The sequence below is a fragment of the Rhinolophus sinicus genome, linkage group LG06 (genome assembly GCF_036562045.2).
Source record: "Rhinolophus sinicus isolate RSC01 linkage group LG06, ASM3656204v1, whole genome shotgun sequence".
NCBI classification, from domain to species: Eukaryota; Metazoa; Chordata; class Mammalia; order Chiroptera; family Rhinolophidae; genus Rhinolophus; species Rhinolophus sinicus.
In genome coordinates, this window is record NC_133756.1 from 166,230,943 (window position 1) to 166,286,448 (window position 55,506).

The following is a 55,506-nucleotide window of genomic DNA, read 5'->3' on the forward strand; positions in this document are numbered from 1 at the left end:
AGCACATGCTCCAGGCCTTGTTACCCCTCAACTTCTGAGCCCGTACAACTGAGCAGGCTCACCACTCCTCTATGCTCCCTCCCCATCCACACATGGCCACAACCCACAGCATGCTGCACCAGGCTTCACGCTCCTGAACTCCTGGGCAGGGGCACACGCTGCCCTAGAGCCCCAGCACTGGGCAACAGTTTTGAAGGAAGAAATTAAGTGACCATGAGGGTGGGAAAAATGGGCCTTTGCTGGGTTCGTGGCAGCTGGGGGCTGTGGCTCAGCTCACATGGGATGCAGGTAAGTCACTGGGGACAAGGAGGACAGCAGTGCAGTGGTGAGTTGGAGGGCAGGAGGGCTGAAGTGGGCCAGCCAGGGGCCAGGTGGCTGGGGCTGAGGACCCAAGGACCATGGGGAACAGAGGGGCCCTTTGGAGCTGCCTGGAGCCCGGAGAATGGGGTCTCCAGGGAGGATCAGGCTCTGAGACAGGTGCCAGAGACCGGCTCATTTAAAGGAGGAGGGGGAAAAGGGGGAACTCTTGCTGAACTTGGGAGGGGCACAAAGGGCTTATGAGGACCCGTGCCAGGAACAAAAGGGGAGCAGGCATCTCTCTGCCCTATTAGGGGTCTGGATGTGAAGAGAAGGGGGCCAGGGGCCAATGTCCCATGGCTGCCACCTTGGGGTTCCACTCAGGAGTCGATAACTCCAGGTCTGAAACAGTCCATTCTCTTGATTTATACCTTTCAATGCAGCGCCCCGCGCTCCGGACTCAAGACTCCGGGCCTTCCGTGCTGACATATCCCACGGGAGGTACCTAGGGTCCCCAGGGCCGGCCGCAAGGGTGGCGAGGCAAACCTGGCGGAGCTGGAGCCCCCGCCCCGCCCGCCAGACCGCTCCAGACCCGGCGGGGGCGGCGCGGGCAGTACGTGCGTCCCCAGGCCGAGGCCCCTCCTCGGTCCCAGCCCAGGCTACGTGCGCGGAGCCCCGCGGATTCCCGGGGAGGTGCCGTCCCCCGCGCGGCGGGAGGGGAGAGCGCCTCGGGTCGTACCACCCCACCGAGTCGGCGGGGGAGCGGCCGGCTAGGCAGCAGCAAAGTGCGCCAGGCCCCGCCCGGCAGGTGGCGGCCCCGCCCCGAGGCCGACGTGCGGAAAGGAACGCGCCGGCCGCGCCCGCGAGGGGCTGCGCGACGGTGGGCGTGGCGCCCGGCCCCCCCGCCCTCGCGCTCACTGGCTGCGGTGCAGCGGGGCGGGCCCAGCCCGGCCAGTCATTGGCCGCGGGACCCTCGTATTTGCATATGGGCCGGGAGCGGGGCGCGGGCGCGGAGCCGCGGGGGCGCGAGGGGGCCTCGGCCGCTGCCGAAGTTGGGCCGTGAGCTGGCGACGGCCCCGCGCCGGAGTCACAGGTGACGCTCGACGGGTCCCAGGACGGCGGGCGGGGGCGCACCTCAGAGGCCCCCCTCCCCTAAGGACTGTGGGGGCTCGGAAACCCAAGTTGGAGAGGGAGGGATCGGGGTGCGGGACGCCCCCTCCGCCTGCCCGGTGGTCCCTCCAGGCGCAGGGCAGCCACTGCCCACCGCACACTGCGCTGCTTCGGACCCACTGTGCGTGTGACAGCGGCTGATCTGTCCCTGGGCAGCGCGACCGCCCCGGCCCCTCTGTGACCCGGCTCAATCGGGCAGGGGGAGGCTACACCCGGTGGGAAGGCGCGCGCCAGGGAGGGGGGTGGGGGGGTAGAGGGACGAGGCCCTATGGAAGGGTCCTCCCGTCTGTACTGAACAGACACCCAGGGGCATGGGGGAGAAGGGGGAACATTGCGGGGGCGCAGGTTGGACCAGATGCCCTCTTGGAGGGAACTTTCTTTTCCTTGCATGTCACAGGGTGCCAGGATGTGCACAGTTCCTGGGATGGTCTCCTGGATGTCACGGCAGGCATGGGTGTGGTGGTCAGACACTTCGCCATCAGGATTGGAGCCTCTAGGACCAGCCTCCTGAGGGCACCTCTGGGAACTTTCTCAAGAAAGATAGTGACAGTTTTGGCTTTTCTGTGCATTTCTACCACTTCAGCATGATCACTAAGGGAGTGAGGACAGCAGGATCATTTGTGGTGCCTAGCAACACTCCCCTCCGGAAGTGGCCTGCCTTCTCCGCTGGCTGCTTACAAGGCCACGGTGGACATCTGCTGGTCAGCTGCTGATTGTGGAGTGGGCCTAGAGCAGCTTCTGGGCCTACTGGTGCCATGATGCCTGCGGCAGGCCCTGGGTCCTCTCCGAGCTTGATGGCTGGAGCTGGGTCTGCAGTTGTCCAAGAGGCCTGAGGGACTTTCATGGACTTGGACTCCCTTTGGAAGGGCCCTGGCCCAATGGTCACTGTGGTGTCACACCCAACAGGCTCAGTGGGGCCAGGTTCTGCAGGTGACTGTGGGGAAGCTGTGGTGCCCTTGGGGTTGAGAACCAGTGAAGCTGACTTACTACAGGTGACCCTCAGTGAACCCCGGTATGCTCAGCCAGCCCGAGGGCACTTCCCACGGGGGGGGGGGGGTGTAGAAAGGAACACTGAGGACAGTAGGGGCTCCAGCACTATCCGTCAACAATGCCTGGTCCTGAAAGGCAACGGTGACCAGTAACCAGGGTCCTCACACTACGCAGGGTCCTGTGTCAGCTACTGGGGGTGCTGGCCTGGCCTGGCCCTGCCCTGAACTGGACATGTGGGGGGAACTGGGCCTTTTCTCACCTCAGCACAGTTCACATCGTTTTCTACACTTTAAAACTCAAAAGTAAACTTTTCAGCCTCTCAAAGGTTTGCTTAGTGATCTGAAGCACTTCTGCGACTTTTTGGTGGAGTGGGATTTTATCCACCCGAGCAGTCACAGGCGCCTGGCTGCCCGAGGACCCCCTCTGATGTGGAGAAGAGGGCTCGGTAGCTTGCTCAGAGCCAGTAGCAGGCCAGGGACAAGCCCCTGGCAGGCTTCAGAAGAAACAGGTGTCCCTGGGAAAGAGACACAGACCGGGGGTGTGAGCTCCACCAGCTCTGTGCCTGCTTCCCTTGAGAGGTTGGGACACTTGGTGGGGAGCTCGTGACACCAGGGAGGGCTGGGGCTAGTCCTGCCCTGTCCCATGAGTGTAGGATGGTCCCTGGATGGCACCTGGCTTTGCCCTTGCTGGCCTGTGCACTCAGCTTGGGAGGTGACCCCATGCAGGGGCTCAGGGCCGGTGCCCGGAAGTCCATCCAAGCTCCCTGAGTGTGGGTGAGGGCTGCAGGTGAGGGGAGCAGGCCCCTCGGACCTGGTGGTGATTGCCCACAGCCCTCAGCTCCTCCACCAGGGCACAGCCTCGTCAGCCTTTCCACTCGGGCTGCTCCCCATGTGACCCTGTGTTTGGGCCTATCTGGAGCCACACGTCAGGCCAATCCAGGTCCCCAGGAACAGGCTGCTGAGTGTGGTTGGGCTGGGAGCTTTGCAGAGAGGAAGCCTCGGCTGGCTTCCCCGACACCAAGGTTGGAAGTCTCCTGCCACTTGACCTGTCCAGCCACTCCCTGTGTCTGCGCCCCCTCAGGCAGGGAGTCCCCAGTCCTTACTCCCCACAAGCTGTGCTCTTGGCTTCCTTGCTCCTCACGCTTAGAACTTCATGTCCCCTATGGTCTGCCCCAAAGAACTGGGGAGCACCGGGCCTGACTCAGGGGCCACCCCAGGAGACAGCTGACCCCATCCTAAGGATGCCTACCCCAAAACAGCGCCAAGACCCCTATGATCTGCCATGTCCCCGTTCCATCTCTCAATACCACCCATTGCTGCACCCAAGACTTAGAGCCCCCCACAAATTCCAATCGTAGCCACAGCCCTTGGGGCTGGGAGGCTGGGAGCCTGCAGCCTGGCCAAGGTCAGGACAGATTTGGACACCTGCCCTGATTCCAAGGCTGCAGCCACGCAGCAGAGGCTTCACACCCACCTGGGGAGCAGAGTGGCAGCCACACCCTCACAGGGCCCACAAAGCTTCCTGGGCCCGCCCCACGAGCTCACAGACTCAGTTAACCTGACAGGCAGGTCTGGTGTGTCCTCGAGTCCTCACGTCCAGGAGCCACCCCAGAGTGGGCGGCAGCTGTGCTACTGGTGAGCAGGCCAGAGGAAGGGAGGCCAGTGGGAGAGGCATCCAGAAACCTAAGCCAGGGCTGAAGCTTCTTCAGGCCCCAGACCACCCATGTCCAGCAGCAGGTCAGGCTGTGGAGGAGAGCCCCTGGGGGTAGGTGAGCATAACAGACTGAAATGTGAGGCCCTGGGAGCACCGGTCTTGGATCTGACTGGCCACTGACCCTGGAAGAGCCCCTTCTCAGGAGCCATGGCTGTGGCCAGCCCTGGGCAGCTCAGGTACTCCCCAGGCACCCTGAGTGGAGTCTCAAGGGCTAGACCCCACAGACCCTGCCCAGCGTGGCCTCACGACAGTCAAACCAGTCGGCAGTTTATTGAGGTTTGAGTGTCGCAGTGGGGGAGGCAGCATGCACACATGTGGTGAAGAAATCTCCCACGTGAGCACATCCCCACTGACTGAACACAGTGTCCATGACTCTGCCATCCCCAAAAGGAACCATGGCCTTTGGGACCTCGCAAGTTCTGAGCTGGCCATGCCCCAAGCTTCTCCAGGGGGCTTGGCAGAGTTGGCAAGGATTAAGGCGAGAGTCCCCAGCCTCCCCCTGTCCCCTGCAGCAGAAACCTCAGGGATCCGAGGTCTCGGGCCCAGGGCATGAGGGCTTCCAGTTGCACGGGGGAAGGAGTCCTCTACGACCACCGACTCTTCTTCTCTCGTCCAGGCCGGGCTGGCCTCAGCTGCCATCGCTCATGTCACCAGAGCCCAGGGTTGGGCTGGCAGTGGGCATTTACACTGGGGCAGAAGCTACCTCCAGGAGTTCTGCCTTATGGGGGCAACTGTGGAAAAGACACAGGCTGAGAGGCTGAGGAGTCACAGGAAGACCTCATCCCACCCCGGGGGGGAGACAGACGTACCCTCTGGGCTCAGACTGGACAGTAGCGCAGGACTCCGGGGGGCTCCCAGGAGGGGCTTTTCACTGGTTGGAGGCAGAAGATCCTATGGGGAGAGCAGGTCAGTGTGGAGCTGTGCGCGGGTGCCCCACGGACCCGGCTTCCCTCCAGAACCACTGACCTGTGTGCCAGGAGCCCTGTCTGGCTGTGGGGTCAGTGGCAGTGCAGCCCCCGTCTGCTGGATGAACTGCTGCAGGTTACACTGACGCAGCTCCCGGTTCAGCTCCTCAAGCTCCTGGGCCTGGGCCTGGAGCACATGGGACCGCAGCGGGCACAGTCATGGAGCTCCAGGCCTGGTGCTCTCCCTCATGTGATCAGAAGCTAACACCCCAGTCCCCTGAGTCAGGGCTGAGGTCCCGTGAACTCACCTGCAGGGCATGCTCCGCAGCCTCCAGAGCCCTGCTCACCAGGGCCAAGCTGCCCTGCAGCTCCGCACTCTGCCGCTCCTGGGCAGCCAGGTCCTGGCGCAGGCGCTCCACAGCCGATGCTGTGGGCGATGGGGGTCCAGGGGCCTCTGCGGCCAGGTGCAGCTTGGCCTCCAGGGTGCGGGCCTTGGCGTCCAGGGCCTGCAGCCGGGCAGCATGCTCGGCTGTGGCTGCGCTCAGCGCCTGCAGGCGTGCCTGCCCCTCACGCTCCCGCGCCTGCTCCCTCCGCAGCTCCTGTCCCCAGAAGGCCTCCTGGCCCAGCTCTGCAGCGTTCCTCTGTACCCTCTGCTCCAGGCCCTGCAGGTCTGCCCAGCAGCCTGGCATGGGGGCCACTGGGGCCACAGGCTCAGGCAGCACAGGGCTGGAGGCCAGCCAGGGGCAGCCCAGGTTGAAGGTCAGTGCTTCATGGGGTTCACGGCTCAGTGCCAGTCGCGGCTTCGGGGGGAGACTGGCACGGATTGGGCAGCGCTCAGGGGGTGGGCAGCTGTCTGAGGAGGGCCTCCCAGCGAGGCTGGGCCCTGTCCGCCTCAGGACAAACTGGACATCACTGGCAAACTGTCCACAGGTAGCCTGGGCACCCACTGGACACTCCTGGGGCTGCAGCTGCCGCTCCTTCTCCCTGAGACGCTGCACCAGGACAAAGCGGCCCGTCTGGCCTGGGGTGGGGGAGAGGGGTCAGCCTACATCCCACCACCCAGTCCACTGGGATTCAGGTATGGGGAAGAGCAAGAGGGATCAGCAACCGGTCCCACCCTCCTTGAGCGAAGACGGGGCCAGAGGGCCAGGCCCTACCCCAGGTCTACCTGTTGGGCCTGTCTGTCCCTGAGGGGACTCACCTATAGCTTGAGCTAGTGCGATGACCACTTCCTGACAGGTGGTCTGCTCCGAGACCCCACACACCACGCGCTGGACGCCGTCCACCCACACCTTCAGCTCCATGGCCGCAGGTCCTGAGAGCATCCCTGACTGCAGGCGAAGGCCAAAGAGTCAAGCTGCCTAGCGCCACAGCAGCCTGGTCCTCCTCTCCTGCTCCTCCAGGCCTGCCCCTCACCCCCAGAACTGGATCAGGGCAGCCGCCCTGCTCTTCGGTGCCCAGCCCTACCCGCGGGCCACGCATTCCTGGGGTGGGGGTAGTCAAGACCAGCCCCCCTCCAAAGGGGGAACCAGCCGCCCTCCCGGAGCACTCGGGAGCTTTCCCACTCCCTAGCTCCTCTCGCCCCGCCCCGCTCCCGGAACAAGGAGAATCATTAACCAGATGCAGGACTTCCTGCCCCTCCAGTCACCTGGCGCAGAGGGCACTGCCCCTCCCGCGGGGTGCCGTCCCCAGGCACCCAAAGGCGGCGGCACGTGAACTCGGCACCCCGCTGCCATAGGAACGCACCCTCCCCCGCGACTCAGACCTCGGCGGTCCGGACCCACCGAGCCTGGCGCAGGCAGCCCGCTCCCACTCCCGCCGATCGCTGCGCTCGCTCCGGAGGCCGCCAACCCCGCCGCGGGGCGGGTGCAGGTGCGGCGTGATCCCCACGGGAAGAGTTGCCGCCCAGGCCGGCTCCGCACTCAGCAAGCTCCGCGTCTCAGCGCAGCTCACCTGGGCTCCCGCCGGCCTCCGGGATCTGGACTCGAACCGGCTCCTTTAGAGCGCCCAGCGCGGTCTCAACCTGCCTCCTGCCGCGCAGCGGGAGCGCCCCGGCCCGCCACTCCATTGGCCCTCAGCCCGTGCGCCCAGCCCTACGCGCCTCCATTGGTTCCTCGGTGCGCCCCGCCCGCCCCGCGCCCACGTTCATTGGCCACTTTTTATGTGCCCGCCCCTCCCCTCCCCATTGGCTTCCCGCCCGCCCCGCCCCCGGCGGCGCCCAGGTGTGGGCGGGGCTTGGCGGCTCCGAGTGGCGGGTGGAGTCGCGGTCCACTCCCGCCCGGACTTCGGGTCCACTCATGCCGGAAGCCCGCGAACCACGCGGAAGCGCGTCCCAGCCCGCAGCTCGCGGGCGGCGCGTGGGGCAGGTGTCTGGCCCCATTCCCCGGCCCACTTCCTCGGAAGCCGCCCACTCTGATGAGTCTCCTGTCTAGGGAGGGGGCGCCGGCCTGGGACCCCGAAAGCCCGCCAGAGCCCAGAGGGCCCCCTGCCTGATGGGCCCGTCCGACCCCGCTCCCTCAGGGCCCGCGGCGGCCGTCGTCGAGACACACAGGGCTGGGGGGGGCTGTGAGCCCCCCAGGAGAGGGGGTGGAGCTGGTGGGCCGCTGTCCCTCTCTGGCTGCAATCAGGTTGACAGCCCTTGTGGGGGAGGGGGCCCGCCCCAAGATTGCCGGAGACAAGGACCCTGGGCTCCTTGTGTGAGGTTCCTTACCCCCACCCCTTCCTGTCCCCAGTGGGGCCCAGCGCCCTCCTGAGCTGCGGACAAGCTCCTCTGCCTGGCCAGTCCTGCTGTCCCATGGGAGAGCCTCAGCAAGCTCATCAGCTGTGGCCCCTCAGTCTCAATGTTCTGGCCGGCACTGAGCCTGTCTGCAGCGGTCAGACTGGGCTGTGGGGGGTCTTCTTGGCCTGCCCCTGTCCTGCCCCCATCTTGCCCAGCACAGGAGGCCCCACAGGAGCGGAAATTGAAAGTCTGAATAAATGAATGATGAATGAAGGAAGGTGAGGTGGGGGGCAAAGGCTTGAGGGCACTTGTGGTTAGGTCTGGGGCCTCAATTTTGCTCCAGAGTAGAGGGAACAGTTGTCATGGTTATGGGAATGTCCCCAGGGCACCCTGCGGTGGCCGGGGTGGTGGAGATGGACAGGGAAGGTGAGGTTTCTGGCGTGAGCGTCAGCCTCTGAGGGCAGAGGCTGTGGAAGGCACTCGGTTGGGAGTTAAGAGTTCTGCTGGCCCCTCCCCCAGCTCCCCAGGGCTGTCCACTGCTTCCTCTTCTGCTCATCAGCCTGGCCCACTGAGACCTGCACTTAGGTCCTGCTGGCTCGTGGACACACAGAGCAGCAATGCACGCAATCAATCGCCACGGTCAGGCTGGGGAGGGACCGTGGGAGCCTCCCTCAGGGTTGGTTGGGGGTGTTGGGCTGAGCGCTGACCATGGCAGGCCCTGCTGGCCACTCTGTGGTCCCCTGGGCCTGTGGAGATGAGTTGGGCAGCAGCTCAGCTTCTCACAGCTTCTTCTTCAGGCTGGACCAGCCCCCAGGAGGAGGTGGTGGGCCCTGGTCTGGGGTCTCCCCAGAGGCTCCTGGTAACAAACAGCCCCTCCCCTTCTGGGTGCTGGTATCCATGGCAACGCCATAGAGCCTTTCTCTCCCCAGGCCTGCCTGGATTTCAGGCTTCAGGTGAGTGCTGGGGGTAGGGCTCTGGGTCTGGGGGGACATGGGTGTGGAGGGCAAAGGACCAGCACCTCTGGGGACCCTTGCTGTAGGCTGGGGCAGGACCTCAGGTCCCAGAGAGCAAGGGTGAGATGGAGGAGACCACGGGGAATGTAGAGAGCCAGGGACATGTTGCCTGGGGGTGTAAACTGCTGCTCTGGCTTGGTCAGAAGCGCACAGGTGTGGTCACCCACATGACCAGCAGTCTGGTGTCCTATGCGGTTGAGACACACACCCACACCCACCCACCCCAAACACACACGGGCCTCCATGGGCATCTGGCCATGGAAGGAGAGCCCCGCAGAGGTACCCAGGATGCAGGCAGACAGCCCCACCACCCCTCTCAGCTCTTCCAAGAACATCAAGAATGGCCCCCAAGTCTTGCCAAGAGGCTGGAGAAGCCGAGGAAGGTGTTCTCTCGTCCCTGGTGGACAGGGAGTCAGTCAGTGGCCACCTGGGGCCTCCAGCTGGCACGCCTGCAGACCTGGTGACTCCCACATACCTGAAGGACACCAAGCCAAGCTCCACACCAGTAGTCTCCATCAACCTGCAGTAAGGAGGGGATGGAGGGGGGGCTGGTCAGCCACTTGAGCCAGGCCAGCCAGAGGGCAGGGCCTGATCAGGCAGCTGGGCTGCAGGCATTGCAGGCTGTCCCCTGAAAGCCTGGACCCCCACACCCGGGGGCTGCTGTGGAGGCACCGGGAGCTGGAGATCCAGGCCTTGCGGTGTGCCCTCCAGAACCGCCGGGACGCCCGGCATGGCCACATCCTGCAGGAGGTGGCTGGACTTCCACTTGAGAGGTCAGCAGCAAAATACTAGTCCCCCAGCCCTGGCCTGACCCCAACCCCAACCACTGATCCTGACCCTTACCCTGACCTTTGTCTCTAGGCCTAGTCCTTACCTGTCCCTAATCCCCAACCTTAACTGTGAAAAAGTTGATACACTGTAAACCTGCCCGGACCATAACCCTGAACGTGGGTGCTGAACTCCACCCAGACCTATCAGCCTGACCGGGCCTGGCCAGACCTGGCCCAGCCACACTCTATGCCGTCCTTGGCTACTTACCCAGAGGTGGGGGGCACTATCACCCCTTCTCCCAGGAGCTCTTGTGGTCAGGAAAAGCTCCTGCAGATCCAGGTCCAGAAGCTGACTATGGAGTTAAAAGAGCAGAAGAAACAGGCCCAGCTGGTGAGGCCTCAGGAAGCAGGGCCAGGGTTGGTCTTGGGGGCGGGGTCTGAGAAGGCCCCACCCACCTTTGGACCCCACTGGAGCAGGAGAAGGAGCATTTGGAGAAGCAGTTGCTGCAAAACAGCACGGCGCTCCAGCAGCTGGAGGCTGAGCTGCAGGCCCTGCAAAAGTCTTGCCTCCTGCATCTGGCCCGCTCCTCCTGGCTGGGCCGTATGCTACGGTCGTCTACTGGCAGCGTGGAGGTAAGCCTGTGCACTGGATCCATGCTGCTCACTCACGTCCCCTTCCCAGACCTCCTTGGACTTCCCTGATAGCCAGGGTGCCTGGGACAGGGAGGATGGAGCCCCTGGCCCTGCCCACCTGGCACTTAGCAGGTGTGTGCCTCAGGTCCAAGGGAAGAGGTGCCTTGCAGGGAGTGGTGCCCTTCTCCCAGGCTGTGCCCACTGGCCTCCGGGCCCCCTCTTACAGGTGGTGACTGCAGAGACCCTAATGGACCTCAGTGACCTATCTGAGAATGATGAGGCTTCCCCTGCTTCGGAGGTGAGCAGTGTCCCCCACATTCATTCGTGGCTCTGTAGGCATGCAGGGGGCGGGGGGCACATGCCTGTTGCGTGCGTCCTGGCCAGGGTTTCCGGCTGGAGGATGTGGACTGGAACAGCATCGCCCATCGATACCCCAACCTCTTGACTGACATCAAGTTGAACTTGGATCACAGGTAACTGGGCTGGACAGGGACACCCTCAGGGGCCCTGGGAGGGAGGACTTGCCTTGGCTGATGTGGACCAGAGTCCAAGTTCCACCCTTAGTGTCCCTGGAAAAGTCATTTGAACTTTGCAAGTGTCAGTGTTCTGATCTGTAGAACAGGGACGCAGGGAAAGGCTCCTGGGCTATCTGTGTCCTGCCATGAGCCCTTTCCCGGGCCGGGTCCTAGAGACTGGGACCACAAGTTGGGGTGCTCTGCAAGCCTTGGGAAGGCTGGATGGGGGCAGGGCTGGGGTCCAGGAGTGAAGCCAAGCGGCCAGTGAGCAAATGCTGGCCCACAGGCACCCTGGGCCCTGGATGCCCCCAGAACTCCCACCAGCCCCACCACCTGACGACCAGGGCTCAGAGCTATGCGCACAACACATGGAGCGGCATCTCAAGAATGTGGAGTGGAGCTCTCTGCCATTGGGGGGCACCAGCAGCTCGGGGGACACCAGCAGCTCTGGGGGCGCCAACTCTGACTCTAGCAGCCCCCAGCGGGACATGAGGTTTCCAGTGCATGTGACAAGGCACCCGCCCCAGGCACCAGGCCATGCTTCTGAGCAGACAGAGTCGCAGGCCAGGAGCTTCCACAGGGGCTCACAGGCAGAGCCTGCAGGTGGGGTGGGGCGAACTCCCCTGGTTCCTTCCTTCTGTCCTGCAGGGCTGTGATCTCTGCCCAAAGCCCTAAACGGGGTCCGCAACCGCTAGGCCTTCTCTGTACCCACAAAGAGGCCATGGCGGGGGGCCTTCTGGCCTCATCTCCAGGGGTTAGGATGCTCTTGGAGCCCTCCGTGCTCTGGTTCAATCTTCCCCCCAAAAAAGTACTTTGAACAATGCCTCAGCCCCTGGGTCCAGCCACCCCTCCTGCCCTGAATCTGACCCCCCTGCTGCTCCTCTCTCACGTGGACCCTCAGGGCACTGCAGGCCAGCTGGCCTCACAGATGTCCCCAGTGGGTGCTCCATATGGGGGTCCCTCTCACGGACAGGCCTCCTTTCCCTAGATCTCCCAGAAACCCACTCAGAGGGCCTGGGCAAGACCGTCCTGGTACCCAGGTTCTGTGCAACTCCAGACCACCGGCAGCCTGGGCACCGATGGAGGTGAGGGAGTGCGGCAGCCCCAAAAGCAGGGCCAGGAGCTGGTCTCCCAGCGGAAGGGGGGCAGACCTGCCCAATCGACTCGGCCCTTCCTCCCCCAGCCAGACGAGCTCCTGCCTGAAGATCGTGACCGTGAGCCGTCGCAAGAGGTTCGTCCGCATCTTCAACGAGTCACAGGAGGAGACCGCTGACCTGGGTGGCTTCACGCTGCAGCAGCTCTCGTGCCACTCCCCCGTGCGCATGTATCGCTTCCCGCCCCACACGCTGCTGGCCCCGCGGCACCACATCACGGTGCGCCCCCGCTCCCCGCAAGCCCTCGCGTCCCCGCCCCTCACCCGCCCCCTCACCCTCGCCCGGCGTTGTCCCCAGATATGGGGCGAGGGGCCTGACAGCAGCAAGAAACAGCCGCCGTCGTCCCTGGCCCAGGAGCCTATCTACTTCCACTCCAACCGGGGCTGCGTGACTCTCCTCCTGAGCCCCAAGGGCGAGGTCAGTGCGGGTCCCGACCGGGGGTTGTGGGGAAGGTATCGCGGGGTGGGGTGACCGCGCGCCCCTCCTGCCCACAGGTCCTCAGCGAGCACCAGGCCCCGCACTGCGTGACCCCCGTCTCGAAGATCTTCGACGACGATACCGACTTGTCCATTGACCGCTTCCCGCTCCCGGACGCCCGTCCCGGGGCCAACATCTGCGAGCAGCGGTGCACGTCCCGACCCCCGCCCTACGGCCCGGTGCGCGAGACCCAGGCGGGGCGCCTGAGGCCGGGGTGGGGACCGCTACCTCGCCTCCTCCCCAGGCACCGCCCCGCAAGAGTCGTCCTCCCACCCCCACCCCCGACCCCTGACAGGATCGTACCCCCACTTCCGCAGGCCCCGCCCTCGCCAGACCCGCCCCCCACACTTATTCAGGACTTCTCTCAGACCCCCACTTCCCCGTGCCCCGTCCCGCCAGCACCGCCCCTTTCCGCGGGCGGGCTCTGGCCCTCACGACCCCATCGGCCCACCATGACGCGGGCCGTGTTGCCGCGCTTGAGCACCAGCAAGCTCTTCCACCCGCCGGAGGTGCCAGCGCGGCCCGCGAGCGCAGAGACCCACGTGCGGAAGCTCCTGCCCGCGGTCCCCCGTGAGCGCGCCCGGGGACGCGGAAGGAGGGGCGGACGCGGAGGGAGGGGGCGGCCGGCGCGAACCCCCATCATTCTCCCACGCAGAGGGCCGTCTGGGCATCACCGACTGCCAGGCCAAGAAGGAGCACAGGCTTCGGGTGAGTGCCGCGTGCTGAGTGTCTGGGCCAGACCCCTCCCTCCCCAGGCCCCGCCTCTCGCCCCGCCCCCGCTCTGGGACCCCGCCCCTCCAGCGCAGTGCGCCGCTCAGTTCCCGCGCCCCGCAGGTGTGCAGGAAGAGCGTGGACCGGGGTTGCCCGATGGTGGCGCTGTCGGTCCAGAGCACCGCCGAGAGCAGATTCGGTTTCCGCTTCCTCAGCTGCCCGCCCATCACCGCGGACGCTTGCGGGCGGGTGTAGGGCCAGTGTAGGGCGGGCAATTCTGGCGCCTGCGCTCACCGGCCGTCTCCGTGACTGCGGCGGCGGGGCCAGCGCGGGAGGCGGGAGAGAGTCGTGGGAGTCAAGCAGTGCCAGCTGCATAATTTACTGAACCAACGTCACCTACGAAGTAAACTGCATTTCTGTACACCTGAGTCGAAAATGATTCGCTTGGTTTCTGGGTAGCCTGCCACCCCCCAGCCCCACAAATCCTCCAGGGATGGGAGGCCTGGTTACACTCTTTTCCGCCTAGGGCAAGCGCCTCTGCTGAAACAACAATGGCCCAGCGGTGGCTGCAGGGCCTGCCAGGGGGTGGACAGGCACAGCTCGGCCACCCAGCCTGGGGCCCACCCAGCCTCTTCCAGGCCTGCTCCTCTGACCACTGCCCCCGGTTGGCCAGGCCCTGTGGAAGCCGTGGGCAGCTGGGCCAGCGGTGGGGAGCTGGGCTAGCGGTGGGGAGCTGGGCTGTTCTGGGCTCTCATCTGTGCGCCCTCCCTGGTGGTGCAGGTCCCCACTTCCCTCCACTGAGGGGCATCTCCTGTGCCAGGCCCACCTCCCACCCCCCCCAACACACCCACCCAGATGCTCTGGGTTCCATGAGGCTCCCATCACTAAGGGGGGCCCCTTGGCCACAGTCCTGGGCGGCTTGGCAGTGGGTGGGGTTTGGACTAGGGGTGGGATTGGGCTGGGGTGATAGGGTTCAGGTGTGGCAGGCACCGGAGGGCTGGGTGTCTGGCTGCTGGATCCGGTGCTGGCTTTGGGCCTGGACATCCTTGGTTTCTAGGGCTTGGGCCTGAGGCCCCCTTCCAGGGATCTCAGAGCAGCCACTGCAGCCAGCCCCTGATCCAGGCCAGGCCCCGAGCTGCCCAGGGCTCTGAGCCGACGCCCCCGGAACTGCAGGTCTGTGGACCCCCAGGGACTGCTTGAATCAGGTGGCATGGGAAACTTGGGGGGAGAGGGGACCAGGTTATAGCCCAAGGTCCTGGAAAGCTCTGGAAAATAAGAAAAGACCATGTCAGACAAGGTCCCCCCTGCAAGGAATCATCAGGTGGGGGTCATCACGGGCAGAGCAGCAGTGTCCACTGTGGCCCCTCCCCTAACCCTTCACACCCCCTCCCCCCAGTCAGCACCTCTGCCCCACTTCCTGTGCTCCCTCATCTCTATGACCTCTGAACCTTGCTTGGGACAGGACCCACCTCTGAGGAGGCAGAGGCTACAAGGCCTGGGCTCTGGCTTTGGGTCATTGGGTTCTGCCCCAAGGGCCTGCTCCCAGGCTGGTGGCTCTGCTGTACAGCAAGGCCTCAGCTCCCACAGCAGGGCAAATGGGGCAGGTGTGGCCGTAGTCACCTGGACCCAGCCTGGAGTGGGAGCCCTGGGACTCCCTTTTCCTGAGTCTCCACTGTCACCACTCCCGCCACTCATGGCTGGCCCTTGATCCCCCCCCCACCCCCAGGAGCAGATCTCAGGACCCGCCCTCTCTGGCCTCTCCTTCCAGGCAACAACCATTGCCTTGGAAGAGCACAGGCCCCCTAGCCCTGGCCCTGCTCCTTCCCGGCTCCTCCTGATGCCCCCCACCAGAGGGTCATTTGGCCACCCTCAGCCTGTGCCCCTGCTTACAGTGGCCCCTCTCCGGGCTCACCCACAAGCTGTTCCACCAGTCGGTCAGACCCTCCTCCAGGAAGCCTCCCGGCCCTGCCTGCTGGGTGAGGCTTGTCTGCCTCACAGCCCTGGGTTTGCTGCGCTCAGCACTGTCACTCAAGCCACCCCCAGGAGAGGACACCCCTGTCCCTGCCCCTCTCAGAGCCGGGTGAGGAAGCGGGGCTGATCTGAGATGAGGGCCCCATCCTGACACGGTGTGTGGGGACTCTCAGTACCTGGGGCCAGATTCAGGGGGCTGGGGGAAGTCTTGGGCCCGGTCTCATCCTCTTGCTCTTCAGGGCCCTTGTGTGGACGCTGGCGGACTTGAGCCCCTTCCTGCCAGGACTCTAGCTGCCTATGAGGGAGGAGGCAGGGAGAGGGAGAGAGGCTGCAGCCCTGGCCCCCCCAGCCAATCCCAAATGAGTGTGACCCTGGATGGTACCCCAGCATCAGGCTCCCAGGACTAGCTCCTCTGGCCATCCTGAGGACCAGTGACTGCTCAGCCACGACAGCCTCAGCCATGACCCCCCCCAAACAGAACATACAGGGTAGGTGGAAGGGCTCAGTGCAGGGGAGGCACCCACCGCAGGCGCAGGCCCCTCCAGGCCTCAAGTCCAGCCAATGCCAAAACGTCACGGCTGTCTGCAGGTTCAGCCAGGGTCAGGCTGTCTGCAGGACAGGCATTGGTGGCCAGGCCTCCCAGCCTTTGTGAAGGCAGCTGGTCTGTGGGCTCCCAGGCCTGTGAAGGGAAAGGGCTGGTCTGGGGGCTTGGCCTTCGGGGTGGGGGGCGAGGTGGGCAGTAGCCTGGGGGCAGAGAGACATTTATCTGCGGGGGGGGGGAGGGCTGGGGCCCTGGCCCTGGAATGGCTGTAGCGTGGCACAGTCAGGTCCGAATACTGGTCCACTCTGGAAGAGCCCAGGTGCACTGGCAGGCAGGGCGTACCTGGCACTGGTGCCGACGCTCTCGCAGGCCTTTGGTGGGGTTCCCGCAGAGGACTGGGCCGGCGCCTGAAGAAGAAGGTGTGGCTGGGCCTGGTTGGGGCTGATGGATGTAGGGTCAGTCCACGCTGAGGTGGGTCAGTTACCGTGGGTGAGGTTGCTGGCGTCATCCCCTCGGGCCAGGTCCTTGGGAAGCAGGTCTTCGGGTAGGGGCCCTCCGGGGACCAGTAGGGCCAGGGGCCAGGGCCCAGGGGCCCGGGGCTGGGTCTCAGGCATGGATAGCTCAGGGCCGAGTCTCCAAATGGGGTTTCCATGGGGACGATCTGGCCAAGGGTCAAAATCAGAAGTTACCAAGACCATGTCAGCTGGCCAGCCTAAGAGTCCCCCCACCACGAAGACTGTCCACAGACCAGGGGGCCCCACCAGCCAACATCTGTGTGTCCTGAAGCCCACAGGTGGTGGGTGGGTGGGGAGGCTCCTGGCCTGGAGGCAGGTGTGCAAGCTCTGGGGATGAGGGGTTAATGCTGAGAAGTGATGTGACATGCAGCTGTCCATCTCTGGGAGGAAAGGGGCACAGGGCTGGAGACCTCTTTGAGGCTCAGTGGGTGAGACTTCCAAGCCAGGTGGGGCGGCTGCCATACCCAGCGTGGGGAGGAGGCCATCGAGGATCCTGCCCTCCTGGATGGCCGCCTTCACCATGAGCCAGTCCTGGTCCAGCTTCCGGGAGGCTGGCGGGCTTGTGAGTGTGGCTGGCACGTCGTCCAGCACTTGTATCTGGGGGATGAGCCTCCGCACCTCTGCCCGGTAGTTATAGCCCAGCGGCACCTGAGGGGGAGGGGCGGCAGGCCTGTGTGGGTCGGCCCTTCAGGCCAACAGTGTCCTGGGGACACATGCCCCAGACCTACTGTGGGGCGTGGCAAGGGAGCTGGGGTTCGTAAGGCTGCCCTACCCTCCCAGGCTGCTGGGTCACCAGGGACATCGGGGACTGTGCGCTGTCCCCCACACGATCTCACTGTCTAGCTTCATGGCCAGTGCCCCATGGTGCCCTCTGGCCTGGGGAGCTGCTCTGAGCTTAGAGCTCGGCCCAGTTGGCCAAGCAGCAGCTAATAGGCAGGTGGTGTAAGCAGCTGAGTGGGTTCACACAGACCTGCAGGGTAGTGTGTGTGTGTGTGTGTGTGTGTGTGTGTGCGCGCGCGCGTGTGTGTGTGTGTGAGAGAGAGAGAGAGAGAGAGAGAGAGAGAGAGAATGGTTCTATATGGAGATGCACAGAGCACACCTGGTTCCACGTGGCATGTGTGCACGTGGCCCTGTGGGGGCCTGACCCTAGCCCAGGAGGACACACTGGCAGCTGCCAGGCCTCCAGCGACACAAGAGAAGCTCAGGGGCCACGGGGCCCAAGCCCAGAGCGCCTGCCCTGCCTCGCACACTGCTGGCTGGGTGCCCACCGCACTCACCTCGTTGTGGGGGTCTGGCCGCAGGCACACCAGGTTGCCCTCCAGGGTGAGCGTGGCCAGCCTCGGGCACAGCTGCAGGTAGCACACCTGCCCCAGGTCCTCCACGCCGTTGCCCTCCAGGTCTAACATCTCCAGCTGCTCCAGCAGGCACAGCGGGCTGAGGTCCGAGATGCAGTTGTAGGAGGCATAGAGCTCCTGGGGGGCACAGGGGCCTCAGCCTGGGCCGGCCTGGGCCCCCCTCCCCCCCAGCCCAGGGCGCCGCATACCCACCTTCAGGGCCGGGAAGAAGCCGATGCCGTCGAGGTCCCTCAGGCCACAGCGAGTCAGCCACAGCACCTGCAGGCGGCCCAGGGAGGTGCCCAGGTCTCTGCAGAGGGCAGGGCCGGGTGCTCAGTGCTCTGCTGGGCTGGACAGCCTGTCTGCAGCCATGACGGCCCTGTGCCATGCCCGGTGCCCAGCCACCACCCATGTCGGGCTGTCTCCAGGTGCAGGGGCAGGTGTGACCGTGGCTCCTGGCACTCTAGGCCACAGGATGGGCTCTATACTCCCCTCCCCGCCTTCCCTCCTTGCTGTAGCCCCCTAGTCTGGGCACAGGCAGAATGCCCCACCTTCTCTAACCAGGCCTGAGTCTGGCCGAGGGAGGTGCTTTCGTGTTGCACAGCTCAGCCCAGCCTCACCTGCTGCCCGCTGCGGGGGTGGGGTGGGCTCAGCCAGGTGTTCTCCCTCCCTTTGTCTCCCCTGGCCTTTCTATGGACAACTCCCCCAAATTACAGCCCCACCCTGGCCAGCTGTTCTTGCAAGGCCTCCCCCACCCCTTCCTGGGCCAGTCCCCTGCCCATGTCCGATCCTCATCCTTGCCACCCCCCGTCTGCTGCTGCTGCCCTGCACGTGGGCAGGCCAGAGCTGTCCACCTTAGAACAACAATGAGGGGCAGACCTTCTGGGCCCCCTGCCTGCAGAGTCCTCTCGACCTGGGTGCCCCATATGTGCTGACAGGTCACGGACCCACTGCTGCGTATCCTTTGATCAGCGTCTGGGGTGGTCTGGAGGTTATTTGTTTGGCATTTTCTCTTCTCCATGCTCCCTCTTCTCACACCTGGAGCTCCGCCACTCACCTGCTGGTCCTGAGAGCGGGTCTCCGGTTCTCACCTCTTCTCTCCCTTCCATCTCTGCCTTTTCTCCTGTTCTCTGGGAGACATCCTCGTCTTCCAACGTTGCTGGGAACGGTCTTGCTTTGGCCGTCGTGTGCTTCATCCCCAAGTGCTCCTCCTCGTGCTTGTTTCTGACCTTTCTCATAGCACGCCCTTCTTGTGTTGGAGATGCAAGGAAGCCGCGTCTTCTTCTGTGTCTCTCAGAATCTTAGCTGACGATTTGTGGGCGTTTCACCGCCCTCCCTGCTCTGCCCTGCCTGTTTCCTCTGGGATCCACTGGCTTGGCTTTGCCCTTTCCCTCTCAAGCTGCAGGTACCCTAATCTTTTAACTCATACTATTAATAGCTTTTGGACACTCAGACTGGGAGTGAGGGTTTGAAGGGCTGCTTGGAAGCATTCAGCCATTAGGGACACCGATGTGGGGGCTTCCCCACCGGATTTTTGGGGACCCGTCACAGGAGGTGGGCTGTGTGACTCCCGAGTGCACAGGTCTCCTGGGGGCTGGCTGCCGTGTCTGCCTGCATTCCAGAAGCGCACCCCATACCTTCAGGCCTCCACACTTGGCACTTGCTCTTCTCCCAGCTTAGAAGGCTGTCTCCTCCCCTCAGTCATGTGAATATGGCACCTTCCCTCTGAGACATCCCACTTCTGCCTGGCGAGGCAATTTCCTCAGGTACTTCTTCCAGTTCTCAAATCCCCTTGCGCCTGTGTCTCATCCACTGGCCAACCTGTCTGTCTGTCTTTAAGTCTCTGTCTGTTGTCCTCCGCTCCACCTCGGCTGTGTTTCTTTGTCCTTTAATTCCACGGACTCCACGTTCATCCCCAGTCTATTGCCTTAAATGGCTTTTCCAATCATCTCTGAATTGGCTGAAATGTGTGACTAGTAGTTTCTTCAAGAGGAGCCAATCAAACCATCTCCCTTACTCTCCAATTCATGCAGAAATGCTGGCTGCCTTGTGCTTGGACAGCCCTTGGCTATGTATGAAGTTCTGGGCTTAGGCCTTCTCCCCACCAGGCTGTGCAGATATCTTTGAGTGTTTCTGTGGAGAGTCTGAGGAAAACTCCCTTGTTTTTGTCCTTAAGAGAAGACTTGATCTCTTTTCTTGGCTGTCCCCAAATTTTATTTTATTTTTTTTTAACTTTTATTTGTTTTTCCAGGACCCATCAGCTCCAAGTCAAGTTGTTGTTTCAACCTAGTGGTGGAGGGCGCAGCTCACAGTGGCCCACGTGGGGATCAATCCGGCAACCTTGTTGTTACGTGCACCGCGCTCTAACCAACTGAGCTAACCGGCTGCCCCCCCCCAATTTTATCTTTATCTTGAAGTCCAGTAACTTTATTAGGACATGTTTCCACGTTGGCAATTCAGTGTCATTTTTTCACTCTGTAGATGAAAGTTATCTTTTATATCTGATTAGTTTTCTTTAATCTTTAACTCTTCATTCTGTTGTGTTATTTTGGTCTACTCCTTCAAAGAATATAATTAGGTATATGTCAGACCTCCTCTGGCTGCCCTCTGACTCTGGGGTCGTTGAAGCCCCATTCATGCACATTAATTTTGCTCATCTGTATCATTCTTCTCTTCCCACACAATGTCTTGTACTGAGTTTCCTGAGGATCTCGTTCACGTTTGTTTTCATTTCTGTGATGGTATTGTTGTTTCCTTGCATTTCTTTTCAGAATCTTCACAATTCTTTCTGCCTGGTACCTGTGATCCACACCCAAGACACACCGCCATATCTAGCTGCAAAGGACTCGGGAAATCTCAGGATTCCTTTGCACAGCTACCGGCCCAGTTGAAAACGGGGAACCCTACTGTTGTAGAAGACTAAAGATTGGGGGGTAACTCATAGATTTTGTCTCATTTCATATTGAATAGGAAAATTACCAAATACTTGGAACTAATGACAAAAATCAAAACATACACAATATGTGGAACCCTGCCTAAAGCTGTACATAAAGAGAAATGTAGACCTTCAGTATAGTTATCAAGAAACTGGAATGAGGGCTGGCCCGGTGGCTCAGGCAGTTAGAGCTCCGTGCTCCTGACTCCGAAGGCTGCCGGTTCGATTCCCACATGGGCCAGTGGGCTCTCAACCACAAGGTTGCCAGTTCAATTCCTCAACTCCCGCAAGGGATGGTTGGCAGCGCCCCCTGCAACTAGCAACGGCAAGTGGACCTGGAGCTGAGCTGCGCCCTCTACAACCAAGACTGAAAAACAACAACTTGAAGCTCAACAGAACCCTCCACAACTAAGATTGAAAGGACAACAACCTGACTTGGAGAAAAGTCCTGAAAGTACACACTGTTCCCCAATAAAGTCCTGTTCCCCTTCCCCAATAAAATCTTAAAAAAAAAAAAAAAAGAGAGAAACTGGAATGATTGGAACAATTAAGTTAAGCATTCAGCTCAAGGAGTTAGAAAAGCACAACAGCAAATAACAAAAAGTGTAAGAAGATGTAATCAATTGAAAAAACATAGGAGATATCAACAGAGCCTGGAGATGAGGCTTTAAAAAATTAATAGACAAGCCTCTGGCAAGACTGATCAAGGATAAAGAGAGACAATGTAAATAAGTATATGGAATTTAAAAACAAGAATAGTTATAGACATAGCAACAATGTAAAACAATAAAAGACCAGTATGAACAACATATATACTAACATTTTGAAAACCCAGACAAAGCTGGCACCAAAAGAAATAGAAAACTTGGTTAGACTAATAACCATTAAAGAAATGAAATGGGGATTACTGCCTCCTCCACAATGTTCTCAGATCTGGACCAGTTTTAAAAGTAAGTTCTAATGAACGATCATGGAATAGACAATCTCTGTCTTCTGCAATCATTTCATATACAGGAAGTTTCAAAATGTAGACTAGTCGGAAAGAACAGTGAAGGGAGATTCCAGAACCAGAGGCGTATAACACTAGGGAATTAAAGGCCTATCACTCATGAAAACTGATGAGAAAACTGCCAAGCAAATATTATTTAAATGTTAGTCATATTACAATAATTCGGCATTATCAAGTAGTGTCACTGCAGGAATGCAAGGGTGAATCACCATCACAGATCCATGTGAGGAGCCCAGGACACTAACTAATAGACTAAAAGAGAAATATCAGTTTCTGACATGTCAGCAGATGCAGAGGAGCTGAGACACGTGGCCATTAAGACCAGGAGCAAGACAGGAATGCTGCCAGTCTCACTGCTCCTTGTAGCACTGTGGTTAGCAGGTGCTCGCCAATGCTATAAGACAAGAAAAAGAAACATGAGGATTGGACGTGAGAGACGGCACTCATCATCTGCTGGTAATGTGATCATCAATACAGAAACACCAACGGAATTAAGAAATTATTTGAATTAGTGGGAGCGTTTGGCAATACTGCTAAATACAAAACAAAGGTACAATACTGCCAGATATAATAGACCCATTTATAAATAGCAACTGTTTTACTGATTTAAAAAAATCTGTTCTCAATCGACATAGTGTTTTTCTACCTTTGCAACAATCAACCAGAAAACACAATAGAAACAGAAGTAGTCGTGTTTATAGAAACGCTCTAACTACGTGGGAATTAATGTGGTTCAGGTTTCAGGGAGCCCTGGGTTCGGAGGGGCTGGTGTCCTGCCCGTCCCTGGATAGCCCCCTCCAATCGTACTTGCATCCCTTGCTAGTGGCTGGTGTAGGAGAGTGTACACATGACACAGTTCTGGCCGAAGACACCAGGAAGAAGGCTGGGAACACTCTGCTTGGTTTTATAATGGACACAGGAAGCACATTCCCTGTGAGGGGCTGAATCGCATCCGCCCCCATTCCTGTGTTGACGTCCTCACCCCCCAGCACCTCCGAGTGCAGCCTGATTTGGAAAGAGGGTCGTGGCAGATGATCAAGATGAGGTGACACTGGACCCGGACTCACATGCAGGGGGAACGCCGCGTGAACACGCGGGTAGAGACGGGCTGATGCATCTACAAGCCCAGGAGCCCCGGATCGCCGGCCACCACCGAGGAGGAGCGGGGAGCGACATGGGTTTCCCTCCCAGCCTCGGAAGGAAGCAGCCCTGCAGCCCTTTGATGTTGACCTCCAGCCTCCAGAACTGGCCGTGGGGCCCATGGGGCTTTGTTGGGAACCCCACCAATGCTCAGGGTGCCCGTGGCCACAGAAGCCACCATGCAGTGTGAGGGACCCAAATGAGGGTGAGGGGTCACCCACTGGGGTCGGGGTGGCTGGAAGAGCCAGCCAAGCTTCTTGTCTGCCCCCGGGGAGGCAGGGCCTCTGCACTGTCCTGCTCGCAGAGGCTCTCTCAGGGCTTGCAACAGGCGGAGGCCCACAGTGCACCCAGAGGGAATAAATAACTTCTCATTGTTTAGGCCGCTGGACACAGGTTTTGGTAACTCGCAGCTGAAACCATCCTAACTGATGAACCGTGCAGAGAAGTTTAAGGACTTCAAGTGAAAGGAGAGCTGTCCTGTATCTGTGGGCACATGTCACTTAACAAACCCACCTTGGCACGTGAACCCTTTTTCAGTTCCATAAAACCAAAATTCTGGAAAGATTAGTGAGTGTGAAATCTGACAAACTATGAAGTTCAAATGCAAGAGCAAGTCTTCAGAACAGCTAGGTCCACTTGGATGGAGGAAAACCAAGATGAGGGTGTCAGGGAGTCCCACATTAACACGAAGCATACAGCGCCGTGGTGCTGGTGTGGAACCGCCCAGCAGACGAGACGCAGCCCGTGAACACGCCCAACACGCGACACGACACGTGGACCTGCAGGGATGGTGAACACCGGCCAGGTGGTGTTGGGAGAAGCCACGTGATCTAAGCTGCCCTTGCAGGTCAGCTGGGTTACAGACTGCACGTACAAAGTGAACCCATGAAGCAAACAGGAGGGAACAGTCTCTCCAGGACCTTGGGGTCACACTCAAAGCACTGGCTGGGACCGACGGGTTGGAGCAAACCAGAACTGCATGTTTCTGTGTAAGTGAAGTTGCCACAGTCAGCGTTAACAGGAAGAGGCGGGAGGGGGGCAGGAGTCTGGCAAGGGCTATGAGGCACCCAGGCTGTGCAGAGAACTCCTACCGTGTTTCCCCGAAAATAGGACCTAACTGGAAAAGAAGCCCTGCATGATTTTTCAGGAGGACGTCCCCGGAACATAAGCCCTAATGCGTCTTTTGGAGCAAACCTTAATATAAGACTGGGTTTTATTTTCAGGGAAACACGGTAGGACCTAACGAGCAACAGGCAGAACCCACCTGAACAGGCAGTGCTCTGGCAAGGGAAGCGGCCTGACCCTCAGTCACAGGAGAAATGCTCGCAACTGAGAGGGAAGCCTTCCGTTCAGTTACTTTAACAATTTCAAAATTCGCCATGGAGGCTTAGAGATTGTGGGTGTGTTTTTCGCCGCCGCAGAGCTAGTACCAATTAAATGCTGGAGAAGCACAGGGGGCCAGCTTGGGCCTCGCCCGCTCCTGCCGATGGCTGGAAAGCAGCCCCACTTATACAGGACACTTGTCTTCACACCAGCGACATGTCCAGGGACTGAATTCCGTCTCAGCTTCTGATGGACGGGCGGCCAGGACATTAAAATGATGTTCCAGCCTGATAATACTGCCTGAGACTTTAATGCGTTTACATCTCTACTGGTTTATTGGATCGTCATATTTAATTACATGGTTTCCTTGTACACATTTTTGTTCCCATCACTGGCAAACACCGTCTGGCCTTTTTGGGATTCACTAACGGAGAGGATTTAAAGATCCATGACATTTCCTCTGTTGTCATCAAGGAACACAACACCTTTCCATAACCTTTATGATCGAATCATTTTTCTTGGAATTGTTTTTTTCCCGTGTTTCCTTGGAATTGAGTATTTTGTTTTGTTCCAGATGGTATATCATATTTCTGGATTTTATAATATCTTTCACTTCTTTTTATGGTTTTCATCCTTTATATGCTTTTTATGTACTTTCATTGGTCTTCGAGCTAATTTGTAAGGCTAACAATGTAGGAATGAGTCTTTGTTAAGCTCAAGTAGTGACAGCCGTCAGGGTATCACTTATGCGTGTATTAAAGGTTTTTCTGAAGCCCGTCTTCCAGACCCTTCCTCGCAGGGCACAGTGTGAGGCAGGAGGCTGGGGCCACCAGCTCTGCCCACTGAGCACCAATGCCCTGTGTCCAGGCTTCCAGTGCTTTGTGAAATTCTCTTCAGTGAACATCAGTATAAATGAGGAAGATCAGGGACACATGGAAAGTGAGGTTGCTTAGGAACTGCCCATATCACCTCACTGGCAACCACTGGATGGGGCCCCGGAGGCCTTTCCGACACCAGGAGAATTGTCTGTAACTTGAGTGACCCATCCCCCGCGGCGAGCCTGGCCGCCCACAACAGCGGGCCTCTCATGAAACCCGTTGTGCTCAGAGGCCAACAATGAAGGGCTCTCTTCCTTCCAGCCCCACGAGCTCAACCCACCCATGAACCCGCCCTTAGTTGTGGGTTCCACCTTTCCAGTCAGGGACGGAAGTGCTGCTGTGTTGCACATGGGGTCTGCCCGCAATGGCCGCGCCCATCTGCTCTTCTCCTTATGTGTTCAAGGCACCAGCGCGATCCCTAAGATCCCAGCCCTCCTGGTGCGGGGATCCCCCAAGCCCTGAATCCTTGGTTGGTATTGGGGTGTCCACCAGAGCCCTGCTGGTTGGGGACCCTTTGCTGAAGGTCAGTGGTGCCTTCCGCACCCAGCATGGTGGTCCTTGGAGACCTCATCATACACACCACTCGGCCTGACCCCGACCTCACACCATGGTGTCCCCCTTGGCAGGTGTTTCCAACCGGCCACAAGGATGGCATACGGCTGGCAGGACACCAGGGGCCTCTCAATGGGGACCCACCCGAGATAGACCTCAGCCTAACTGAGCCGTCCTGTCCCGTCAGCCCCTGTAGGACCCTGCCCCCAGGCAGGGTGGGGCACCCTCTCCCTGCCCCCGTGGTCCCCAGGAGGGACACTCACCTCACAGAGTCCAGGCGGCTGCCGTTCAACTTCAGTTGGCTGAGGCTGGGCAGGTACAGCCCTGTGGGCCACAGGGAGAGGTTGGAGGCTGCCCACCTGCCTGCCTGTACCCTCCAGAGGCATTGGCGCCCCTTGGCCCTGCTGCCCACTGGCCACTCTAAGACCCAGTGGCACCAATTCTGTCTGCGATCAGGCTCGAATGAAGCAGGAAGGGCAGGGTGTGCAAGGTGCCCCTGAACCAACAGGGTCACACGGGAGGCCACCAGGCCACTGGACTCCGGGGGGTCCAAAGCTTGGGTCCTGCCCCCAGCCACCTTGCACGGCCCGCCCATGGGCCCCAGACACCCCCAGACCATAGCCTTCAGTGCTAGTAGCACTGGGTGCAGGGCACAGGGATACCTGGCCGGTGTCCCTGCCCACAAGTCCCCAGGAAAGGGTTCTGAGCTACTGACTCCTACAAAGAACAGGGCCCTGGCCCTGTGAAAGTCGCCAGTCCCTGGACAGAGGTGCAGGGTGGGCCCGTGGGGTGCCCTGGTCCAAAGACCAGAGCCTGGCGGGCATGGCTCGAGTGAGCTGGCCCTGACAGGGGTGGGAGTGGACAGGCAGGGGCTCTCACCGAAGTTGCCCAGGCTGTACTCGCGTGTATCGACACACATCTCCAGCGTGCTGACCAGCCGAAGGTCAGGCATCTGGGCCAGCGCCCGCTGCAGAAGCCGAGGGCGGTCAGCACTGGGCACCGGACAGCGGCCTCTCCCTCCCTCCCACTGACATCACTCCCGCTGGCCTCGGGGCTGGAGCAAGGGGCAGACACTTTCCTGCCTTGTCCATGCTAACCGGCCGTGGACGGCTCTGAGTGCGTGTGACATGAGCAGAGGCTGTACTTCAGCTTGGCAGGTGACACCACCGCCAGGGAAGGGCCTGCCCTGGGGGCCTGTCTCCAAGTGAGACCCACGAAGGAACCGATGCGGCCGGGCCAGTCGTGCGGAACGTGGCCGAGAACCCTCACCGTGGGCTGCCGAGCGGTGTTTGCTCGGAGCTTCAGCACCTCCACGGCCACAGCTGACACACAAAATGCAGGGCCCAAAGCAACACACCTATACAACGTGACACTGGATTTGGGACTGCGGTGGAGGAGTGACGTTGACAGTTACTAGAGTTGGAAAGAAGGGGACCATGTCATGCGACAATGGAATTTTTGCTGAAACAGTGGCAGAAAAAATGCACATGATGAACTTGTGACATTGGGCAGAGAGGCCCCAGCAAGGTGTGGGCAGTGTGAGCGGCCACGGGCCCCAGCACCGGATGAGGTGCCTCAAGAAGCGCGTTCAGAGGGGAGTTTGCAAGGAGTGGCCTTGAACTCCGACCAGCAGAGGGAACAACTGAGAAGGGCTTGAAGTGAGAGTGACCCCATCAGACTCAGCCTCAGGGAGGAGCCCAGGACGGGCCCACGCGCCACTATAGCCCCTGGGGGTTCTCAGGAGGGGAGAGTCGGGTCCCCCGGAAGCCCCAGAAACCAGCCCAGGCGTGGCTTTTAGCATTTCACTTCCGCGGGAATTGAACCTGTTAAAAAGCACGTGGGCTCGGGGCCACTGGCTGCGACCTGGACGAGGCTGACCGTGACCGTCTGGGGCAGACATGTGAACCACGTCCACACAGCCAGGAGCCGGTGGACAAGGAAGGAGGCCCCAGGGTGGACAGGAGCCACGCCTGGGACAGAGTGGGCTCTACCCATGGTGCATCCCTAGCACATAGCCTGGCAAACGTTCAGCCAGTGGGTGTCGCAGTGACGGTCCGGAGCTCCCCGCCTCCCTTCTCAAGTGGTGAGTGGCCATTCCCACCAGTGCAGGCTGGCCGTGGGGCCACGTGGACGTCTTGCCTGCTGGGTTCTCTGAGACAAGTCCTTCAGAGGTGAGCCCGAGCATGTGCCTGTACTCGGCCTGCTGCCCACGCCCAGATTTCCACCACGAGGGCAGCCCCAGGCTCCATCAGCCTGGGTCCTAGCCGGACCCCAACATACCGCCTGGATCAGACTCCTGCAGACCCTTAAGCCTGAGCAGGGACGCCTGCCATTGGAGTCAGATTCTGGGTGGCTTGTGGTCAGCGCCACGTGGCCACAGGTGACACGGACAGAGACCCTAGGGACCAGGCGTTGTGGAGAAAGTCCCCCAAGGCCAGCTGCAGACAGCCTTTGAGTCACCATGATTCACCCAGGAGAGGCCCAAGGAGGACGCAGTGACCACACCAGCCCCAATGCCCCCACTTACTCGGACACCGTCCCCCACGAATGAACATGACATGCAAAGGAAATGACAGACACCCCCGTGAGCAGCAGGAATGTCTGCAGCAAACACCACCAAGAAGCCCCCTGGGCTCACCGGACCCACCTCACAGCTGCCTTGCCGGAACCTGTCCCATCTCCTCAGCTTTGGGGAGGGGCGAAGTCACTTACAGCCCCGAAGGGTTCTCAGGTGGACCTGCTTGGTCTGTCCCAGCCTGGCCTGGTGCGTGAGGCCTCTGGTGTGTGGTGCTGGGCACGCGACAAAGCCAGGTCCACCTGTAGGCCCAGCAGGTGCCATGGGGGTCGCTGCCCTGCTGGACCCTCCTCCTGGCACTCCCTGGGCATGGTCAGGCTGGACCCAGTGACACTCTGTCCTGCTGTCCAGGGTGGGAATGAGAAGGATGGAGCCCTGTCCCTGGCACTCTGTCCCCAGCCAGTTGCTTTGTCCACCACAGGAGGCTCCCGCCCATGCACAGACCAGCCGCTGCCCAGAGCCCCCTCAGCGTCAGGCTGTTTTCAGTGTAGCCCAGGCTCCCTACAGCCACAGGGGGGTCTGGGACAGGACCAGCACCCCAGCTCTGTGGACCCCGGTCCCTCCAACGTGTCTGCCTGTCATCTCTGAACCCAGACCTCAGAAGCACTGAAGGTCAGCCTGGATGGGGCCACGCTCTGAGCCTGCCTGCTCCTGGGGCTGGTCAAGCTGGGGGGGTGGACCATTTCTGATGGGACAACTCATGCTGACAGCTCCATGATGGACAGGGGTACTAAGAAGGTGTGCCTGGAGGGCCACATACATCCAGGGGCCTGTGGGAGGGGCCAGTGGGGGGGAATGTTCCACCCACCTGCAGGGACCAGTATGGACCAGTATGGACCCTTCTCCAAGTTGGTCAGGAAGGTGGGCGGGGACCTCAGGCCGCCAGGCTGCATGTTGGTGTGTACGTCACCAAGGAGTCTCCAAGGAACCCCTCCCCCTGTGCATGTCACCCTATGTAAGTGTGGGAGTGGCGAGGGAGGCCCTGGGCAGTGGCAGTGTCCCCAGCCAAAGGCGCACAAGGAGCATGGCCAGGAAGCAAGGTGGGGGTGCGGGGAGGTACAGGGCTGCCCAGTGGGGTCACCAGGTAAGCAGCTGCAGTCACAGGGCTCTGCTGGGCCCTGCTGGGCCTCAGTGGGGTGGGGGTGACAGTGACCCCTCACCGCAGATTTGGGAGGAAGCCTTCACCCTAGCAGCTCGTGGTTTCACTTATTCCTGGCCCTTCGCACCTAGTGTGCCCTGTGCTTGAATGTTTGCACCTCGCCTCCCAGCAGAACGTCAGCTGCTCGACGAGGGGTCCCCTCTCACATTCACAGAGGGTCCTCCGAGCACAATGGGTGCTCAGCAAATACTTGTGGGATCAGTCCCTTCCATGGCCTGAGTGCTGGGGACACAGTGGGACAAGGGCATCCATCAAAGAGAGAAGGCCAGAAGGGCCAGGGACAGAGGACAGGCTGGACGTCAGCGCTGGAGTGTCACCGATGCAGGCCCCAGTCCCCCTGCACTCACCAGTCGGGCAGGTGACAGGTACTCCTCCACCAGATGCTCGCTGCGGCCACTCCCATGGCTGCCAGGGTCCTTGCTCTGCGGGCGGGGGTTGTGCTGGCCGTGCCAGCTCAGCTCCCGCACTTGGACACTGGCCAAGCTCGGCCGACGCCCTTGGGTCCTGTCCATTCACATGCAACCTGCCAGGATAGGCAGAGGGCTAAGCCTTTGCTCTTCTCTGATCAGCATCACAGCCCCTACGTGTCTCCACACACAGTAAACCCCCCAAACACCCCCCACCCTGGAAAAGGCTCTGTCCACCTGGGGGCCTCACGGTCTCTGCCCTCAGCCTCAGCTCACAGGCCCTGCCTGGGCACGTCACCCTCCTGGTGTTTCTGCCCATCTTTCAGGGGCCACATGAGGGGTACTGACGCCAGGTCCACCCATCTGAGGCCCCACTGGGCGGTGAGCCTGGGGGTGCTGGCCTCAGGTCATGCTTGGTTAGCCGCCCACTGACCAGTAACAAGCCTCGGCCTCGGACCCTGAGCTATGCATCCTTCACCTGATGGTCCCTGAGCCTGGGGGGGGGGGGGAGTGTCCCAGGACCAGGCTGGTGGGCATTTCCCCCCACCCTACCCCTGTGCCCACTGACCTCCTCACCTGGAAGCAGCTGCCTTTTCCCACTGTGGGTCAAACATCTGGGCAAGGGGGGTAGCATGTGGTCCAGGTGACAGCTGCAAGAGAGAGTTGCGTTGGCCAGTTCCTGGCCCAGGTCACCTGTCCAGAAATGAGCAGGTGCAGAGGAGGTAGGGACTGGCAGCCTGGGACATGACCCTCAGGTCCTTTCTACCATCCTGACAGGGGCCCTGGCCCAGGTGACAAGGAAGATAGCCAGGTGGGTGAGTGACGCTGGGTCGTTCCAATGCAAAGGCCTGGGCGTCATTCACATCCCCACTTCCCTCTCACCTCTCTCCAAAAAGAGTCCTGGGTCTGCTGCCCTCACTAGAGGACCCCACCAATGTGCCCCATGGGAAGACTACCTATCCCTGCCTCAGGCTTGCCAGCCTCAGGCTATGGGCTGGTCAGGCTGTGGCCCTGGGTTGCCCACGGGCAGCACTGAGGGCTGAGCCCACCATCTTCCCCCCTCTGCACCCGAGAGCTGCTGGTCAAAGGTCCTGCCCACGACTGGGCCCAGAGTATCTGTCCAGTCTAGTCCAAAGGTCTTGGGCTCCAAGGAGCAGAGCCTGGTTAGGAGGCTGTGGTTCCCCTCCAAACACTGTCCCCTCACATTCATGGACTGGGCCAAACCTGTCCCCAGCCTGCCCTACCACTCTGTAAGCCCCCAAGCTGGACAGCTGGGGGCCTCCCCACAGCCCTGGCCTGGCTCCCAGGGTCCCCTCTACCTCTCCATCCTTCACCGCACAGGGAGGGGCTCTGAGGACAGGGTCCACTCCCCACGAGGTCCCCACCATGAAACCCCGTCCCTGCCTCCAGCTCTCCCCAGGGGCAGGGTTTGGGGCTCCTCCCGTCCAGTGACTGGGAGCCCCTCAGAACACAGCCAGGGATTGTAGGTAGGGTCCTCAAGAGACCAGATTTGACATCTGGGGACATCACTGAGTCCCTCACTGGCTTTGCTGCTTAATTCTCGCTCCTGCCTCTAGGCCTGTTTCCCCTCTGGCGCAGGGAGATAGTGAGACTTGAGGCCTACGACCCAAAGGCACACTGGGGTCTTACCTGAGGGCTCAGCCCCGGTGCCCCGGCCTGTGGGGCTCGGCCCTCGGCGCCCTCCGCTACCAGGCTCTCTCGGCGACTCGGGGTTGTTCTTCCGGCCTCGGGGCTTCGGGCCTGGGCGCCCTGGCAACACAGGCAGGACCTCATTTGAATAATCAAATATTTATGAGCCGCGGGAATCTCCCTGGCTCTGCGGGGCCGAGCCACACCCCTTAGCAACGGTTGCTATGGCAGACCAGAGGGAAAAGGCATGGGACCCTCCCCCCCAGGTACAATCCCTCACGCACGTGGGCGCTCCTCGATTGCGAGGGGTGCTGGGGCGCAAGTGAGAAGCAGTCAGGCTAGGAGGTGGGGTACCGACCCTCCAGGTGTCAGCCACCTGCAAAAGCGATCAGTGGTGGAGAATTGCGCCCACCTTTCTCTGGTGGGAGGTGCTGTGAGGGTCCTTCCGAGGACGGGATTTACCTCCGCTGACAAGTGTGACCCGATGCCAGGACAAAAGGAAGCGCCGTGGGAAAGGACCCCCTGAGGACCAGGGCAGTGAAGACCTGGACACCTGGTGGGGAGGCCAGAGAGTCCGTGCCCACAAGAGACCCCACCACCCCCTTTCATTTATCTGCCTTTGCTTCGTGTCTGCGAGCATGTGGAGCGATCCCAGAGCCTCAGCACAGTGCAAGGCACAGCCAACCCGACACCGCCACGACACGTGGGGTCGGCCCTGTAGTGCGGGTCCCCACGGGGCCCGCCACGGTCAAGGCCTGCAGTTGGGTGAGCTCCAGGGAAGAGCACCGGCGCCGGCGCCGGGAGAGGGATGGAAGGGGTGCTGGCTGAGCAGAGCAGGTTGAGCATTCTTTCTTGTAAATAAATAAGGAGAATGTGTTTATGCGTTGCTTAGAAATTTTTTAAAATGTTACAAACTTGCCTTTTTGAGTCTTGAAAGCAGCAAACATATGCACGTTTGTGCTTTGGGTAGGGGGAGACTTAAGTTCGTATCCCTATGGCAATTTTCCGATTGGGTTGGCTGGGCACCGTTTGTTAACTGGGCCACAAGGTGAGCTTCTGCAGGGCTGGACATCGGATTCGGGGGGGGAGCTGGGCGGGCCGGCGGTCTGCAGGGCTTGCCCAAGTTGGGGGAGGCTGGTGGTGAGGGGATGCGGAAGAGGACCCCTCCTCGGAGCCCGTAGCGGGGCTGCGCGCTAGGCAAGTGAGAAGCAAGACCCTCGTACGAGATAAGATTGAGCCGGACTCACAGCTCCGCGGGCTCAGATGCCCGCGCCCAGCCCAGGCGCTCGTGCTCCTGCAGCTCCTGCCTCCGGGCGCCCCGCCGTGCCCCGCCCAAGATCCCTGCCGAAGCTGCCAGGCGTGCTGGGATGGAAGAGGCGGCCGTTCCGGAGCTACCTGCGGGGGACGGGGTGCAGGACAGCCGGGTCCCCAGCCACTGGAGGTCCCAGGCTCCTGGCGCAGCCCGGGCCTGCTGCTGGGGCCCGACCCTCGCTCCGGCGGCCCCTCCGCCTTCCCCAGGACCAAGCCCAGGGGCGTCCGCAGTGCTGACCCTGCGGGCTCCGCCCTCCCTAAGGGCTGTTTCTTCCGCTACAGGGCCCCCTCGGTGGACTGCGCCGCGCGGCGCAGGGAGGGCCACGGGGGTGGCGGACGCGGCTGTGCGCGCCGTCGAGGTGCCCAAGAGCCCGGAGCAGGGCTCCCGGAGCAACTCAGGGGGCTCGAGCCGGTAGCCGGCGACTCCGCCCCAGTCCACACACGGCCCCCGGCCCGCTTCCCCTACGGCCCCTAGCTTCCCGGGAGTCCGGCTTGTTCCTGGGAGAGCCCCGGCCCTCCCCGGAGAAGCCGTCGCCCCGGAACTGTGGACCCCAGCGCCCTCGCTCTCCTTCCGCGCCCGCTCAGACAGCCCCCAAGGCCGCGGCCCACGAGGGCCACCCAGCCCGGCACCGCCCTCAGCGCCTTCCGCCCCCGGAAGCCCCGCCCGACCGCGGCCTCTGACGGGCGGGCCGCTCGGCCAACTGGAGCAGGGAAGGGCGGTACTAGGGCGTGGTCCTCTGCCTCCGACCAATGGTAGGCCGCGCTGGGCAGACGGACGGGCGCAGGGCGGGGCGTGCGCGGTCCCGGCTGAGTGTCCGCCGCCCGCGCTTGCGCCGGCCGCCCGCAGCCGGAGCCGCACCCGCAGCGGACGGAGCCCATGCGCCGGAGGAGCTGCGCGCCCCGGTGCCCGCCCCCGCCCGACCCGGCCCGGGGGGCTGTCGCTCCAGTGAGCGGTGAGTGCGGCGGGAGGCGGCCGCGGCCGGTGGGGGGTCGCTGGAGTTGGGGCAGCAGGGCCGAGCGGCCCGGGGCGGGGAGCCACTGTCCTCGCCGAGCGCGCGGGCGCGCGGGGGCGCAGGTGAGCCGCGGGCGGGGTGCTGCGGCTGGGGGCTGGGGGCTGCGGGCGGCAGGGCGGCTTGGGATGCCACTCGGCCTCGGCAGGCCAGCTCTTCGAGCTCCGTGTCCCTGGCTCTGTCCTCCTTGGGACCCCACAAGTGCCCTCAGGAAGGCTGTGGGGTTCCCCTGCGCCGAGGCCCACCCGTGGCCATTCGCTAGGAGGGGTCTCCCACCCGCCAGAGTCCCAAGGACCCCTCCCAAGAGCTCGGGCACCCTGCGGCCATCACACCCAACAGGCGAGTCGGGGTGTAGGAAGTCCACTGCTCACAAGGGCACCCTCTCATTAAACATCAGAAATTGAGGACACCCCGGATGGATGGGGGCCTTGGCCCCAAACCCTTTTTCTGTCCCACCTGTCTCCCTGCCCCTACACCTCCTGTGGGTGTTTTCTTGTCTGTGAGTCAGTGCTTACCAGGGACCCTCAGCCCACATGGCCTCCTCACTCACCTGCCCTGTTTTCTCAGAACTTCTCATGGCAGCAGGCCCCATGGGTTTCCCTTAGTTTAACTTGTGTGGGTCTTCTCCTTGGAGAGTAAGCTGAGCCCAGGAGGGCAGGGGGTCTTTCTGCCTGCCAGTCACCCTGTGCCTGGAACAGCTCCTGGCATGCCGTAGGCACTCAGTAAATACTTGTCGAATGCACCAACATGCCCAGTGGGGCCTGGAACCTGTCGTCGGTTGGCACTGGCCTGCCTGGGCACGCTGCTGTGTGCTCCTCCGTGGCAGGACCTGTTCCCTTAGGGAGGAGGACTGGTGACCTCAGCCTGGGCGCCTCCAGTTCAGGCTTTCTGTCTACTCAGCAACTTCTAATTTGGGTGCGTGGTTGGGAGATGCTCTCGGCTGTCAGTCTGCCCTTGGGGGGCCAGCTCCATGCCTCTCACAGCCATTAAGTGCAGCTGGACGCATTACCCCTGTCCCACCCCTGGGCTGCAGGAGCCACAGGTGAGCGGTCAGCCATTGTTCGGCTGCTACCCTGATGCCTGAGGCTGGGGCCCAGGGGCCAGGCCAGGCCTGGACAGACTGGCCCGGAGAGCTCGAAGGCCTGCCTTGTGGGGCCTGGCATGGCTGATGGTGCTCCCTCGGCAGGTGGGACAGGACACCCGCACAGTGCCTTGTGCTGAGTCCCTGGAGGCGCCATGACGGAGTATAAGCTCGTGGTGGTGGGCGCTGGTGGCGTGGGGAAGAGTGCCCTGACCATCCAGCTCATCCAGAACCACTTCGTGGACGAGTACGACCCCACCATCGAGGTGAGCGGGGCCAACTCCCCGCCCAGCCCTAAGCCTGACACAAGCTTGTTTTCTGCCCGTTGCACCAAGGGGGACCCTCGTCCTCGGACCTGGGGGCACAAGAGGTGCAGGGAGGGGCTCGTGGTGCATATACTGCGTCCCAGGAGGGGTGGAGGTCCCTGAGCAGTGTCCTCGCGCAGGACTCCTACCGGAAGCAAGTGGTCATCGATGGGGAGACGTGTCTGCTGGACATCCTGGACACGGCGGGCCAGGAGGAGTACAGCGCCATGCGGGACCAGTACATGCGTACCGGCGAGGGTTTTCTCTGCGTGTTTGCCATCAACAACACCAAGTCCTTTGAGGACATCCACCAGTACCGGTGAGCTGCCAGCACCCGCGCAGGCCCTGTCCCTTCTGGCGCCCTAGACGCAGCCTGCCGGAGGCTCACACCATCCTCCTTGCAGGGAGCAGATCAAGCGGGTGAAGGACTCGGACGACGTGCCCATGGTTCTGGTGGGGAACAAGTGTGACCTGGCTGCACGCACCGTGGAGTCTCGGCAGGCACAGGACCTGGCCCGCAGCTACGGCATCCCCTACATCGAGACCTCGGCCAAGACGCGCCAGGTGAGCTGGCTCCCTGCCCACCTGTAGCCAGGGCCCCGCCCGCCCCACCAGGGAGCCGTGCTCACCGCCCCTCTCCCTCGACACAGGGCAGCCGCTCTGGCTCCAGCTCCGGGACCCCGGGACCCAGCGGCCCCTCGCGCTGTAAGTCTCCCGGGACAGCAGGGCAGCGAGGGAGGCCAGGGCCGGGGTCTGGGCTGCAGCAGGTCCAGGGGGAGGTGGAGGTCCCTGGAGAGAGCTGCCCTGAGCCAGGCTGGAGCGGTGACCCTGGGGCCCAGCCCCTTTGCCCCCAGAACTCCCCATGGGCCTCTATCGGCCCTGTCCCCTTAGTGGGCTGTGGGGACAAGGCAGTAGCTCACATGGGCGTGGGCACAGACCTGGGGCCTCCCTGCCCTATGGGGAGCTGCTGAGGAGCAGGTGTCTGATGGGGGTCCTGGGGCTGTGGGGTGAGCAGACCCGGCTCCCTGCTTGTGGGTGCGGGCGTGGAAGGGGCTGGGACTCTGCCGGAGCCCGTGGCGGGGTCCCTTCATCTCTGGGCCTCCCCCCTGAGCCGGCCCTTTTCCCCAGGGTGTGGAGGACGCCTTCTACACGTTGGTGCGTGAGATCCGGCAGCACAAGCTACGCAAGCTGAGCCCGCCAGATGAGGGCGGCCCCGGCTGCATGAGCTGCAAGTGCCTGCTCTCCTGAGTGCCCGCCCGTCCCCTGTGCCCCCCTCCCACCCCATGGGCGCAGGCCTGGAGGTGCCGGATGCTGGGGGCAGGGAGGAAAGAAGTGCTGCCAGAGTCCGGCCAGCCCGGGGTTGGTGGACAGAGTGACTGCAGACCTCCCAGGACGCTTTGTACAGACTGTCGTGAACTGATGCCACCGGTGCCCCAGCTGTTACTCCTCCCAGCCATCTTGGCCCGTCGGGCACTGGTTGAATGCAGTAAATTATTTGATGGTCTTGACCCTGGCGTCTGGCCGAGACTGGGCGGCTGTGGTGCGTGTCGCCTCCTAGGAGGCACGGTGCCACCCTCAGCTCTGTGTGGCGCGGCAGAGGCGCTCTGCCTCCCGGGGCGTCCGGTGCCTTCAGCAGAGCCCTGGCTGGTCTGCATTTCACCACAGAAACTCTTCACTGACCTTTGACTGGCGAGGGGCAAATGGAGACCAAGGGCACATCCCATCCCCCCAGGAGGGGGGCTTTCTTAGAAAATGCTGAAACTAGACGGGGCGGGGGTGCTGGTGTCTGCCACTTGGGAGGCTGCCACCTCCAGATGGGTTGCAATTCCTGAGCTTTGGGGACCCTGAAAGGCTGCTGATGACCAGCAGGAAGCGGGACCCGGCCTGTTGGGTTGGTGCTGCACCACCAGTGTCCCCAGCCCAGCCGGGGGCAGCAGCTGGCGGGTTCTTGGAGCCAGACTCTAGTGTCTTCGACTTGGCCTTGGGCCTCTGCCCACTCCGTGCTGTGTGGCCGTTTAGGGCCTGAGTCTGGCCAATCCTGCTGCCCTGTGTGGGAATGGGGCCAGCCTGCCTGCAGCTGCCACCTTGTCACTGGAGTGGCCTGCTGCTCCCAGAGCTACCTCAGGTCACTGGTGGCCACATACTGCTCTGAGAGGGCTCGCCCTGCTTTAGGCCAGAATCCAGGACTGGCAGGGCCACAGGGGGCTCAGTCTTTCTCCTGGCTTTGCGGGGTGCTCATGGCACCCCTGCCCACCCACGGCCCATGTGCAGGCCAGGCTAGGCCGGACCCCTCTGGCTCAGGGACGGACTATGTGAGGGGACTGCTGTCGTCGGGAAGGCCAGTGTGAAGAGGCGGGGTCGGCTGCCGGCTGGCAGGGGTCTGGGGGCACCACTCTTCAGACCACCCTTCCCTCTGCAGACCCTGGCATCCAGTTTCCTGTGGATGTGTGTGGCAGCGGGAGTGTCCTGGGCCCCACGGTTCCATCTTTGGCAGGCTGCGTGGGGCCTGTCACAGGGGCCCTGGGGTGGCCCAGGCAGGTGTTAAAGGGAAAGAGACCTAGTGTTGTGGCTCAAAGCCGATGTCTGGGGCCCTCTGCCCACAGTCTTTGGGTTCACTGTCAGGTTTGGGGGGAATTCCATTGCCCTGGCTGCAGCTGGTCCCCAGAGCTGCCCTGTGTTGAGGGCAGGTAGGCTAGACGCAGAGCCTCTGGGCCTCCCAGGGGAGGTGGGCAACTTTGGGCCCTGCAAAGGCCGCCTCATGCTGCCACTGTCCAGCCTTGGGGACAGCCTGGCCGGGGAGGGCCAGTCCTCTTTGGGGAGTGTCTGGGTGCTGGGGACACTCACTCCAGGCCCAGAGGCCTCCTGGGAACATCAGGCTCAGTGGAAGTGAGCAGACTGGGCGAGCCTTTGCCGCGGGCCATGTGGCCCATGCTGCGTGGGCCCCACATGTCCTGGTGGCTGCCCTGGCTGGACTCTGGACAGCTCCCCCGGCGTCTGCCCTGATGCCCCCAGCCCTGGCCTGATTTTCTGAGTCTTAGAGCAGAAGAGGAGACGCAGGGGACCTGGGGACTCTCCCCACCATTCATTGCCCCAGGAGGGGACCCTGTGCTGGACCCCACCTGGAGTGGGGGGTGGCATGTCGTCCTCTGTAGCTCGGCCGTTGATGCCAGATGGTGCCTGGGCGTGGGTGTGTGGTCAAGTGGGAGGGGTCCCATTGGGGAGGCCCAGGCCCCCACCTGCCCTTCAAGTCACCTTGCATAGGTCCTGCTGTGTTCTGATGGGCACCACATGGGGGGGTCCAGCTCTGCCCCAGGCAGTGCCATGGCAGGGGAGGCGGCCAGCAAAGGGCCCCCAACGCTCCACTTCTCAGAGGGTGCCCTGCCCCCATGCTGCAACCTCTGGCCACTGTCCCCACCCTGGCACATGGGTCACTTGCTTCCGTGCGCCCCGAGGACTGTGCCGTGGCCGTGAGCACGCACTCGCCCTCCAGGATGTAGGCGTCCCAGAGCATCAGGGTGAGCGACATGGGGTCTGTGGGGCAGCAGGTGTCAAGGGGCAGCCTGTGCAGAGACCGGCCCAGCTGCCCCTGGTCTGGGCAGTGCCCCTGAGCTGCATCCAGCCGTCCCACAGCCCCCCACCTGGTAGGCCACCCAGGTGGGGACGTGGCTCCTGGACAAAGGTGTCCCCCAGCCCAGTCGGTTCTAAGGGCTAGGCCAGCCCGACTGCTAAGCTGGGGCAACAGACTGCCCCAGGTGAGCAGATGCTGGCTGATGGGCCGGGGCTCGTGCTGCCCTCTGGGAGCCCAGGCGGAAGCCCGGTCCCCAGGGGCTCCTTGAAGGCAGCTCAGCATCCTCGGGAAGGGTCCCGGCCCTGCACCTCAGCCTCAGACGCCCCTTGGGCAGGGCCCGTCCTGGGCAGCCTCACGCTCACCCATCAGTGAAGCTCTGCAGGAAGCACTGGTGATGTAAACCCCAGTGGACGCCTGCTCCTTGTCCTGATGGTGGGCAGTGGTGCTCAGGGCCGCCTGGCTGGTGAAAACCCCTCCCGATTGCAGGGCCCCTGCGGCTGCTCCCAGGGGCCGGGGCTCCAAGCAGCCCCAGATACTCTGCCTGGGACAGCCGGTACTGCTGCAGCTTTGGGGTTGCTGGTGATGCACCTGGAATGAAGAAGCCCCCAGGCCCCCCAACAGATCAGAGCCTGTGCCAGGCATGCAGGGTCAGGCACTGGCAGGTGCCCCTGCTGAACCAAGGCGCCCTCTCCCATGCAGTGGCCCCACTGAGTGCCCACGGCCCCGAGGCCTTGTGGGACACACTCCCCAAAGGGCAGTACTGTCTCTGGTTCTGGGGAGCCGGGGGCTGAAGGCCCCCCTCACCGAGGCCCAGAGTGGGGGTTCCCTCTGCTGAGGGTCAGACAGGCGTCCCATCCCTGGCACTGCCCCTCCCCACATTGGCCACAGTGGGGGTTGTGGGGTCCCAACATGAGGGGCAGAGAGTGCTGGCCACAGGGTGGTGGGGGTGCAGCCATCCCTGGGCTCAGAAGTCAGGCGGGGGCACATGGGAAGGGGACACACTACTGTCTGGACTTCCTCTGGCTGTGGTCCTGGAGGGCAGCTGGGTGGGCGGCCAGGTGTGAGGCAGGTGTGGGATGTAAGGTAGTCCTGAGGATGGGGCTGGGGCGGCGTGGGGGATGGTGCGCTTTGCTGATGGGCGATGAACTGGGTGGGGATCCTCGTGAGCCCCACTGCAGGGGAACTGCAGGGAGGCTCTCCTGGGGTCTGAGTCACGTCCTGTGGCAGGCCCTGGCCACCCACCATACCTCTTGTCGAGCATCAGCTCGGCCAGCGCCCAGAAAGCGGCGTCCTCACGCAGGAACGTCAGCAGGATGCCCGTGGCCTGGCTCGTGGCCCTGGCAGTTGCTGTGGAAGGACACCCCCTTCCCTGATACCCGTGTCCCGGCTTTCAGCAGGCTCCTGGACAGACTCCAGCCTGGCCCAGGCTCACTGGGCCCAGGGTCCACCTGAGATGCACCATGCCAGCCCCGGCCCCAGCACCACAGCAGCCGTGCTCTGCAGGTGTCATCCTCGGGGTCCCATCAGTGAGGCGTGCGGGCGGCGGGGTCTGGAGAGCACACCATGAGTGCAGGCCGTGTGGCCTCAACAGGTGTTTCTCCAGGCAGCTCCTGGGGACCACTGCCTGCCTGCTGCACTCTTATGGAGTCGGATCAGGGTTAATGGGGACTTTGTCCCTGCTAAGTGACCGCTGCTGTGGCGGCGTGGGCTGTGACGGCAGTGATGCTCACGGATGGCCCTGCACTGACTCATAAACTGCAGATGGAGAACCAGGGCTGTCCTCGTCTGAGGGGAGTGGGACCCAGCCCTTCCCGTCTCTGCTTTAGGTCAGACAGTCACCACCCTGCATCCCTGTGACAGCGTGCACTTGAGTCCTAACTCGTCCATCCCGTTTTGTGACAAATACACGATTTTAAGACGCAAGGGCCCAGGTCAGCACGCAGGGCATGGGGACACTCAGGGGTTGTATGCGGAATAGGCCGAGAGCATGTGGGACAGGGCTGCCGCCTGGGAAAGGGGACAACTACTGGCTGGTTTCGTTTTGTCTGACAAACCCTGATGACAAAAACAGGTGTGGCTCAGTGACATCCAGGTTACATGCACCCTTAACAGCAGGAGGCAGAGGTGAGCCCCAGTCCTTGGTGCCACAGAGACTGAGCCGTTGCTGAGCCTGCGGCGCCCTCTGTACTGCGTGGGTGTCGTGTGTGGCTGGCCAGCTGTTGGTTGTGTCACAGCCCCGCTAATCAGACTGGAAGCAAGACTTGTCATTCTTGGAAGAAAACAGGTCATGTAACTTACCAGCCCCCAAGCAACTGCTGTCTACAGAGTCAGTTTATTTTTTCAGAGAAAGTCACTCAATTTTTTCTGAACCATAAACTTTAGGATAAAAGAAAGGGAATCAGCCAAATACTAGTGACGTCTACAGGGCACCTCAATGCTTTGCATTTTTTAGCATAAAGTCTATACAACGAAACACCAGTTTCTCAGGAGGCCAGTTTGACAAGTTTGATTTCCACCGTTTTCTTCAGTTTGCACACGTTCGAGTTCCGTCTTTGGGACTTCACACCGTGTCATGTCTGCACCGCACAGCACCCTCGAGTGCCCCTGGGGGTCCCATGCTGCCGGCCCTGCTCCCCCTGCCCCTTCCACCCCTTGGTTGGCCTTTTCCAGAATGTCCTATGAATGAATCCTACACGGGTCTGGCTCCCTTCACTCAGTCAAGTGCATGAAAGTGTGTCCATGCACCGAGTGGGTCCACTGTCACTCCTCATTGTCACCGACTTGTCTCCCATTCCTGGCCGAGGGGCACCTGGGCTGGCTGCTGTTCCAGTTCTCAGCCATCACCAATACAGTAGGAACGTTCCATGCAGGTTCTGTGTGCAGATGTTTTCAGATCAGTTGGGTAAACCTCTGTGAGCGCTTTGAGATTGTATGTGACGCTGTTGGGTTTTGCCAGAAGTCACCATCCTGTCCTCCAAAGCGGCTGCCCCGCCCACCCCCCATCCCCACCCCCAGCCTTGGTGGGGGTTCCCGCAAGCTCCACATCCGCCGGGCACTCGGTGTCGCCGGGGCTCAGGGTTGGGGCCGGTCCAGTAGGTGTGCGCCGCTCCCTCGCTGTTGTGGTACCGACTCTTCTTCATGACTATTTGCTATGTATATGCACATACATGACGTGTGTGCACGTATTTATTCTTTGTGGAAGTCGGTTAGAGCTTGTGCCCATGTTTTATTGGGGCATTTGTTTTACCAAGTTTTGAGAACTCTTGGGTCGAATCCCGCCTGAGTCCTTCTTAGATGAACGATTTGCAGGCGTCCTCTCCCCCTCTGCAGCTTCCTTCTCATCCTCGTCCAGCGTCTTTGGCCGAGTGAAAGGTTTACGTCTAGATAATGCCTGTTCTTTAGTTTTCCTTTCACGCAGACAGCCCTTTCCTCTGTGCCACGCCGCAGCCTCTCAGGCACCACAGAAGGAGTGCCCGCACCCTGCCAGAGGCTGGCGGCTTGGCGTGGGCTCGCAGGCCCAGCAGAGCCACACGCATTCATCCGCTGTCCACAGGCTGCTCTCCTGGGCAGGAGGGGCCACCATCTGGCCCTTTCTGGAAACCGTGCTGAGTTGTGCCCAGCTCGTCCTCACACCCCGGGCTCCTGTCTGCACTAGGCCCGCAGGTGGCAGCCATACAGTGATGGACACTTGGAGTGGTGGCTCTGGGCTCTGAGGGCTGGTGAAGGCTGAGTCCCCCTGGACCCAACCTCAGAGGTCAACAGCGACTCTCTGGGTCACGGGGCCCCCTTGTGGAGGAGTGTCGATGCCTTGTCGTTGGCAGAACGACGGACGTCGGGCGGCCACCTTGGGGAGACACATCCATGGCTGCCTAACCGCCCCTCCACCTGGCTCCCTCTGTCCTCCAAGGTGCAGGGCTTTGACGAGCACCTGCCAGGCTCGTCGTGGGTGCACCAGAAGCTGTCCCGCAGCAGCTGCACTGCCGCCCTCCCATGGTGTCCCTGGCAGGCAGGGCTGTCACCCATGCAGCCCTCACAGGCTTCTTGTTGGGACAGGCTGTTGAGACAGCTGCGGGGTGGGCGGGCGATGTGAACACCGAATGGGGGCACAGGGACCGCAGTGACACGATGGTGACGATGTTGTGGTCGTGTGTGACAAGGGTTGTCTACACATGGGTGACACCAGGTGTCCTGAGTTTGGGGTCGCACACTTGCCTCTGGGGGAGGGTGTGGAGAGCATGGGAGACTGGCTGGGCCTGGCTGATGCAGCCTGGGCTCACCATCCTCGTCTGTGTTGTGAAAATCATGGAAATTGTCCAAAATAAGAGCGAAAAATGCAGACATGTGACTAAAAACATCAAAACTGGGTGTCCCCATGACCCTCATTCAGTCTATCTGTGTCCTGGTCCAGCTTGGTCTCTGCTGCCCGGCCCCTCGCTGCACGGCCCTTGGGCCTGTGACACATACATGGGGCTGGTGCCACTCCGGGCCTGGCCCCAGCACCTCCCACCCACCTCCCCACCCCTCTGCGCCTTGTTCTTCCGTGGCTAGGGCAGTGCCACCCCTTAGGGCACAGCTGGCTCAGTGACTCCAGGAGTCTCTCATCCTACCCCTCCCAGTAGTTCCAGACCCAGGTCTACTGCACCCAGCAGCTTTATTTTGTCTGCTGCTGTCACCTCCTCTCTCCTCCAGGGCCCTCATATCCCCTGGGCCCGTATCCCCGAGTCTCCTCACTTGCTCCATAGCAGTTGTGGACACGATGTGGTTGTGGAAAGGGGCATTCACGACCGGGGCAATCTCAGAAGAGCTGGGTGGGCCCCTGGGCTCCTTCACACCCTGTGGGGCAGAGCCCGGGGAGCCAGCAGCAGCCCCAGAACCTAACTGCCACCCCACCAGAGTGGCACTGGGTAAGGCCTGCAAGTTCCACACTTCCATAAGCAAGGAAACACAGACAGGCTGGGAACGAAGGAATAATGGCCCGACTTGCACAGGACTGTCTGTAGAAAACCTCCAGGTATCAACAAAAGCGCGCCTGGAACACCTGAGCTCAGTGGGCTCAGGGAACATAAGGCCGACCCACCAATGGACATGTGGAAGCCAGAACTACAACGTAACTGTTGTACAGTCAGTGCCCAGGAAAGGAGGAACTTAGGTGTAAACTTGACCAGATGTGTACACAACTGTATGCTGAAAATTGCAAAAAATGCTGATAAAAGAATCACAGACGACCCAAACAGACCGGAGATGCCCTGCTTCACGGGTGGAGACAACAACATGCTCGCCCTCCCCAGCAAAATGGGCCGCGGAAGAACTAAGCGTTTGTTCAGCAAAGACCCCATTAGGCAGGTGAGAGGGTGGCTGCAGCTGGGACACAGTGTTTGCAGACCCACAGCCAACAAAATACAGAAGGAACTTGGGGCGCACAACAGTCACCACCCCAACATTCCAATCATAAAATAGGCAAAACGGCTGCACAGTGCACCAAAGACGGCTGACAGGCCCATGAGCTCCTGCGCTCCCAGCCGCGAGGGGCCACTGCTGAATCTTGGTGGACACAGGAAGGCGCAGTGACAGCAGGGACGCGGAGCAGCGGGTCAGCCAGCCATGCTGGTGGGAACAAGAATAAGGGCAGCCCCCAGGAAGCAGCTGAACAGCCACCGTCCCACCCAGCAGTTGCTTGCTTGGGCACTGACCGCAGAGAAATGACAACTTGGTCTACACAGACCTCTGCACGCTGTCTGCCGCGGCCCCTAACGGAACCACCGAGATGTCCTTTAGCGGGGAACACGGTGCACCCAACCCGAGGACACTTGTCAGCAGCAGGAGGGAGGGGCCACTAAGCAAAAACATCCAGAGAACCGGGCTGAGCGGAGAAGCCAGTCCTGGAGGCCACACACTGCAAGACTCCATGTATGTCTGACAGTTAAGTGCATGAACTCATCCTAGAAAAAGTGCCACATACCTCACTGCTGAATATCACTACAGTCACCTTCGAAGGACTCCCCTTGGGAAGCTGTGCACTGACACCAGCGCCTAGTCCACCCTTCAAAGCAATTTTGGATCTCTTTCTGGAATGGCCATCAGGGCTGTCATTCTATTGCCCTTGGTGTCCTGAATGCCATCAAAATGTCTCCCTTTCAATATTTTATCCTTGGGTAAAGAAAGAAGTCATTGGGGGCCAGATCAGGTGAGTAGGGAGGGTGTTCCAATACAGTTATTTGTTTACTGGCTAAAAACTCCCTCACAGACAGTGCCGTGTGAGCTGGTGCATTGACGTGATGCAAGAGCCATGAATTGTTGGCGAGAAGTTCAGGTCGTCTAACTTTTTCATGCAGCCTTTCCAGCACTTCCAAATAGTAAACTTGGTTAATGGTTTGTCCAGTTGGTACAAATTCATAATGAATAGTCCCTCTGATATCAAAAAAGGTTAGCAACATTGTTGCAGTAAGTTTGCAAACTTAATTGTCAGACCTGGTATGCCACTCTTGAAATGACAAAATTACGAAGATGGAGAATGGACTGGTGGGTGCCAGGGGTTAAGGATGAGGGTGGCAGGAAGGACCCTGGAGGTGACGATGTCCTTGTCAGGGCCACATCCTGGTTGAGAGTCCACTGCACACGCGGACATCTGCTGTGGCTGTTACCGGGGAGGCTGGGTGAAGGGTCTTCCCTGTATTATTTCTTACAGCTTCAGGTGTATCTACAAGTTTCAAAGAAAAAGCTGAATTAACAAACAAACGCGCCCCACCGTCCTTCCTGTGCAGCCGCTTCAGCCCCCTCGGGAGCTCGCCGCCGGGGCTGCACCCCCATGGCCCTCAGGGGTGGCAGGCCATGTGCTCACACCCCGAGCACTCCCGTCCCCATCCTGAGTCCTATAGCTTCCCTCAGGTATCCTGTTTGGAGGTCATCCTGGATACACGAACTCTTGGTCTTTCGGCGCTGGCCACACGGTCATCTCCTCAAAGAGCAAAACAGAAGGAAAGGGCGCCTCATCTTCCCCAAGACCTTGTTCCCCGCAAGGCCGCATCCAGAAAGCAAACCCTGGAGCCAGCAGCCCGGGCACCAAGCAGCCAGTGCTGACCCACAGCTCAGGATGGCTTTTCAATTCACAGCTTCCATGAGAAAAGTGACGTCACCCAACGTGAGCCTTCAGGAAAACGAGGGCGGGAAGTCCCGGCAGCTAAAGAGCAAGCTCCAATTTGCCCTACGGTCCACCAGGAGCAGAGCTGATACCCGCACAGCCTGGCCGTGGCAGTCACAGCTTGTTAAAGGACAGAGGAAACTGAGTGAAGAACCTGGGTGGGGGGGGAACCAAGACCTCCCACTGGAAGGGGCATCTTGTCCACAGGGGTAGGGGTGGGGGGATAAGTAGGGGAGAGGGAAGGAAACCACAGGAGCCGAAAGTCCAAGCAAGCACAGGAACCGTGCCGGGGGACAGGGGATGGCTCCCACTCAGGCCCGGCACTGGAGGACGACGCCCAGCGCAGGACCAGCACTGGGGACGACGCCCATCCATGCATACAATTTTGCATATATACATAAATGAGATCTTTATTTAGTTCTAAAACCACAGCCTTTCCTCCTTTCCATTCTGTGGCTTACACTGTGCCTCTGCCACCTGTGCACGCACCAGCACACGCGCCCTACAAGAAAACTCATGCACACGGCATGCTATCCTTCCTGACATACTCTCAGCATCTGCAGTAACTGCACAAGCCCAGCTGTGTGCAGCCTGGGCACACACAGCAAGCCGACCGCTGGTTCACAGCACGGGGTGCCACCCACCCGCACCCTCCCTCCCCAGCTCAGTAGGACCTCCCTGGTGGGCAGGCTTCCACCTGGCCTGTGTGGCCCAGAGCGCACACTCGGACACTCGCTGCATGAGCGATGCTTAGTGTCCGTCTGTAACGCACAGTGAGGCTGTACATGCAGCCATCCTCTCCTTCAGGGCCTTCCCAAGGCCCCACGTTGCTGTCGCCACAGGCAAGGCTACACCTGCGTCTCTGCACCTGCATCACGTATGCAGGCTTCTGCAGGATGTTTATCAGACGCTGCCAAGTGCTCTTCACACTGCCCCGCTGGACATTTCTAACAACAGGGACATATTTTCCTTTGATGGGTTTTGCTTTTGGTGTCAAATCAGTGAACTCTGTCTAACTTCAGGTTACTAAGACTCTCCTACGTTTTAATCTAAAAGTTTTATTGTTAATATTTTATATTTAGACCTATGACCGATTTTGTGTTAAATTTTTGCAGAAATTATGAGGTTTATATTGATTCTTTTTTTTTTTTTTTTTGTATAGGAATGTCCAGTTGCTGCAAAACTCTTTGTTGGTAACACTGTTCTTTCTCTCTCAACTGCCTCCGCACCTCTGTCAAACACCAATCAGCTGTATTTGTGTGGGTCCCTTTTTGCACTCTCTATTCTGTCCCATTGGTCTACTCCTATGTGTCCTCCTTCACCAAAACCACACTGGTTTGATTACTGCAGCTCCAGAGTAACTTTTTAAATTGGGTAATGTGATTCTCGCACCTTTATTCTTCTTTTCCAAAATTGTTTAAGCTATTTCAGTTTTTCCAACTTTGCATATAAATTTTAGAATCAGCTTGTGTAGATCTACAAAAAGTCCTGCTGGGATTTTGACTGGAATTGCGATTAATCCACACATCAATTTAAAGAGAACTGATATCTTTACTATGTTGAGTCTTTCCATCCATGAACATGGTCTATCTCTCCATTTACTCAAGCCTTTTACATTTTTTCTTCAGAATTTTGTAGTTTTTATGTACAGATCCAGTGCACGTTTTCTGTGGATCTATACCTAAGTACCTAATCTTTCTGAGCTATTGTAAATGGTATTTTAAACATTTCTTGTTTCCAATTATGATTTTTCTGTCACAATCTTGCATTCTGAGATATTGCCAAACTTATGTATTGTTCTACAAGTTTTCTTATAGATTCCTTGGGATTTTCTACACAGATAATCATGCCATCTGTGAATAGTTGTATTTCTTCCTTTCTGGTCTATGTACTTTTCTTTTTCACTGGAGTAGCAAGGACTTCCCGTATAATGCTGACTAAGAGTGGGAAGAGTAGGTTTCTTTGTCTTGTTCCTAATTTCAGGGGGAAAACATCCAGTCTTTTGCCATTATGTGTGACGTAAGCTGTAGGGTTTTGTAAATGCCCCTTATTTGGTTGAGGAAGTTCCTGTTTTACTGAGAGTTTTTATTATGAATGGGTGTTGGATTCTGTCAAATCATTTTCTGCATCGATTGATATGATGTGTGATTTTCCTTAATAAAGACCATTAACATGACAGATTATAATGGCTGACTTTCAACTAATGAGCCAACCCTGAATTCTCAGGATAAACTCTACTTAGTTGTGGTGCATTATTCTTTTTTTTATATACTACAGAGTTTGATAATTATATTTTGTTGAGGATTTTTGCATTTAGTTCCTGAGGAATATTGGTCTGTGGTTTTCTTTCTTTTTTTTGTACTCTTTGGTGTGGGGATCAAGGTAATGCTATGCCCATAATATGAGTTGGGACATGTTCCCTCCTGTTCTATTTTCCGGGAAGAGACTGAGTAGAATTGGTGTTACTTCTTCATTAAATGCTTGGCAGAATTTGCCATTGACACCATCTGGGACTGGAGATTTCTTTTTTAGAAATGTAACTACAAATTCAATTTTTAAAATGGCTATAGGACTGTGATGTTGTGACTTATAATCAAAACGTACTTTGGCTTTCCTCCACAATTGGCCCACAGCTCCCCGAACACTTGGGATTTCCTAAGTGATAACAGCAATGGGAGCATCTTTTGTTACAGTATTTGGTCTTTGCCCTTAGTTCCTGAAATTGCTTCAGAGCCAAGAAGGTGAGATGGGTGTCTCCTTGTTCATAACAAGCTCCTTTCAACCACACCTGAGTTTATATTAATGAGGGGACTTTTGGAAATCCCCTAAGGATGGGGATTGGTCGCCAGGGGAACCAACCGTGATTATAGGGTTGCAGCCTCCCTAAAAATCCAAAAGGAGGGGGCTCAGAGAGCTTCCAGTTGGGGAGCTAGAAAGAAAGCATCCATGTGTCAGGCCCCAGGGCCCAAACTCCATGGGGACTAAAGCTCCTTTGTTAGGGACCCTTCCAGACCTTGGCCTGTGTATCTCTTCACCTGGCCGTTCATTCGTAGGCTTTAAAATCCTTTGTAATAAACTGGAAATCTAGTAAGTAAAATGGTTTCCTGAGTTTCGTGAGCCACTCTAGCGAATTAATCGAATCTGAGGAGGGGGTCATGGGAACCTCTGATTTATAGCCAGTCAATCAGAAGCAGAGGTGACAACCTTGATTGGCATCTGAAGTGGGGGCAGTTTGTGGGACTGAGACTAACTGCGGGATCTGGTGCTGTCTCCAAGTCGATAGTGTCAGAATTGAGCCAAATTTGTGGGATATCTGGTCATATCCATGGAAAACTGAGTTAATTGCTTGGTGTTGTTGAAAAAATAAACACACACATATTGTAAGGACCATTCCAGTTATCTATTTCATCTTGAGTGAGTTTTGCAAGTTTGTGGTTTTTGAAGAATTGGTCCATTTCATCTAAGTTGTCAAGTTTATGTAGTGCTGTTCTTTGTAGTATTCCCTTCTTGTCCTTTTCACATCTTCATGGCCTGTATTGATATCTTTTCTTTCCTGAGATTGGTAAATCATGTCTTCTTTCTTTTATTCTTGTCTGTCTTATTAGAGACTTATCAATACATTGATATTTTCAAAGAACCAGCTTTTGGTTTCATTGATTTTTCTCTGTTGTTTTTAATTTTGTTATCTGTTCTTATCTTTATTATTTCCTTCATTCTGCTTGCTTTGGGTTTACTTTTTGGTCTTCATTGTCTTGTTTCTTAAGATGGATGCTTAATTGATTTGGGACCTATCTTATTTGTAAGGTAGGCATTTAGTGCTATATATTTCCCTCTAGGTACTGCCTTAATCTGCATCCCATGAATTTTGACATTTTGTTTAGTTCAAAATATTTTCTAATTTCCCCTGAGACTTCCTCTTTGTATATGTATATGTGTATATGTATATGATCTATAAACTATTTAGGATTGAACTGGTTAATTTCTAAATTTTTGGAGAATTTCGTTATCTTTTAGCGAGGGATTTGTAGCTTAATACCATTATGTCGTAGACCATATATGATTTCAATTCTTTTAAATCTGCTAATGTTTGATTTATGACCTAAGCTATGGTGTATCTTGGTGAATGTTTCATGTGCACCTGAAAATAGTGTGTTCTACTCTGTTGGGTGGAGAGTTATACATGTATGTGTGCATGTGCATGTGGATAGGTGAGTGCTGACGAGCCCTGCAGCAGGACGCAGCCACCACACTGGGAGCCCAGCTTTCATACCTGAAAAAAGAAAAGCCACAGGTTCCTCCTCACAGCTTCCTCAGCTGCAAGAGTGGACTGTTGCATTTCATTTCTGGATTACACCTCTTGTACGAGTATCTGTTTGTGGGTGTCTATTTTCCCCAAATTATGAGAATAGGTTCCCTAAGTTAAATAATAAGCAAGCATTTCATACACGCATATGTGTGTGTGCGCGTGTGCGTGCACATCCCCCCCAGAAAAAGATTTATAAACACATCTTCACCTTGGTTTTTTCACTTAACATTTCTTAATTATTCCATATAAGTACATATAAAGCTGCTTTGTTCTTTTGAACATATGCATAGAATTCTGCTGTTTAGAAGTACAATAATATGAATTAATTTTTTAAGCACATGGATGTCAATCTGTGAGGGTATTATATTTACATTTAGTGTCTCTCTCATTCTACCTTTTGTTTCAATAGTGAAAAAGCAAAAAGGGAAAGGCAGATAATGTGTGATATACAAAGTTAACTCCAATGCTTTGATCTTAGGTGATGCTAAATTGAGCAATAGGAAATAGTCTGAGTCATCTGGTTGGCCTTTCCAAAATGAAAGTTCCTGATTTCAAACATCCCCACCCATGTTAACCCATGCCAATTCATTGGATCCCTAGCATCTTTCATGTCTTTAAAAAAAAAATACTGTACTTGTATTTTTAAACTTACAAGTAATAAATTCATATAGGGTCATTGTTAAATATTTGAACAATTAGAGTAAAGCAACACTTCAAAGGTGGCCTCCACGTCCGGGCGGGCCTCTGAGAATCACCACTGAGGTCTGCTGTGCTGACTCTTTTAGTTAGTATGAATCCTAATTCTCTGCATGAATCACATGTATGTACACACACATGTAGTGTTCCCTATCACAGTGAGACACACATCCTGTCCTGGGACAAGGCTGCTTCATCGCCCATGTAGGAAGTAGACCACCCTATTCTTTTCATCGGCGCACAGTGTTCCATGTGACAGATTTACCTGAACTTAATTTACTGTGTTAGGCTTCCAGCTGTTGGCTCTTGGCTCCACCTTGTGCTGGCTGCTGAATTCCAGGGTAGGAAGCCCACAAACTACACTGCAGACACTCACTTCTGGTCAGGTTCCGCCCGTGGAAGGTGCTAGCAGGAGCTACGAGTGGAGGGAAGGGAGAAGCCCTGTGCTCTGCTTCTGGCAGCGCTCTCCGCTGGGGGACTGCCTGCAGGGGATGGCGTGCCCCTGGCCTGGGTGGGAGTCCTGCTCGCCAGCCTCTCCTTCAGAACGGCAGTGGCTGTGGACTCCTGGGTGCTGGGCACCCCTCCACTCTGGGTGGTGTCTCCTGCCTCTCTCTCCTCCAGCCCTTCCAGCTTTTAATGACCAAGTCCCCACTTGATTCCTCTCTGCTTGTCACATCTGAGGGCCTTCTGTCCTCAGGACTGGACACGGGCACACTGACCATTCTCCTGCTTCTGGATATTGGCATTGTTTCCAATTATCTTCTGTTACAAGCAATGAGGTCATGAACACCCTTCTATGGGCTTCCTTAGGACAGACACCCAAAAGCAGAATTGCTAATAAAAACACACAAGTGTCCTAAATTTTGATCGATATGCAAGGTGTCCTCCAGTGAGCTAGTATAAATTGGCATTCCCATTTTCACTGGATGGTAACACCAAATTCCCTAAACTCTCGCCAACCATAAACAATAAGTCTTTAAAATTTTAACTGATGAGCCAAAGGCAATGTATTCTTGTTGCTTTACTGTGCATTTTCTGACGACCAGTAGAACTGAGGGCCGTACAAAGTCTCTTGGCCAGTTCCATTTCTCTTGTGCACTGTGACTTCATACTCATTGTCTATTTCATATGGTGTTGCCTTATTGTTACAATTAGCACATTCTGGATACCAGTGACTTGCTGTTATATAGGTTGCAAATACTTTTATCTGACTTGCCATGGGTTTTTAATTTTTAATTTGGCTGTATTCTAGTTTAAAATTTTTATTTAGTCAAATCTGTCCCTTTGTCCTCTGTTGCTTCAGGTCTTGTGTTTTGCTTCAGTAAACCTTCCAGCGCCAATGTATCCCAAGCAGTAGTCTGTTTTCTTCTAATTCCTTTGTGCAGCTTCCTTACTTCTGTGTATAGCACCAAGTATATTCCCCAAGTGAACCTGCCCCTAAAGCTGTTCAATTGTCGTCCTCCTGACACCCCCACTCCCCACTGGGCTGCTTCCTTCATTGTGATCCAAATCCCTGACACACCGAGACCTAACAGAAGCTCCCGCTCTGTTGCACATCCTGTTCTGACACTAGCTCCATCACAGCAGTGGGGCTGTGAGCATGTGCTGTAGTAGCTCTCAGTTTTTAATGAGGTGCTGCCAAGTCTCCTTCGTTGCCTCTTTTTCAAACATTACTTGGCTTTAACAGTTTATTTTCCAGGTGAACTTCAGAATCAGTGTGTAAAGTTCCTTTTAAAACTCTAGATGGGATTTTCCTTTGGCTTGCACTAAGGCTCATTTGAGAAGAATTGATATTTTTACAGTGTTGATTAATCTCATTTGGGAATAGGGTATATTTTATATTTATTTCTTGGGAAGTTAAACATACGCTCCTTCATGTAGCCTACAGATTTATTAGGTTGGGTTCTAGGCAGTGTATGAGCGTCATTGCTATTGTGAATAAAATCTGTTTTCTACTGTATTTCTAATTGGTTACTGGGTGCCTAGGACGCTTTGATTTTCATACATCCAGCTTGTATCCAGGCTCCTTACTCAATTCTCTTACTAGTTCTAAGTCATTTCTCTTGGACGTTCTTCATAGGTACTCATTTCATTTGCAATATCATGGGCAAATCATGGTAGCTGGATCTTTTTTAAGAGGTGGATTTCTGGGCCGGCCTGGTGGCTCCGGCGGTTGGAGCTCCGTGCTCCTAACGCCGAAGGCTGCCAGTTCGATTCCCACATGGGCCAGTGGGCTCTCAACCACAAGGTTGCCGATTTGACTCCCCAATCCCACAAGGGATGGTGGGCTCTGCCCCCTGCAACTAAGATTGAACACGGCACCTTGAGCTGAGCTGTCGCTGAGCTCCCAGATGGCTCAGTTGGTTGGAGCGTGTCCTCTCAACCACAAGTTTACCGGTTTGACTCCTGCAAGGGATGGTGGGCTGTGCCCCCTGCAACTAGCAATGTCAACTGGATCTGGAGTGGAACTGCGCCCTCCACAACTACGATTGAAAGGACAACAACTTGACTTGGAAAAAATCCTGGAAGTGCACACGGTTCCCCTTAAAAAAAAAAAAAAAAAAAAAAAAAAGAGGTGGATTTCATTTCTTTATTCTCATGCTTTGCATCGCTAGAGTCTTCAGCACAATGCTGGACAGTGCACCAGGCCCCCGGCACGTTCCAGGCTGCGGTAGGAACGTTCCCAGTGCCTTCCATTCATTTCAGTTTCAACCTGCAACCAAAGCTCACTCCAGGAACTGTCACACTTAAGCAGATGCTTTCTAGTCTCTACTGATACTCAAAGTCCACATCACACACAACACAGCTGGTTGCCATCCTCATAACGCAAGTCTTACTTCTTAGTGTCCATGACCCCACAACAGTGGCAGCCTGAAACTTATCTAGGCTAGGGGGACTCTAAGAAAAACAATACAAAATTATGAATACAAAATTAGGTACAGAAATGAATATTTATTTAGAAAATAATCACAATTTACATATCTAAAAAGCTGATTAATACCATAAACAACAAATATTATTTTTCTAGACTTTGTGATTTTTATCCTATAAATCCAGAACAATAACATAACATTTGTATTGTGTGAAATACCTCTATGATGTGTTTCTACTACATTATCTACTGTATACTCTTTGAGCATTTCTTCAGATTACATTTTCATAATAATTTATACAGAAAGGTTGACTGAATTAAAAAATGTTTTTTTCATTGATGTTCACAGCTTCTTATTGGTCACATCCTGTACATTTAAAATTCACTGTAAATTTGGGAAACGCTCGATCAAATTTACTCCACATACAAGTTTCCACTTTCTTAAGAAGTGTCAAATCTTAAAAGTTCTTCAAGGATCTCTGAAGCAGCTCGCCACCCAGGTCCATGCGGGTTGTGTGATGGGCTCACTCATCACTGTCATCAGTATGAAGTGTCAAATCTGGGAGAAACGCACATCTCTTCCCAACATGCTCACTGCCTTCTCCTGTCTCCATTAACTGAATTATCCAACAATTCCAGACCCTCTTCACCACTTCTATTTGACATTTGTCTCTTCCTCTTAGTAAATGACACGATCTGAAAAATTTTCTACTATTGTTTGTGCCTTGAGGTCTCAATAATTTCTACTGGTATCAGTGTTTCATATTTTATTATCTAATATTTCCCTGTTCTTTAAAAAACAAACTTAAAGGTGGCAAAAGACAGTTTGTCCAAAGCAGGAATGTGTAGTTTCTTATTTATATTGAAATATCGCAAAAAATCTGTACAAATGCAGTGAGGATGACACATTCTTAACTTGGGTTTTTCCACATCTGTGCTCCTGTGGAACATTTTCCACATCTGAGACACCCTGTACTCCTGGCCAGAGAGGAAGCATAATGGAGGAGTGGAAAGAGGCTGACTGAGTTAAAATGCTTTAACTTGACAACCTATGATGATGGAACCCTTTGCTAGGTCCCTCTTGGTGCCCTGGGGGGGCCTGTACAAGTGAGGGGTGCCAAACCCCACTGGCTTCAGGCTGAACTGGCACCACCCGTTGGCCTCCCTGGGCCACTGGCAGCTGGCTTTGACCCCCTAGTTGACAGTGAATGCTGGATCCCCTAGTTGTCCAGGGGTCAGCTCTGGGTCTTCCCCCCACAGCATTAAGTACCCACACCAGGTTGTGATGGCTGCCCCTCATTCATCTCAAAGCCCAGTTGGTAAACCCCTGGGTGTCTCACAGGCATCCCCAAATTACTATGCCTAAAACAGTTCCAACCCACCCCTAGGTGGTCGTCTCTGTCCTCCCCTCTCGTAAACAGCCCCACGACACCCTCAGCTACTGAAGCTGACACTCTGAAGTGTCCGTTCCCCTCACCCTATAGCCAACCCATCACCAACTTCAGTCCACTGTGCCTTCAGAACACTGACTTCTCTTTCCCTCTCCCCACTGGACATCCTGATGGGGTCCTGCTCACCCCTGCCCCTGCTCTCTCATAACTGAGCCCTAGCTGTGCCTCAGCAGCCAAAGGCCATCTGTACAACTCACAGGCTGGCTGGCCCCACCGCCACCCTTGCTGGACCCTCAGGGGCTCCAAGAAGATGGGCGGGCTCCGTGAGGCCCCCTAACTGACCTTCATGGCAGCCACTCTGCACCCTGTAACTGGAGTGGTCTGACTGTGTGTTCAACACCCAGACAAGTGGCGGCTCAGAGCAGATTTGATTTTAATTAGAAAAGGAAATCAATGTGATGTTTCTTACACACTGGTGTCATTACCAGCTCCAGTAAGGCCTGTGTCCTGAACAGAAAATCAATTCCCCTTTCTGGCCTCCCCAAGAGCCTGGGACCTGCTCTGTTCTGAGTTGCTAACTCCATGTCAGCAACTCTCACATGCAAAGACACTGTGGGTCATATCTGTTTTTCAGAAATACCTATTGCTGAGCTTCCCAAGGGCTTGGAGTGGAAACCCAACTACAGGCTGCATTTCGTACTCCTGAAAAGAGGGAGGGTCCCATTTCCTGAGATGGTGGAAGAGAGGGTTCAGGACACCCCTCTGCTGAGAA

General features: G+C 58.1%; 4 protein-coding genes and 1 long non-coding RNA gene across 6 annotated transcripts; 3 read left to right on the top strand and 2 right to left on the bottom strand.

Annotated features, from left to right (window-relative positions):
* The first annotated feature begins 1,259 nt into the window (after positions 1-1,259).
* LOC141572310 (uncharacterized) lies at positions 1,260-2,781 on the top strand. Its single transcript, XR_012497694.1, has 2 exons — positions 1,260-1,390; positions 1,865-2,781. It is a non-coding gene; the product is annotated as an uncharacterized LOC141572310 (long non-coding RNA).
* Positions 2,782-4,416: 1,635 nt separating this feature from the next.
* RASSF7 (Ras association domain family member 7) lies at positions 4,417-10,345 on the bottom strand. The gene is given in 9 exon segments (XM_019714731.2): positions 4,417-4,901; positions 4,980-5,016; positions 5,019-5,061; positions 5,137-5,262; positions 5,384-6,096; positions 6,277-6,406; positions 9,283-9,327; positions 9,846-9,930; positions 10,034-10,345. Coding segments are annotated over 9 exon segments (1,428 nt in total). The 5' UTR covers positions 10,234-10,345; the 3' UTR covers positions 4,417-4,852.
* Positions 10,346-10,569: 224 nt separating this feature from the next.
* LMNTD2 (lamin tail domain containing 2) lies at positions 10,570-13,488 on the top strand. The gene is made up of 7 exons (XM_074337012.1): positions 10,570-10,683; positions 11,012-11,328; positions 11,714-11,810; positions 11,909-12,098; positions 12,177-12,296; positions 12,374-13,064; positions 13,191-13,488. The coding sequence occupies exons 2-7, from the start codon at positions 11,028-11,030 to the stop codon at positions 13,331-13,333; spliced, it is 1,542 nt and encodes a 513-aa protein (XP_074193113.1). The 5' UTR covers positions 10,570-10,683; positions 11,012-11,027; the 3' UTR covers positions 13,334-13,488.
* Positions 13,431-33,046, bottom strand: LRRC56 (leucine rich repeat containing 56). The gene is given in 17 exon segments (XM_019714730.2): positions 13,431-14,147; positions 14,149-14,332; positions 15,215-15,333; positions 15,563-15,717; positions 15,922-15,986; positions 16,064-16,240; positions 16,559-16,742; positions 17,372-17,566; positions 17,642-17,738; positions 25,529-25,589; positions 26,145-26,232; positions 29,347-29,522; positions 29,983-30,056; positions 31,057-31,176; positions 31,341-31,432; positions 31,519-31,609; positions 32,304-33,046. Coding segments are annotated over 12 exon segments (1,629 nt in total). The 5' UTR covers positions 29,512-29,522; positions 29,983-30,056; positions 31,057-31,176; positions 31,341-31,432; positions 31,519-31,609; positions 32,304-33,046; the 3' UTR covers positions 13,431-14,008.
* Positions 33,047-33,173: 127 nt separating this feature from the next.
* On the top strand, positions 33,174-36,271 carry HRAS (HRas proto-oncogene, GTPase). Of its 2 annotated transcripts, XM_074337014.1 has the most exons (6): positions 33,174-33,320; positions 34,564-34,724; positions 34,904-35,082; positions 35,168-35,327; positions 35,414-35,468; positions 35,892-36,271. In XM_074337014.1, the coding sequence occupies exons 2-6, from the start codon at positions 34,614-34,616 to the stop codon at positions 35,924-35,926; spliced, it is 540 nt and encodes a 179-aa protein (XP_074193115.1). In that variant the 5' UTR covers positions 33,174-33,320; positions 34,564-34,613; the 3' UTR covers positions 35,927-36,271. The 2 variants fall into 2 exon arrangements, with proteins under 2 accessions (XP_074193115.1, XP_074193114.1); XM_074337013.1 differs by lacking the exon at positions 35,414-35,468.
* Positions 36,272-55,506: the final 19,235 nt, after the last annotated feature.

Bases quoted from the DNA above. Each gene is read 5' to 3' on its own strand.
- LMNTD2 (XM_074337012.1), top strand. From the start codon at position 11,028: ATGCCCCCAGAACTCCCACCAGCCCCACCACCTGACGACCAGGGCTCA. The intron at 12,099-12,176 runs GTGCGCCCCCGC...CGTTGTCCCCAG, and splicing joins CCCCGCGGCACCACATCACG to ATATGGGGCGAGGGGCCTGA. The intron at 13,065-13,190 runs GTGAGTGCCGCG...CGCGCCCCGCAG, and splicing joins AGAAGGAGCACAGGCTTCGG to GTGTGCAGGAAGAGCGTGGA.
- HRAS (XM_074337013.1), top strand. From the start codon at position 34,614: ATGACGGAGTATAAGCTCGTGGTGGTGGGCGCTGGTGGCGTGGGGAAG. The intron at 35,083-35,167 runs GTGAGCTGCCAG...TCCTCCTTGCAG, and splicing joins GAGGACATCCACCAGTACCG to GGAGCAGATCAAGCGGGTGA. The intron at 35,328-35,891 runs GTGAGCTGGCTC...CCTTTTCCCCAG, and splicing joins CCTCGGCCAAGACGCGCCAG to GGTGTGGAGGACGCCTTCTA.